Source organism: Megalobrama amblycephala, linkage group LG11 (assembly GCF_018812025.1).
Source record: "Megalobrama amblycephala isolate DHTTF-2021 linkage group LG11, ASM1881202v1, whole genome shotgun sequence".
Classification (NCBI taxonomy): domain Eukaryota; kingdom Metazoa; phylum Chordata; class Actinopteri; order Cypriniformes; family Xenocyprididae; genus Megalobrama; species Megalobrama amblycephala.
Window position 1 is genome coordinate 35,081,860 of NC_063054.1, and position 71,479 is coordinate 35,153,338.

At 38.0% G+C, this 71,479-nt stretch overlaps 9 protein-coding genes and 2 pseudogenes across 16 annotated transcripts in view; 9 read left to right on the top strand and 2 right to left on the bottom strand.

Moving 5' to 3' along the window:
* Positions 1–2,470: 2,470 nt before the first annotated feature.
* LOC125278785 (trace amine-associated receptor 13c-like) lies at positions 2,471–3,857 on the top strand. The gene has a single exon (XM_048208120.1). It carries the CDS (start codon positions 2,578–2,580, stop codon positions 3,556–3,558), a length of 981 nt encoding a protein of 326 aa, XP_048064077.1. The 5' UTR covers positions 2,471–2,577; the 3' UTR covers positions 3,559–3,857.
* A 3,258-nt stretch (positions 3,858–7,115) lies between these two features.
* On the top strand, positions 7,116–9,157 carry LOC125278786 (trace amine-associated receptor 13c-like). The gene has a single exon (XM_048208121.1). The coding sequence runs from the start codon at positions 7,321–7,323 to the stop codon at positions 8,299–8,301; it is 981 nt and encodes a 326-aa protein (XP_048064078.1). The 5' UTR covers positions 7,116–7,320; the 3' UTR covers positions 8,302–9,157.
* A 2,164-nt stretch (positions 9,158–11,321) lies between these two features.
* On the top strand, positions 11,322–12,720 carry LOC125278787 (annotated as a pseudogene).
* A 3,201-nt stretch (positions 12,721–15,921) lies between these two features.
* On the bottom strand, positions 15,922–19,570 carry LOC125278807 (annotated as a pseudogene).
* A 142-nt stretch (positions 19,571–19,712) lies between these two features.
* On the top strand, positions 19,713–21,560 carry LOC125278788 (trace amine-associated receptor 13c-like). The gene has a single exon (XM_048208123.1). The coding sequence runs from the start codon at positions 20,253–20,255 to the stop codon at positions 21,231–21,233; it is 981 nt and encodes a 326-aa protein (XP_048064080.1). The 5' UTR covers positions 19,713–20,252; the 3' UTR covers positions 21,234–21,560.
* A 3,614-nt stretch (positions 21,561–25,174) lies between these two features.
* Positions 25,175–27,830, top strand: LOC125278789 (trace amine-associated receptor 13c-like). Its single transcript, XM_048208124.1, has one exon. It carries the CDS (start codon positions 25,891–25,893, stop codon positions 26,869–26,871), a length of 981 nt encoding a protein of 326 aa, XP_048064081.1. The 5' UTR covers positions 25,175–25,890; the 3' UTR covers positions 26,872–27,830.
* A 3,010-nt stretch (positions 27,831–30,840) lies between these two features.
* Positions 30,841–32,197, top strand: LOC125278790 (trace amine-associated receptor 13c-like). Its single transcript, XM_048208125.1, has one exon. The coding sequence runs from the start codon at positions 31,217–31,219 to the stop codon at positions 32,195–32,197; it is 981 nt and encodes a 326-aa protein (XP_048064082.1). The 5' UTR covers positions 30,841–31,216.
* Positions 32,198–37,242: 5,045 nt separating this feature from the next.
* LOC125278791 (trace amine-associated receptor 13c-like) lies at positions 37,243–39,613 on the top strand. Its single transcript, XM_048208126.1, has one exon. The coding sequence runs from the start codon at positions 37,996–37,998 to the stop codon at positions 38,974–38,976; it is 981 nt and encodes a 326-aa protein (XP_048064083.1). The 5' UTR covers positions 37,243–37,995; the 3' UTR covers positions 38,977–39,613.
* A 3,725-nt stretch (positions 39,614–43,338) lies between these two features.
* On the top strand, positions 43,339–58,620 carry flvcr2b (FLVCR heme transporter 2b). 5 transcript variants are annotated; one of them, XM_048207686.1, is made up of 11 exons: positions 43,339–44,247; positions 46,275–46,416; positions 48,768–48,908; positions 49,665–49,732; positions 49,873–49,976; positions 51,090–51,200; positions 51,339–51,444; positions 52,330–52,441; positions 53,410–53,465; positions 57,560–57,670; positions 58,003–58,144. In XM_048207686.1, exons 1-10 carry the CDS (start codon positions 43,696–43,698, stop codon positions 57,626–57,628), a joined length of 1,461 nt encoding a protein of 486 aa, XP_048063643.1. In that variant the 5' UTR covers positions 43,339–43,695; the 3' UTR covers positions 57,629–57,670; positions 58,003–58,144. The 5 variants fall into 5 exon arrangements, with proteins under 5 accessions (XP_048063643.1, XP_048063642.1, XP_048063644.1 ...); XM_048207685.1 differs by having other exon boundaries at positions 57,560–58,620; XM_048207687.1 differs by lacking the exon at positions 57,560–57,670 and having other exon boundaries at positions 58,003–58,620.
* A 7,175-nt stretch (positions 58,621–65,795) lies between these two features.
* adgrg11 (adhesion G protein-coupled receptor G11) overlaps positions 65,796–71,479 on the top strand; it is a 36,471-nt gene continuing 30,787 nt past the window's right edge. For all 4 annotated transcript variants that reach the window (XM_048207689.1, XM_048207691.1, XM_048207692.1 and 1 more), the window contains exon 1: positions 65,796–65,926. The gene's annotated coding sequence lies outside the window, so the exon portion shown is untranslated. The remainder of the gene's footprint in view (positions 65,927–71,479) is intronic.
* The window catches only part of bmf2 (BCL2 modifying factor 2), a 6,998-nt gene continuing 2,158 nt past the window's right edge, over positions 66,640–71,479 (bottom strand). The window contains exons 2-4 of the mRNA XM_048207696.1: positions 71,410–71,479; positions 70,233–70,435; positions 66,640–68,565 (exon numbers count right to left, since the gene is read on the bottom strand). The exon at positions 71,410–71,479 is cut by the window's right edge and continues 274 nt beyond it. Of these exons, the coding sequence (XP_048063653.1) occupies positions 68,464–68,565; positions 70,233–70,435; positions 71,410–71,479 (375 nt within the window). The 3' untranslated portion in view covers positions 66,640–68,463. The remainder of the gene's footprint in view (positions 68,566–70,232; positions 70,436–71,409) is intronic.

The following is a 71,479-nucleotide window of genomic DNA, read 5'->3' on the forward strand; positions in this document are numbered from 1 at the left end:
GCTTGCAGTATATCACCAGGACACGGCGCACTCCACTTATTCACTCTGCCCACTCTTCACTCGGCACTGGCCACCCGGGGGTCAGTGAAACCCTCTCGCTGCTGAAGGAGCGCTTCTGGTGGCCCAACATGGCAGCCGATGTCAGAAGGTATGTGCAGGGATGCAAGGAAAGTGCCATCTTGAAGAGCCCACGCCATCTACCATCCAGCAAGCTTCTTCCTCTGCCAGTTCCTAATCGACCCTGGTCACACCTAGGAGTTGATTTCGTCACTGACCTCCCAGCCTCCAATGGATGTACCTGCATACTAGTTGTGGTGGACAGGTACTCTAAATCATGTTGTCTCATCCCTCTGAATGGACTCCCCACTGCTATGGAAACTGCTGAAATCATGTTTAACCATGTGTTCCGATACTACGGTATCCCCGAAGGCATCGTGTCTGATAGAGGACCGCAGTTCATCTCCCGAGTGTGGAAGGCATTTCTCTCGCTCCTAGGTGTGACCGTCAGCCTCTCGTCAGGATACCATCCACAGTCAAATGGGCAGACGGAAAGGAAGATTCAAGAGATTGGTTGCTTCCTCTGTACCTTCTGTCATAGCCACCAGGACTCTTGAAACCAGTACCTGGGTTGGGCCGAGTACGCGCAGAACTCCCTTCGCCAGACTTACACCCTTCCAGTGCATACTCAATTACCAACCCCCACTGTTCCCCTGGACCAGGGAACCATCGGACATACCATCTGTGGATTACTGGTTCTGACAGAGAGGGTCTGGGACTTAGCCCATCACCAGCTGCAACATGCTCTTCCTAGGCGCAAGATGACAGCAGACCTTCGCCGCTCCGAAGCTCCTGCATACCAACCTGGACAGAAGGTCTGGCTGTCCACCAGGGACATCCGTCTGCGCCTACCATGCCATAAGCTGAGTCCCAGGTTCATTGGCCCATTTACCATCTCAGAGCAGGTCAAACCAGTCACCTACAAGCTCCAGTTACCACCTGAGTATCACATTCACCCCACATTCCATGTGTCACTTCTGAAACCTCACCACCCTTCAGTTCCTCTCTCCACAGAGCCTGGTGTGACCAAAGCCGAGCCCCCCCTTCCACTCATACTGGAGGACAGAGCTGCATATGAGGTGCGAGAGATCTTGGACTCCCGATGCCGTGGTGGTCAGCTCGAGTATCTCGTGGACTGGGAGGGTTACGGTTCTGAGGAACGTTCCTGGATTCCACGTAACGACATTCTCGATCCCAACCTGCTAGACACCTTCCACGCTGCTCATCCCAACAGACCTGCCCCTCGTGGAAGAGGAAGACCACCACGACGTTGGGGTCCTCGGCCCTCAGGAGCGGGCCGTGGAGGGGGAGGTACTGTCACAGACACGGCAGGCTCCAGCATCCACCAATCACCGCACACCTTCCCCTGAGTACTAATCACCGCCACCTGCATCTCATCAGCGCACTCATCACCAGCACTATTTAAGACACTCACACACACAGTCACATTGTCCGGTCTCGTTCGCATCAAGGAACTTACCTCTATGCTTACCTCCAGGACTCCCATTGCTACTTACCTGTCTCCTGTGTCTCTGTACTACCTCCTGTGCTCCAAGTCTGTGTGTGAGTGTCATCCGCCAGCATTGTCTCCAGTCTGCTACCACTGCCAACCTGCAAACCACAAAGGACAGTATTATCACCCATTCATTTATTCACTTCTACAACCATTATCTACTCACCTGTTGTCACTGTAACCTCTGCTTGTGTCCAATAAACTACCTTAACTGTTATCTTCTGTCTCCGAATTGGTACATATTGTAACAGCTACATTACTGCAGTAAATTATATTGTAAAGTGAGCAGGGCTGGACTGGCCATTGAACCATGAAGCAGATTCTATCTTGTTTAGCTTAGGCTAAAGAATAAATACATTTTCAGTGTGTGTACAGGTTCAATGTGTATAATTTGATTTCATAAAATGATTTTAAAAGTAAATATGAACATCTTAAAACTTAATATGTTCAATTGTAACTTAAAGACAGAGACACAGAGCCGGCCTATAGATGCTGTCCTGTGTTTTTCTTTTTTTGTCCACCTCCAGTTCAGCTCAAGGTGAAGGTTTGGTTGTTTAGTGTGGCTCAGTCAGCCCCTGCTGGTAGATGCTGTAATTTCAGCATTCTGGGGGTAAAGATCATCTTTCTCTAATGAAGGCCATTGAAAACTAGCTGTGTTCAGACAGAGATTTCTTTGCAAGCAAAATAAAAGAACACTTAATATGCTTTATATAAACACACGTTTATTTCTATATGACACTCTTCAGCTCTTTTCTTCTGGATGAACAGAATCAGTTGATCTCCCAGCTGTATATTCTCCTCCCTTGATGCTGCCAGTCTCGGAAAGAGTCAACATGCCAAGTGAATAAAAGGCAGTGTTAGTTGTAGCCCATCTTTATCTGGTATTGTGAAGCCCCCAGAAGTGACTTGAGTTTCATCTTCAGAGATCTTTATTATATTTATTTTTTATATGAAGGAAGTAACAGGGAACAACACTATGTTTGGGTGTTTTTTCCAAGTACTTCAGAATGAATCTCACAGCATTGAACCAAACTGATGGCTGTCAGGAATATTTCTGTCCAAAGAGATCTGTTTCTTTATCTGTCTATGTGATTCAGTATGTGGCCACAGCAGCTGTGGCTCTTCTGACTGTGTGTGGAAACCTGCTGGTCATCATCTCTGTTAGTCACTTCAAGCAGCTCCACACACCTGCTAACATCCTCATCCTCTCTTTGGCTGTGTCTGATCTGCTGGTCGGAGTTTTTGTGATGCCACTTCATTTGTCTTGGCTCATTGAGTCTTGTTGGATTTCTGGACCAGTGATGTGCTCAGTTTTCAATTTTGTGACTTTTCTTGCGACAAGCGTGTCTGTTCACACTGTGGCTCTAATCGCAGTTGATCGGTTTTTGGCATTACGCTCGCCTTTCGTTTACTCTGAGAAAATCTCACCCACTGTGATCTGCATTGCAACTTTATTTAACTGTCTGTTTTCACTCCTTTATAACATCACTCTTCTCTTCATTAATGGAAACTTCACTGATGTCACATGTCCAGGAAAATGTGTTTATATTATTAATAGGGTTTCATCCCTCATTGATCTCCTGGTTGTGTTTCTTGTGCCATGTACACTCATCATAATATTATACACTCATGTTTTTGTCATTGCTAAGAAACATGCGACTGCTATAAGAGCCCTTCAGGTTCACAACAGCACCTCTAAAAACAGAGTCAGTGACAAATCAGAGCGAAAAGCTGCGATTCTGCTGGGGATTCTGGTCTTTGTATTTCTTCTGTGTTTACTGCCATATTACATTTGTTCTTTAGTGATTCCATACAATAATGATGACTTGTTTCATGTCAGAGATGTTGCTGTAATATTATTTTTCCTGAACTCCACTATTAATCCCATCATTTATGCCTTATTCTATCCCTGGTTCCAGAAAAGCTTAAATTTAATTTTCACATTTAAAGTGTTTAAAAAAGACTCCTCCCTGATGAATGTGATGTAAGTCATTGAATGTAAGACAGAATGTTTCTTCTCTTTTTTTATCACATTTTTCATATATGCTTTGTCTATAGGTCAATGTATTTTTCTTCATTATTTTGTCATATTAAACATGGGTCTAGACTATAAAACATCTGTTGAATATTTCCTCAATTATTGCAGAGATAGAGTATATTTAACACACATTGACATTTTTGACAGACTTGTAAGGGTCGTTGTTTAACATGTTGTAATGTGAACACCAGATTATAGCTGCTTCATGTGTCACAAACATTACATTGGCCTTGCACATATAATAGGCCTACACTGTAAAAAAAAAAAATAAATAAATAAATAAAATAGTCAAATGACTGGCAGCTATGGCTATCAAACAAAAACCATAAAAAAATACACTGTAAAATGTTAACCAAAGCTAGCAATAGCAATATGCATGAGCTAATGTAACTGGTGCATTAGTGATTAAACAGTTACTGCTTTTGATATAAAGCAACATGCAGCATAACATCTTTTTTTTTTTTTTTTTTTTTTTTTTTTTGCCCATCCTGGACTGAAGCACAGGCTTTACTCTTCAGCACAATGGTGACCCTCAAAACTCTACATTACAGAAACAATACAGAAACCCTTTTAATCCCAACAGAACATTAAACATTATCAGATCTCTCGAGATCTCAGCATCTTCACTTTTTACAATCCAGTTTGACTATTTCTTTTTTTTTTTTTTTTTTTTTTTTTTTTATTATTATGCAAACAGATAATTACAATATTTACAGTTGAGACATTAAATGCAAAATACAAATACATGTACAACAAAACAATACATAACAGACAGATTTATGTGTGTGTGTGTGTGTGTGTGTATATAAGTAATTGTAGCTGGGTGAGGGAATGGAAATATATATATGAAAGAGCATGTGGGGAAGTACAACAGACATAACATTATAATGAGAAAAGAAAAAGAAAAAAAAAAAGAAAAAAAGGAAAATATCAGTGAAATACTACTACTACTACTACTACTAATAATAATAATAATAATAATAAATAATTATAATAATTTTAATGACAATAATGATGATAATAATAATATTACAAGAAAACTAGAGAATGGAAGATGAGGCGGGTGACAAAAACATTAGTATTAATAGCAATGATAATAAAAATAAATTCAATTTGTAATAGCAATAGCAGTAATGACAAACATATTAACCAATATACTAATTTCATCGGGAGTGAGGGGGAGGTTAAAGGATCAGGAAGAGGACCAAATAAAAATAATAGTAGTTGGAGTAGCAATGATAATAGTAATTCTAATAATAATAGTAATAATGATAATAATAATAACAACAACAATAATGATAATAATGGTAATATTGATACAGTCATTAGTAATAATGATAATAGTAGTGGTTATCATAGCAATGATAATAATAAATAATAATAATAATAAGAGAGCTATTAATGATAAAGTATTGTAAAGCTGCCTCCGAACCCCCTCATTTCTATGGCATAGGATAGACCCCTGCCAGCATGTTTCAATGGGGTATCAAGGTGAGGCGGTACGGAGGCCCGGGTCCCAGGGTCCCAATATACACCCCCTTCGCCGGCCGTCCCGCACATGCCACGTTTACCCTGTCTTTTTTTTTTATTTATTTTTTTATATATCAAATAAATATGGCTTTTTTTTTTTGCTATACTTGTGATAGGCATATATTCATGTCTACTAGTGTGTAATGCATTAAAAAAGCATGGCGTGCAGCATGGAACCAGCCCAGTGCAATGCCCATGCCGCCACGCACACGCCACACTTACCCTATGTGTGTTTTTTTTTTTTTTTTTTTTTTTTTGTGTAACATGTTTTAAGCTCCAAATGAATGTGTGTGTGCATTAAAATAGCGAGACATGTGCCAAACCAGCCAGAGACAATAAATCCCAGGTGAAGGTACAAGCCGGGGAGTGAAAGCCCAAGTTCCCCGGACCCACACCACACCCACCCACCCCTAACTAATCAGAACCTCACATGGCAGGGACTAGCACGCCATAGCTAGCCAGGGTCCAGAAGCAGAGAAAGGAAGGGAGAGAGAAAGAGAGATAGAGAGAAAGAAAGAGAGATTTAAATGTAATCTTAAAAGTATTTCATTTATATTTGATATTAGAAAGTGTTCATACCTCTTCCTGACCTCCCTCCCCCATGTGTGAATATTTATGGTATAACATTGAGGATGGCTTCAGACAAAGAAGGTCTGTGGATTCCTGACTGTATGAAGTTTAAGAGAGATGACCAAGAAGGATGTAATTCTGATGTATTATTTTGAGTGGAGGTAGACAAGTTTTCCATGGAGATGTATTCTATTAGTAAATTTTTCCAAGTTGTAATGTGTATGGAGTTCCTTGATTTCCAGTTCATGAGAATAGTTTTCTTGGCGATAGTTAGAGCCACTAGGAGTAATTGACTGTACCGTTTAAATTGATAATGGATATATCACCTAATATACAGAGGGAGGGAGACAGCGGGATGTGACATCTCATGAGTTTGGACAGTGAGTCAGTAACATTTTCCCAGAGTTTTTTAACCGGAGTGCAGTCCCAAATAGCATGTAAATAGGTATCTGGGGTGTACCTATTTGACTATTTCTTACAAAAGTTATTATTGAGAATTAACAGAGGTTAAGATGTTGATGTTTACTGAAGATAATAAAGGTTGAAGTCACCATTATGGAGATCAGTGTTTGCTTTATTCAGGCTCTTGATCCTTGACTTTTTCACATTAAGCCGGGTGCACACTGCGATTTACAATAGTCCTTTACTATTGTTGCTTGTCAGGCTGTACAAACATGACCCTCATGTCACACTGTGGGATCTCAGCTGTGTACAGATTTTAGCCTAGGATTATAGGAATCTGTTAGGATTCTCAAAATTTGTCTCAGACGACCAAATCGTGGCCAAAATCGCACAGTGTGCACCTGCCTTTAGTATTTCTCTGGCTGCTTTAACTGTGTGTTTCTAAAGCACATTTTTTACGGCAAAAATGCTAGAGAAAATGTAATCTGACGATTATGGTTACTAATTGGTGATGGTAGTCATCATGTAGTGGCCTGATTCACATACTACCCAGGATCAAAACTCTGGTTAAATTATTTAATATTATTATGCTCGTTATTAATTTCACATAGTTTGTCACTGAATGTTCTTCAAGTAATGCAAAAGTGCACCGTTCCCAAAACCAGTTTTTATGTTTCATGTAATCATATTTGGAACCTCTAATTTGTTGGCTGTGTATGCACCTGTACAGGCTGCGTTTTTGTCACGTCATTTTTATTGTTACTCAAAAACAAGGCCGTAGTCTTGAACATTAGGGGACCAATTTTTTATAAAGCGTATAGAAATAAAACAGTAAAGGAAATTCTGTACCTCTAATTCTAGTTGGGAATAATCAGTTTGAACTATTTGCTGATAATATTTGCATTTAATTTTTTTCACTGTTTTCATTTTATACATTTCATATAAGCCCACTTAGCCTATGTTTTGTATGAATTTTATGTGACACTAATCAGTCGATCTCCCAGCTGTATATTCTCTTCCCTTGATGCTGCTGGTCTTGGAAAGAGTCAAGATGTCAAGTGTATAAAAAGGCAGCATAGATTGTAGCACGTCTTTATTGTTGAGCCTCCAGGAGTGACTGTGTTTCAGTGAGGAGCAGTTCAGAGCTGTTGGAGAGCTTTATTTGAAGGGAACAACACTATGTTTGGGTGTTTTTTCCAAGTACTTCAGAATGAATTTCACAGCATTGAACCAAACTGATGGCTGTCAGGAATATTTCTGTCCAGAGAGATCTGTTTCTTTATCTGTCTATGTGATTCTGTATGTGGCAGCAGCAGCTGTGGCTCTTCTGACCGTGTGTGGAAACCTGCTGGTCATCATCTCTGTTAGTCACTTCAAGCAGCTCCACACACCTGCTAACATCCTCATCCTCTCTTTGGCTGTGTCTGATCTGCTGGTCGGAGTTTTTGTGATGCCACTTTATTTGTCTTGGCTCATCGAGTCTTGTTGGACTTCTGGAACAGTGATGTGTTCATTTTTAAAATTTGCAAATTTTCAAGCAACAAGCGTGTCTGTTCACACTGTGACTCTAATCGCAGTTGATCGGTTTTTGGCTTTAAGTTATCCTTTTTTTTATTCTGAGAAAATCTCACCCACTGTGATCTGCATTGCAACTTTATTTAACTGGCTGTTTTCTCTCCTTTATAACTTCACTCTTCTCTTCATTAATGGAAACTTCACTGATGTCACATGTCCAGGAGAATGTGTTTCTTTTGTAGATGAGGTTTCATCCTTCATTGATCTCCTGATTGTGTTTCTTGTGCCATGTACACTCATCATAATATTATACACTCATGTTTTTGTCATTGCTAAGAAACATGCGACTGCTATAAGAGCCCTTCAGGTTCACAACAGCACCTCTAAAAACAGAGTCAGTGACAAATCAGAGCGAAAAGCTGCGATTCTGCTGGGGATTCTGGTCTTTGTGTTTCTTCTGTGTTTACTGCCATATTATATTTGTTCTTTAGTGGTTTCATATAGTAATGCTGACATGTTTTTTGTCAGAGATGTTGCTGTAATATGTTTTTTCCTAAACTCCACTGTTAATCCCATCATTTATGCCTTATTCTATCCCTGGTTTCAGAAAAGCTTAAAATTAATTTTCACATTTAAAGTGTTTAATAAAGCCTCCTCTCTGATGAATGTGCTGTAAGAGATTGAATGTAAGACAGAATGTTTCTCCTCTTTTCTCCAGTTGTTTATTTTCATATATACTTTGTCTATAGGTTAATGTAGTTTATTTTGTCATATTAAACATGAGTCTTGACTACAAAACAGCTATTGAATTTCCTCAAATTATCGAAATACAGTTCAGTTATCACACATTGACTTTTTTTAACAACAGGCTCCAATTGTACAGTGCTAAAACATGGGTTAAGGAGACTGAGACATAGCACAAAATGGCAAAAGTGTATAGGCTATGTGAACTTTTTTTTTTTTTTGGATTATAAGTATCCCAAACCAGGCCTTACACAATAAAAATTTCAATAACTTGGTCACAAACTAAAAGCTCTGGTGGATTCAGAGCTTCTAATATTTCTTAGAATAACTTGTTCGAATCATTCAAACTGAAAACTTGTTTCATTAATAGAGTCAACTTGAGTCACAATTTGTGAATCAAATTAAGCCAAAGGGAATATGAGGGTAAAAAATAATGGGTCACATTCTGTAATACTTTCTCTGATTTGCGTATTTGTGTGCAGAAAAAGTTTCTGCCGGATTCACAACAGGCAAGTTGCCGCATAAATTTGTTCTTATATTGTTAATGTTGATGATTCAATAGGCCTATATATTCTAAATGAGGGAGCACTTGCCAAAGATTTGAATAAAACAGGTTCAAACCATGTCCATGATAGAAGGGCTTTAAAACCTAATAAACACATTTTATATAGACCCAGAATAGGATACATGTGATCGCATTTCAAACCTCTCATTTGCTGGCTGTGCATACGCCAATACAGACTGCATTTATTGTCATTTTTAAATTGTTACAAGGAAATAATAAATACTTCAATAAGGTTATTGTATTGTATTTTTATGTTTGTTGTGGAGTGTGGGATGCCTCAATCTAGTTTCTGTCTATCACAAGAATCAGGCATAATGCAAATCCTCACATCCTCACATTCAGGGACGGACTGGGACTAAAAAACGGCCCTGGACTTTGACTAGGCCCGGCCCAAAGCAATCGGCGTGCGGAAACTCGACGACAACAACAATTACGCCTGGCATGACTGTCACAAGACTTTAATTGTGGCTCATGATACTATACCATCCAAATTATAGCAATAGCACTGATGTTGACTAGATGTTGTGTTAAAAGCATATTAGATTAACTTGAATACTCATATAGCAGGGGTCTCAAACTCAAATTGTCGGGGGGCCGTTTCTGTGATTGACACCTCATAGGAGGGCCATGTTATTCTTCAAGCGCAAGAAAGCGCAACATTTCAGAAAATTTACTTTCCTTTGCATTATTTCTCATTTAGCGTACTTCAAATTTCATTAGGCCTACTAAAATATTTTTTATACCTATACTATAAATATCTTATTTACCATACTAAATGTAAACAGCAGTGTCTCTCTCATTGTTACAGAGTGTAATATAATTATATAATACTATTACTAATATAATACTATTAATTGAAATAGTCTGGTGCGACTTCTCACATCCAACAAGATATATGGAATAAAAATCAGTAATTTAGGAACAAAACCAGCAACACTTGTGGCGTGGAGGGGTCAGAAATAAACAAAAAAACTGGAGCTATATATCAACTTTATTTTGCCAAAAAAATAAAAATCTCTCATTGTTACATACATTATTAGTTTTTAACATCTAGTGGAAGTATTTTCCCTTGCTTTATGTTAGCTTAAATAACATTAAAATCTTGCACTGAACAACACTGTACTGAACAAATACAATCCCTGAATACATTTGTACACTTTGTTTCTTGACAGACACCTGCAGCGCTTGTGTTCACACAGCTGAGACACATTTGTCCAAGATGCCGTTTGAGCATCGGTAACATTTAATGGCTGCATCGGACGCGTTTCAGTGGTTTAAATCGGCGCTCATGACTTAAAGTCGAGTGCTTTTACTGTAATTTAGGCAAGCGCGCTCATAATAGAAGCGATTGAGAGCGCGGCTCATGGTTGCATAGCAACGACAGACGCCACTGGAGCGAAAGCACATTGGAAAGGAGAATGCGGCGCGGCCGCTTATGTGACGCGATATGTGAATGCCCCTTAGAACGGCGACTTTTTCTTTGCATATCAGACAGGTAGCAACTAGAGAATAATAATAATAATAATAATTTAGCGGACCGGATTATGTTTTATTTTTGAGATCAGTTGCGGGCCGGGTAGAGGTGGTGGGCGGGCCGGCAGTTTGAGACCACTGATCTAACGTCTTTGCTGCTTACTTGGCGGCCACGGCCAGTGCAGCTGGCATCCAACTTAAAGGTGCATTGCTGCCACCTACAGTACTGGAGTGTGAAACAGATTAGTGGGGGGGAAAAACAGATGATGACTGCGTGCGTGGCGGGTGGTGGGCCGGCCGCCGGCCGTCCTGGAGTACCGGCCGTTCTGTGATTCTCCAGATCACACAGATGGCCAGTCCGCCCCTGCTCACATTTTGCAGCAGCTTGCAGCAGGGCTGGACTGGCCATTGAACCATGAAGCAGGTTTTTTCTTGTTTAGCTTAGGCTAAAGAATAAATACATTTTCAGTGTGTATACAGGTTCAATGTGTATTTAAATATAATTTGATTTCATAAAATGATTTTAAAAGTAAATATGAACATCTTAAAACTTAATATGTTCAAATGTAACTTATAGACAGAGACACAGAGCCGGCCTATAGATGCTGTCCTGTGTTTTTCTTATTTTGTCCACCTCCAGTTCAGCTCAAGGTGAAGGTTTGGTTGTTTAGTGTGGCTCAGTCAGCCCCTGCTGGTAGATGCTGTAATTTCAGCATTCTGGGGGTAAAGATCATCTTTCTCTAATGAAGGCCATTGAAAACTAGCTGTGTTCAGACAGAGATTTCTTTGCAAGCAAAATAAAAGAACACTTAATATGCTTTATATAAGCACACGTTTATTTCTATATGACACTCTTCAGCTCTTTTCTTCTGGATGAACAGAATCAGTTGATCTCCCAGCTGTATATTCTCCTCCCTTGATGCTGCCGGTCTCGGAAAGAGTCAACATACCAAGTGAATAAAAGGCAGTGTTAGTTGTAGCCCATCTTTATCTGGTATTGTGAAGCCCCCAGAAGTGACTTGAGTTTCATCTTCAGAGATCTTTATTATATTTATTTTTATATGAAGGAAGTATAACAGGGATCAGTACTCTGTTTACACGTTTCTTCCAAGTACTTCAGAATGAATCTTACAGCAGTGAACCTATCTGATGGCTGTCAGGAATATTTCTGTCCAGAGAGATCTGTTTCTTTATCTGTCTTTGTGATTCAGTATGTGGCCGCAGCAGCTGTGGCTCTTCTGACCGTGTGTGGAAACCTGCTGGTCATCATCTCTGTTAGTCACTTCAAGCAGCTCCACACACCTGCTAACATCCTCATCCTCTCTTTGGCTGTGTCTGATCTGCTGGTCGGAGTTTTTGTGATGCCACTTCATTTGCCTTGGCTCATCGAGTCTTGTTGGATTTCTGGACCAGTGATGTGCTCAGTTTTAAAATTTGTGAATTTTCAAGCAACAAGCGTGTCTGTTCACACTGTGGCTCTAATAGCAGTTGATCGGTTTTTGGCTTTAAGTTATCCTTTTTTTTACTCAGAGTAAATCTCTGTCTTTGTGTTTCTTTTGTGTTTACTGCCATATTATATCTGTTCCTTAGTGATTCCATATGACCGTACTGACTTGTTGTATTTCAGAGATGTTCCTGTAATATCTTTCTTCCTGAACTCCACCATTAATCCCATCATTTATGCCTTATTCTATCCCTGGTTTCAAAAAAGCTTAAAATTAATTTTCACATTTAAAGTGTTTAATAAAGACTCCTCCATGATGAATGTGATGTAAGAGATTGAATGTAAGACAGAATGTTTCTTCTCTTTTTTATCATGTTTTTCATATATACTTATGATATATATATATTATAAGATATATATATATTATTTGTCATATTAAACATCAAACAAATGATATTAAACAAATGACTGGCTGCTATGGTTGCCAAACAAAAACCATAACAATTAATGTAAAATATCCTAATTTGAATAAAATGCACAAATGTTAACAGAAATTTTCATTATATGTTTTACAGAAAAACAATTTTTACAGATATTATTATGATTAAATATTGTCACTGTAAAATGTTAACCAAAGCTAGCAATAGCAATATGCATGAGCTAATATCATTAGTGCATTAGTGATTACACAGTTACTGCTTTTGATATAAAGCAACAAGCAGCATAACATTATTTATTTATTTATTTATTTAGGCTTTACTCTTCAGCACAATGGTGACCCACAAAACTCAGACAATACAGAAACCCTTTTAATCCCAACAGAACATTAACCCTTAGGGGTCTGAGGATTTTTGGGGCGCTGGAGAAGTTTTGACATGCCTTGACATTTGTGCTTTTTTCAGTTGTTCATAAACATATTAATGGAAAAAGTGTCATTACACTTTATTCAGCACAAACTAGGCTACAATAATATGTGAGGAACATGTATGTACATGTTTGTATTTTTGAAGGAATAACGTTTATGCGTGGTTATTGAAAAAACAAAAAACTTAAGTCACTGAAATAAAGCAAAAAACAGCCAAATATTAATTCTGTGTTCACAAGACTTCTGGGTATTGGAGGTGGTAGACTAGAGTTTTTGCTTCAAAATGAGGTAAAATTTATGCTGCCTACTTGTTCATATAAAACAATAGAGAGATTTAAATTTTCTAAAACATCTTTGGTCAAGAAACACAGTATGCGTGGAGGCGTGAATCATCATGAATAATGGGTGATTCTCACCTGAGAAGACAAAATAATCGCATAAAGAGCTCTAATGAGCTGCATAAATAATGAGCTCTTTCAGACAGGTAGACTGTGAAAAAACCCTCTGTTGATTATGTCTCAAAGCTCATCATGGTGTAAATCAAACATACAGAAAAAACAGCAATACTGTGAAATATTATTACAATTTAAAATAATGGTATTCTATTATATATTTTAAAATATAATGCATTTCTGTGAAGCAAAGTGTCTGAACAGTTATGTTACCTCTATGGCATTTCATATAGGCTTTTAGCTTAAAAGCATGCACATTTGGAGAAATATTGATGGATTCTCATATGTTTATGTCAATATTCTATACTGAGGAGTAATATTTATTCAATATTTATTGTCATTACTATGAGCACTGGATACTGTAATTTCAGTTCATACTTGCAGCCGAAGGGCGCTCTGTGCACCTTTAGTCCACAAATTCATCTAAAGAAGAACAGGAACCAGGAACTAACGGCATGTCTTCTAGAGGTCACTAACCATGGCTTTAGCATCCAGATAAACACTTTTCAAGACAATAAATACACAATTGAGACGATGAATGCATGCATTGCCTCAGTATTTGCCTCTGAATAGCGCTGGCTCCATGGGCGTGGCCGCATTAGCGGATAATGAGCTGAATCACGGACTTCTGACATGGCTCTCTTTTCATACAGATTACATAGAATTTTTGTTTTCGATTTGACTTACACAATTTAAAACCTGACATTTCAACATTTTTTAGATAGAAGTCTAATTTTTTTGTGATTAGTATTCACTAAGTTACAGTTCGTTTTCTGAGAACTATCAGATTGGACTTCGTTCAGAGGGAGACGAGAGATCACGCATCATGTTAGTTTTCATTATTTTGCAAAAAGCACAACATTTTGTTTTTACTCTGAGTGTACACAAATAAAAGAAGATATTCCACAGAGTAAAATGGTGCTCTTAATTGTATGTGCAACATTGATGGAGTATTTTGAGTCTCTTTCACACTGGTTAGAAAAAAAACCGTGGTGGTCTCGCCAGCGTCACCGCCGACCCGAGGGAGTTAAACACAATCAGATCTCTCGAGATCTCAGCATCTTCACTTTTTACAATCCAGTTTGACTATTTCTTACATACAAAAGTTATTATTGAGAATTATCAGAGGTTTAGATGGTGATGTTTTATTGAAAATAATAAAGGTTGAAGTCGCCATTATGGGGATTGGTGTTTGCTTTATTTGGGCTCTTGATCCTTGACTTTTTCACATTAACCCGGGAGCATACTGTGTGATTTATAGTCCTTTACGATTGTTGCTTGTCAGGCTGTATGAACATGATCCTCATGTCACACTGTGGGATCTCAGCTGTCATGTATGTCAGACTTAAAAATGGATGCATGCATGAAAACTTGTACATCATCAATCCATACACGTTCAGTGACTGTGAGCTGTGAGCTGGACGGAGACAGAGAAAACCTATGCATGGCTGGGAGGGCTCTTGCTGCATCCAACGGGAGATCAAGACTCACTGCATTGGACGGGTAAGCCTCGCCGGATGGAGAAAAGAGAAAACATGGAAGCTCTCCCGGGAGAGCTCTTGCAGTGTCCGCTGTGAGATAAATACTCGTTGGATGGAGAAAGAGAAAACCTATGCATGACTGGGTGGGCTCTTGCTGCATCCAACGGGAGATCAAGACTCACTGCATTTTTGTGAAATCGGCTGGTTCTGATGTAGCTTTGGAAAGCATCTGAGGACCATCTCCTGAGAGCCTGGATCTGCTGCTGGGAAAGGCCTTATGGGGCTGCCAAGGTTGCTGCCCCAAAGCGGAAAGAGTGACTGGAGTAATTTTTTGCTGGGATGCCTGACTGTTGAAGAATGGATTTGAGGTGCTTTTGAAACCAAAAGCATGTAACAGGTTTGTTGGAGTCATCTATGGAGAGGGTTCGTAAGGGGATTTAGCCTGAGAGTTTCTTAATTGGAGGTACACAAAAATGGACTGGTATGGTTGGATTGGTGAAGAAAGGTTAAAAATATATATAAATGAAGTGACCTTTATTTTAGCTTGGTCTGTCTTGCTTTGTTTAATTAAGTATGAGATATGTATCATTATCGATATGTATGCATCGTTATGGAGAACTGATCAGTCTGAAGGCAGGAACACACCAAGCCGACAGTCGGCCGTCGGGCAGTTTTTCTTCATCGGCCGACTAAGTTTTCTCAGTGTGTTCTGCATCGTCGGCTGAAGTTGGTCCTCGTCGGCTTTTTTTCAGCCGATTCGAAATGTTGAATCCGCGTCTGAGCTCGTCGGTCCGCCGGGCCATCTGATCATTCTGATTGGCTGTTCGGATTCGGAAAGGCATTTCATCTCATGCAGGCGCAGAACTGACGTGCTACTTGGTCGTCTGCTGTTTAGCGTTGTTTTGGGGTGTCAGGACAACTTTGGACACAAACGCTGCCGACGTGAGCCAACCCCACAGTCTGCTTTGGTCGCCACTAGTTTGTTGGTGTCGGCTTGGTGTGTTCTGGCCTTAAGATGGTGTGGTGGATTTTCGGATCGAATTGGGAAGTGATAGCGAGTTCCGAGCATCTAAGAAAATCAAAAAAGGCTAGAATAAACAGTGTCGAGCATGCAGGCAGTATTGAGAGGCCGGTAGCCTGAGCGGAGGGTATGAATGCATTTTGTGAGAATGTCTAGTGTTATAGGCTGGGATTGTTGAATCCCTTTGATTAGGAGGGGGGTTTGTGAATTATTTATTTCAGTGGAGGGAGTGCCGTATATCAATTTGTGAAAAAAATTGGATGCCGCTCAGGTAGCCTTTGATGGACCCAACTTGGAGGCCTTTGACACTGTTGAGATAGGAGATGAAAGAGGTGATTGAAAGGAGAGAGAAATCAGGGAACGGTGTGTTTTGTGAAAAGTGGAATGCTTTAAAACATTTCCATGCTGTCACATAAGATTGGAGTTTCCTGGGGGAAACTGCTTGGAAGACTGTGTTGAGCGACGCATCGAGGAGGGGTTTCAATGAGTGAGTTACAGGAATATAAGTTCTGAAAAGTGAGGTACTGGAGTTGGGAATTGGTCCACCTCTGGAGCCAGCACCCTGAATTTCTGGAACAGAAAGCAAGACAGAGAGTCAGCAATTTGGTTTTCTGACCCGGGGACATGTTTGGCAATTATGATAAATTGGTTGAATGCTGAGATCCAGATTAGACGTCTTAAAAATGGCATCAGAGCGAGTGAATTGGAACGGCCTTTATTAATGCACTGGACTGTTGCTTCGTTGTTGCAAAGCACTAAATACTGCTAGCAGTTCATTCTTCCCCCACAAGAAGGCTGCTACTACAAGAGGGTAGAACTCAAATAGCGCTGAGGACTGTGATATGTCCTGAATTTGCGGGGGCCATGGAGACGCAAAGCAGCATCCTTGGTAAAAACCCCCGAAGCCTACTGAGGGGGCTGCGTCTGTGAACAGATGGATATCCATGGGGGAAGAGATGAGATTATTATAGAAAAAAGATAGGCCGTTCCACTGTTTAAGGAATGTTATCCATAACCTAAGTTCATCGCGGCACACCTGAGTTATGGAAATTAAGTCCTCTAGCACGTGAACCAAAGAGGTGAGTGAGAGGAGAAGCGCGACGAAAGGGTGGCCTTGTGGAATGAAGTGCATGGCGAAGTTTAAGTGGCCGAGCAGGAACAGGAGTTTGCATTTTGAACAATTTGAACTGTCTAGGAGGGTAGAAGAGACAAGGATTATCCTATCATATTTTTCTTTGGGCAGGGAAGTCTGGTAGTTTACAGAATCCAAGTTAATTCCAAGGAATTCGCTGGATGTGGTGGGACCCATTGTTTTTTCCTGGGCAATGAGAATTCCAAGCTCGGAAAAAACTTTTTGAACTGTGAAGATATGAGCAGCTGGGATGGCATTGGGGGGCAAAAGATTAGAAAATTGTCTACCAGGTGAATGAGGTGAGGAATTGCTTAATTGTTTGACAAAATCCAACAGACGGCTTCTAATAACATGTCGAAAATTTTGGGGCTGCTTTTGCATCCGTACATTAAGCGAACGGTGAAATAGAATTTCTCGTGCCAGCGCACCCTGAATAAGTGCCATGAATCAGGATGAATGGGCATCACTTTGAAAGCAGACATGAAGTCGATTTTGGCAAGCCAAGCGGGGCGACCCACAACTTTTATCATTTTATATCAATTGCATGATCTGTCGTGGTATTTGAGAGAGAATTCATCGAGTGGAATCAAGCTATTTATGCTTGGGAATGGGAAATTATGCAGAGCTGACAGATTGATTATAAGGCGATATTTTTTTCTTGCCTGAAAATTTTCTCGTAGCCAATCCAATGGGGCTGATACAAAAAATGTTGAATGGTGGGTTGTCAAAAAGGCTGATCATGAAACCTGACTCAACTTCTTTTTTAATCAGGCTCTTTATGACATCGGGCTCAGTGAGAGCGGATTGGAGATTATTATAGATGATGTTTTGGGAGAGTGGGCATTCCACGGCGGGTTTAATACTATGTTTGAGACCAGACAGCAGATAATCAGTGAATTCATTGTCCAGGTGGTGAGCTATTTCAATAGAAAGATGAGAATTATTCACAGGAGTCGATAAGTAATTTTTTGTTTTTTTATTAGCAGCTTTAAACACAGGGCATACAGGACGGGCATGAGCACTGCCACAGAAGTTGCAGATGTGCAAATACCGACAACGTTGTCTGGTGCACATGGCGATATTTAAGTTATTGCAGGGTTTTCTGTTATCTGCAGAGGAAGATGCTCTGCGTCTGAAGTCAGAGTCGTATGGATTGGTAGTTGCTGGTCTTGGAACGTAGCTGGTGGATTTAACAAAGGCTGTGTCCGGGCAGTGGAGAATGGAGGGTTGATTTGTGAGCATGCGACAGTAGAATGTGCTACTGACCTGCAAACATTGCATGAATATTCCTGCTGCCTAGGAATACTCTGCTGTGCAAGTCAGGGTCAAGTGCACCCCAGTAAGGGCACTGGTTCCACTGGGCAACCCTGACAGCGCACTTAGCAGAGAAAAGCTTGTGGTAAGTGTAGAAATGCCCTCCCCCAAAGGACAACACGAGCTCAGCCATGAGAGTTAGGCAATCGTTCAGTTTGCGCCGCCTATGGGGGAAGGCTGAACAAATTACTTCTGTGAAATGGCTGAACACAATGGTGAATTCAGAAAAAGAAAGTACTGTAAACGTGATGGATGTATGTTTTGATTTTTTAACATGACAGAAAAATCCCCGGAGTCTATCTGGTGGTTAGAGTCCCCTACTGGAAGCTGTGAGAGAAGGTTTGCAAGATCTACATCCGCACCTGTCAGGATCTGTGCTCGGATGTTGTGAGCCACTGGAAGTGGTTCCGAGGTGACTGCTTTTGATGGGACGGGCATTGGAGTTGCTGTGAACAGAGAATACTGAGGTTTTGACTGTAGGAGAGGATTGTAAGGAAGAGAAGCCGGGGCCGCGAGTGTTGGCGGAGGCAGCCTCACGATTGAGTCAGCCTGTGGGGCTTGTGGAGGAAAATTGAGAGAAGTGAAAGAGGGAAATCGAGGAAAGGACTGAGATGTGTAGGCCTGCGTTGCATGCAGAGGCAGCCTCATGCTTGCTTGTGTTGCTGGAGCTGCAGGCCACTGGAAAGGGGAAGGGGTTTGCGGCAGACGGAGAAAGATGATGGAATGCTTGAGCCAGCCTCATGCTAGCATCTGCTATGGGAGCTGAAGGCCACTGCAAAGGAAAGGGGTTAGAAACAGCAGGAGGAAAAAACTGAGAGGCTGAGGGAGTGCCGGTGGGACCAGTTGCATATAGTGCTGCGGCAGGAAGAGCCGTGGTGAAAGGCTGAGCCGAAGCAGGAGGTGCATGATGCCTCGCGGCAGAATCTGTGGCGCGGCCCAGTCTTGCCGAAGGCCCAGCGCTGCGGCCCGAAGCATGCAGAGTGCCGGATCTTGTGTGGGAGGAAGGTGGTGGTGTTGGGAGAGGAGATTTTGAGGCTTCGCGGGATTTGGTTTGCCTGTTGGATGCCTTGGAGGCTGGGGTGAACTTAGGTGAAAGGTTGGCTGATTGCAAAGTAATGTATAGTTTGTATAAATCCGCTTTGTTCATCCTGCGCGAAGGCTGAACGTCAGAATTAATCAGTGCTTGCCTCAAACTCAAAACTGTCCACTTCCCAATAGGCGGAATCGTTGGCACGGCCGAAGAATAAGAGGACGCCGGAGAGGGAGCTGGAATTCTCGCCATGGTGGCGAGGGTAGGCCTCAGCGTCTTGGTGAGCATGAGGTTGATCGGGCAGGCCAGTGGCCACGAAAAGAAGCCTGGGGCTCGGGTGCGGTGTTGGGCCGGCAGTTTGCGGCACAGGATCCAGAGAAAAGTCAGGCTCGTCGACGGATGGGAAAAGCTGAAGCTGAGACATAGTAGCAAAACGGGCAAACCAAAATGCTGATGAACTGTCAGTCGAACAGAGGTAAGTCTGCTGTATTTATGCCTCTTGTCATTGGTTTGCATTGATTAACTGAATGCTCTCCACCTGAGCTGATTTGGTTAATTATCTGCACCTGTTCCTCCCAAACATTGTTAATAAAACATCATATTTGGAACCTCTAATTTGTTGGCTGTGTATGCACCTGTACAGGCTGTGTTTTTGTCATGTCATTTTTATTGTTACTCAAAAGCAAGGCCATAGTCTTGAACATTGGGAGGACTAATAAAACGGTAAAGGAAATTCTATGTGTCTAATTTTAGTTGGGAAATAATCAGTCTGAACTATTTGCTTACAATATTTGGATTTTTTTTTTTTTTTTTTTAGCCTATGTTTTGTATGAATTTTATGTGACACTACTCAGTCGATCTCCCAGCTGTATGTTCTTCTCCCTTGATGCTGCCGGTCTTGGAAAGAGTCAACATGTCAAGTGTATAAAAAGGCAGCATAGATTGTAGCACATCTTTATTGTTGAGCCTCCAGGAGTGACTGTGTTTCAGTGAGGAGCAGTTCAGAGCTGTTGGGGTGACAAATAGCATCTTCAGAGATCTGTGGTTATGTATACATTGAACTTTATTTGACACTATGTTTGGATGTTTTTTCCAAGTACTTCATTATGAATCTCACAGCAGTGAACCAAACTGATGGCTGTCAGGAATATTTCTGTCCAGAGAGATCTGTTTCTTTATCTGTCTATGTGATTCAGTATGTGGCCGCAGCAGCTGTGGCTCTTCTGACCGTGTGTGGAAACCTGCTGGTCATCATCTCTGTTAGTCACTTCAAGCAGCTCCACACACCTGCTAACATCCTCATCCTCTCTTTGGCTGTGTCTGATCTGCTGGTCGGAGTTTTTGTGATGCCACTTCATTTGCCTTGGCTCATCGAGTCTTGTTGGATTTTTGGACCAGTGATGTGCTCATTTTTAAAATTTGTGAATTTTCAAGCAACAAGCGTGTCTGTTCACACTGTGACTCTAATCGCAGTTGATCGGTTTTTGGCTTTAAGTTATCCTTTTTTTTACTCTGAGAAAATCTCACCCTCTGTGATCTGCATTGCAACTTTATTTAACTGGCTGTTTTCACTCCTTTATAACATCACTCTTCTTTTCATTAATGGAAACTTCACTGATGTCACATGTCCAGGAGAATGTGTTTATAATATAGATGAGGTTTCATCCTTCATTGATCTCCTGGTTGTGTTTCTTGTGCCATGTACACTCATCATAATATTATACACTCATGTTTTTGTCATTGCTAAGAAACATGCGACTGCTATAAGAGCCCTTCAGGTTCACAACAGCACCTCTAAAAACAGAGTCAGTGACAAATCAGAGCGAAAAGCTGCGATTCTGCTGGGGATTCTGGTCTTTGTGTTTCTTCTGTGTTTACTGCCATATTACATTTGTTCTTTAGTGGTTTCATATAGTAATGCTGATGTGTTTTATTTCAGAGATCTTACTGTAATATCTTTCTTCCTGAACTCCACCATTAATCCCATCATTTATGCCTTATTCTATCCCTGGTTTCAGAAAAGCTTAAAATTAATTTTCACATTTAAAGTGTTTAATAAAGACTCCTCTCTGATGAATGTGCAATAAATCATTGAATGTAGGACAAAAAATGTCCTCTTTTTTTCTACGTTATTTCAGGTGTACTTTAATGCCTTTTCTTCATTTTTTTGTTTGTTTTTAAACCTGACTGTGAAGACATGGATGTTGCTTTCAGTCATACCAGTATTGTATAACAATATGAGTGGGTGAATTTTTTTTCTTTTACGTCAACTCACTTATTTCTATGTAATAAAAGGAAATGTTGAATATAATGGTATATACTGTATATATAGTGTGTATACTGTATATACTGTGCATGTACTTATGTAAGTGTTAGTGGCAGTAAGAGCACAATTACCTATAAATATTTTTGTACATAATTACTTAAAGCGAGTGACACCGGAAGCCTTGAACATTCAAGTTGCAAATGCTGCATTAACTCTTGTGTTAAAAAGTGTCACTTTTTACAAACTGTACTGATTCAGTGACAGTGTGCAAGCAATTATGTTTAACACATTTCTGTATTTACAGCAAAGCAAAATTATTAGTATTTCTATGCTGGTGTAACCACTGCCTTGAGCATGAGGGACCAAGATCACAATTTAAGTTATTTTTAGCTGTACAAAAACAGCTCATTATGCTGCTTGATATTGCAAACTGGTATTTCTTATCATATTATTTTAATGTAATAAAAAACATTAATGTATAAACATTTTAAATTATTTCATGTTTTTACAATTTGTTTATTGTTGTAATATTGTTTTTGTATTTTGTTACAATATGTAATACTATTATAAGTGATTGCATTCACTCGAAATATTAGTGCATTTCCAGTAAATAAAATGTAATGGTGAAATCAGGTATTATGACTAATATACAGTATATACAGTATATAGTAGTTTAAAGTAAAAAAACCTCTATTCTTTAATTTGTCCCCTTTAAATAACATTAAAAAAAATAATGTCAGAAAGATATCAATACCAGTAGTGATGTTGCTGGACACCGTGTCATCAGTGCCCCCACATATAGTATGCCAGAGTGTTTACCTGCTCCCAAATTCACGTATATGATAAATTGATTTCAATCAAAGGAACTGATTGAAACACACTCTAGCTAAATGTTTTGGCCAATCCTCAGCCTGATCACAGGCTCTACTCTTCATCACAATGGTAACCCCTGAAAATAATCAAAACCCCCGACATAACCAAAACCCTTAAATTGTGTCATTAATTACTCACCCTCATGTCGTTCCACACCCGTAAACCTTTGTTCTTCTTTGGAACACAAATTAAGATGTTTTTGATCAAATCTGATGGCTCAGTGAGGCCTCTATTGCCAGCTCATTAGCAACATTAGCAACAGCTTATTGCAAGATCATTAACACTTTCAGATAAACCAGAAAGCTACTGAAGACATGAGGGTGAGTAATTAATGACAGAATTTTCATTTTTTGGTGAACTAATCCTTTAACCTTGAACAAAAAAAAAAAACACAAAATAATTTTAACATTTACTTTCCTTTAACGGTCCGAAGCAAAGCATACTGGGAACTAGAAATCCACTGTAACTCGTTCAGTTTGATTTCTGCTTAAAATAATCAGTTCATGTGTTCAAATAACTTTTTTCTCTTAAAGTGCCACTATTGTGGCATTTTAAAGGTTCTACAATAGGTTTACATGCATCCAAGATTGAAAACATTTAACATTTTTCTTCTCATAATATATATTGCAGCATCACCTGAAGTGTCAGAAACAGATTGATCGAGGATTCAGTCTTTCTAAACTCCGCCTTTACACTGCTTACTCTGCTCTGATTAGTCTACATGTCGGAAACAAAACGTCTAATACCACATCTGAATTTCAGCTCCGGAGACTTTCTCTGCACTTGATACCCAGTGATATGAACAGTAACAATGACATTGGTTTTACTGTATCATTTTGAGCGCAAGTCCTCATCCTTTGGAAGTGCATGGAAAGTGGATTTGTTTTTGCAGCGCAGAAAACAGCATCTTCTCAACATGTCGTCAAAGTAGATGTCATTCGTTGGTAGCCAATGTAGGCCATAGTCTGGCAATAAGCAAATTTGTTACAATTTGTTAATTTCATTTAGTACATTTGACTGTTAGGTTTTACATCGCAGTGCTTGTCCATGTCAAAATGTTTAAGATAGCCAATCAAGTCAAAGGAGGTGGGATTTACTGTTCACAGAAACTGAGCTTGAAGAATGCTTCATATCGTGACCGCATTACCGTCAGGTGTGCATTATTTTTCTAATAATTCAACGGCCAGTTGTCAGTTATTACTCACATATATGATGTGCCTTTGAGCATAACATAGTTGAGATGAGAAATGAAATGCCAGTGGACAACATGTAAAAGACAGTCATGCTGGTCTATGCCTGGAAAGCTCTGGGCCAGATGTGTATGGGACGCTTGAGGAAACCAGCAGCAAAAACCAGTAGCGATCAACCTGAAGCTTTCACCCGCACACCCACTAAAGCTAAGCAGGGTTGAGTCTGGGCAGTACTTGGATGGGAAACTGCCTGGGAAGACTAGGTTGCTACTGGAAGAGGTGTTAGTGAGGCCAGCAGGGGGTGTTGTTCATCCATCCATCCATCCATCTATCCATCTATCTATCTATATATCTGTCTGTCTGTGTCTATCTATCTATTTAACTATAACTAACTTAGAGGCACACAGCTTTAGATGAAATCAATCAATACTTTATTTCTTTCATAGATCTTATTGAGAATTAACAGAGGTTTAGATGTTGATATTTTATTGAAACAGATTTTGTGGCCCAGATAGGGTACACTGTAAACCCTAATAAGTCAACAGAACTCAGAAATTTGAGGAAACCAGTTGTCTCATTTTTAAGTTAACAAACTCCAAGATTAAGTAAACAGAACTTAACATTTTGATTCTGCGCTACATAAACACTAAATGATAAACTATCTAATATATTGACTGGTCTAAATTATATATTTAAAGGTGCTAAAGAGGATGTTTTGTTTTATACATTTTAGCAATATTACTTGAAACTGTCTTTACTAACTGATAAAAGACTATTTATTAGGTGCACTGGAATTAATAATATTAATATACATCATCTGTGCACGAGGTAGGGCCTTAAAAACATCAGCCAATCGTTTACGCAATCATCGTATAAACGATTGGCCCTCTGGCTTGTCAATCACTGCCATGACGTTCCTTGTGAGAGACGAGCGCAGCTGCGCGCTCCAGTAACTTTCCACACTCCACAGGCGCCGCATGAAATGTTTTTGTCAGGAGACAGGAGTAACAACTGCAGATTATGAGTTACCTGCGGTGAGTCTGACATAATGAATCCACTAACACGACACAGCGAATGCCAGTGGTAAACACTCATGTTCCAATACTCGTGCACGAGTTTTGGGAGGCGTTCCTTTGAAATGAGCTGTGAAGGAGGGGGGTTGTTCTTACGCATGCGCTCATTTCAAAAACTCACTAACAGTCTTTGGTTTCTCAGTCGACGAAAATATCCTCTTTAGCACCTTTAAATTGCATAAACATTATGTTAAATCTTTGACACCTAGTTTCTAGTCAGCATTAGCACACTTGCATGTGCTAACATGATGAGCAAGGAGACCATCACTACACAATTATCAGTTTATAAGTTTCACAGACAAGCCTTAAGCTAGTCCCATACTAAAATGCATTTTTCAGCTGTTCTAACTGAAGGCAACTTGTACTGACATCTTAAAATATGTCACCACCATTGTTTTGTCTCAAGATGCACACCAGTAATGTTTTTTTTTTTCTAGTGTATGTTTATAAAAAGCTACTTAAATATCCTAATTGAACTAAGGCCTAAACCTGTCTTAGTCTTAGCCATGTCTGTGAAACCAGAGCCTACATGTACCCAACTGAGTCATCCTCGACTTAATCACAGGCTCTACTGTTCACGACAATGGTAACCTGCAAAACTGCAACTTAATTAAACCCCTATAAATCCCAATATAACAGAAGATTAAACACTAACACATATCTCCTTATATTGTTATACAGTGCAAAAACACACAAAATAACACTTATTTTTAACATTTATACTCCTTGTTCAGTTTGACACAAAGCATGATGGGAACTAAAACTCTGCTGCCCTCATTCTGTTTGAGTTCAGCTTAAAGAGAAAGTTCACCCAAAAATTAAAAATCTGTCATGATTTACTCACCCTCATGTTGTTCCAAATCTGTAAGACTTTTGTTCATTTTTCTGAAATCTCCAAGCCAGTCACGTGATCAGCTGCTAGCAATCTGATTGGAGGATCTCAAAAAATGCCCACGACCGATCTAAAGTATCCAGAAAAAGTTGCCCCCTGTATCATCAACTTTAGTTTTGATTTTATACATTTCATATATATTTTTGTATGAATTCTATGTGGCTCAAAATCAGTTGGTCTCCCAGCTGTATGTTCTTCTCCCTTGATGCTGCCGGTCTTGGAAAGAGTCAACATGTCAAGTGTATAAAAAGGCAGCATAGACTGTAGCACATCTTTATTGTTGAGCCTCCAGGAGTGACTGTGTTTCAGTGAGGAGCAGTTCAGAGCTGTTGGAGAGACACATAGCATCTTCAGAGATCTTTATCTGTGGTTATGTATACATTGAACTTTATATAAAGGAAGTAACAGGAAATAATACTCTGTTTTGATATTTCTTCCAAGTACTTCATTATGAATCTCACAGCAGTGAACCAAACTGATAGCTGTCAGGAACATTTCTGTCCAGAGAGATCTGTTTCTTTATCTGTCTATGTGATTCTGTATGTGGCCGCAGCAGCTGTGGCTCTTCTGACCGTGTGTGGAAACCTGCTGGTCATCATCTCTGTTAGTCACTTCAAGCAGCTCCACACACCTGCTAACATCCTCATCCTCTCTTTGGCTGTGTCTGATCTGCTGGTCGGAGTTTTTGTGATGCCACTTCATTTGTCTTGGCTCATCGAGTCTTGTTGGACTTCTGGACCAGTGATGTGCTCAGTTTTTAAAATTGTGAATTTTCAAGCAACAAGCGTGTCTGTTCACACTGTGGCTCTAATCGCAGTTGATCGGTTTTTGGCTTTAAGTTATCCTTTTTTTTACTCTGAGAAAATCTCACCCTCTGTGATCTGCATTGCAACTTTATTTAACTGGCTATTTTCACTCCTTTATAACTTCACTCTTCTCTTCATTAATGGAAACTTCACTGATGTCACATGTCCAGGAGAATGTGTTTCTATTGTAGATGAGGTTTCATCCCTCATTGATCTCCTGGTTGTGTTTCTTATGCCATGTACACTCATCATAATATTATACACTCATATTTTTGTCATTGCTAAGAAACATGCGACTGCTATAAGAGCCCTTCAGGTTCACAAAAGCACCTCTAAAAACAGAGTCAGTGACAAATCAGAGCGAAAAGCTGCGATACTGCTGGGGATTCTGGTCTTTGTGTTTCTCCTGTGTTTACTGCCATATTATATTTGTTCTTTAGTGATTCCATATGGCAGTGCTGACTTGTTTTATTTCAGAGATGTTCCTGTAATATCTTTCTTCCTGAACTCCACCATTAATCCCATCATTTATGCCTTATTCTATCCCTGGTTTCAGAAAAGCTTAAAATTAATTTTCACATTTAAAATGTTTAATAAAGACTCCTCTCTGATGAATGTGCAATAAATCATTGAATGTAGGACAAAAAATTTCCTCTTTTTTTCTACGTTATTTCAGGTGTACTTTAATGCCTTTTCTTCATTTTTTTTTGTTTGTTTTTAAACCTGACTGTGAAGACATGGATGTTGTTTTCAATCATACCAGTATTGTATAACAATATGAGTGGGTGAATTTTTATTTTTTACGTCAACTCACTTATTTCTATGTAATAAAAGGAAATGTTGAATATAATGGTATATACTGTATATATAGTGTGTATAGTGTGTATACTGTATATACTGTGCATATATATATACTGTGCATGTACTTATGTAAGTGTTAGTGGCAGTAAGAGCACAATTACCTATAAATATTTTTGTACATAATTACTTAAATTGTGATCTTGGTCCCTCATGCTCAAGGCAGTGGTTACACCAGAATAGAAATACTCATAATTTTGCTTTGCTGAAAATACAGAAATGTGTTAAACATAATTGCTTGCACACTGTCACTGAATCAGTACAGTTTGTAAAAAGTGACACTTTTTAACACAAGAGTTAATGCAGCATTTATAACTTGAATGTTCAAGGCTTCCGGTGTCACTCGCTTCAAGTTAGTTTTAGCTGTACAAAAACAGCTCATTATGCTGCTTGCTATTGCAAACTGGTATTTCTTATCATATTATTTTAATGTAATAAAAACATTAATGTATAAACATTTTAAATGATTTAATGTTTTTACAATTTGTTTATTTTGTTACAATATGTAATACTATTATAAGTGATTGCATTCACTCGAAATATTAGTGCATTTCCAGTAAATAAAATGTAATGGTGAAATCCGGTATTATGACTATAATAGTAGTGTTGTATAGTAGTTTAAAGTAAATAAACCTCTATTCTTTAATTTGTCCCCTTTAAATAACATAAACAAAAAATAATGTCAGAAAGATATTAATACCAGTAGTGATGTTGCTGGACACCGTGTCATCAGTGCCCCCACATATAGTATGCCAGAGTGTTTACCTGCTCCCAAATTCACGTATATGATAAATTGATTTCAATCAAAGGAACTGATTGAAACACACTCTAGCTAAATGTTTTGGCCAATCCTCAGCCTGATCACAGGCTCTACTCTTCATCACAATGGTAACCCCTGAAAATAATCAAAACCCCCGACATAACCAAAACCCTTAAATTGTGTCATTAATTACTCACCCTCATGTCATTCCATACCCGTAAGACCTTTGTTCTTCTTTGGAACACAAATTAAGATGTTTTTGATCAAATCTGATGGCTCAATGAGGCCTCTATTGCCTGCAAGATAATTAACACTTTCAGATAAACCAGAAAGCTACTGAAGACATGAGGGTGAGTAATTAATGACAGAATTTTCATTTTTTGGTGAACTAATCCTTTAACCTTGAAAAAAAAAAAAAAAAAAAAAACACAAAATAACACTTAATTTTAACATTTACTTTAACATTTACTGTAAACTGCATAAACATTATGTTAAATCTTTGACACATAGTTTCTAGTCAGCATTAGCACACTTGCATGTGCTAACATGCTGAGCAAGGAGACCATCACTACACAATTATCAGTTTATAAGTTTCACAGACAAGGCTTAAGCTAGTCCCATACTAAAATGCATTTTTCAGCTGTTTTAACTGAAGGCAACTTGTACTGACATCTTAAAATATGTCACTGCCATTATTTTGTCTCAAGATGCACACCAGTAATGTTTTTTTTTTCTAGTGTATGTTTATAAAAGCTACTTAAATATCCTAATTGAGCTAAGGCTATTTCATGCATTCTGACTTATTTACACTGTTAAAGGGATAGTTCACCCAAAAATGAAAATCTGATGTTTATCTGCTTACCCCAGCGCATCCAAGATGTAGGTGACTTTGTTTCTTCAGTAGAACACAAATGATGATTTTTAACTCCAATCGTTGCAGCATGTCAGTCGTGTAATGCATGTCAGTGGGAACTTCGTCTATAAGAGTAAAAAAAAAAAAACATGCACAGACAAATCCAAATTAAACCCTGCGGCTCGTGATGACACATTGATGTCCTAAGGCACGAAACGATTTGTGTGAGAAACCGAACAGTATTTATATGATTTTTTACCTCTAAAACACCACTATGTCCAACTGCCCTGCGCATCCGATTAGTGAGGTCTGAACACGCTCTGGCAACGGAAGTGATTTCACGCACTCATTAAAGCAAAGTGCGAGACATCACTTCCATCATCAGAATGCATTTTCTGACCTCACTAAACAGTAAGTAATTCTAACTAAGCGAATATTTAATTACTACAATAGTAATTTCTCACTAGAAATGACATCAAAAGTGGAAAATGTTTGTCAAAAACTTACTTTTAAACACAAACTGACCAGATTCCCTGTTTTGGGTTGACACATGACAACTTACCAGTGTAAAAAGATATAAGTTCACGCTCCTTTTCTTCGATCCACTGAGCGGCCGCCATCTTGTTTGAATTTTTTCTGAAATCTCCAAGTCGGTCATGTGATCGGCTGCTAGTAATCTGATTGGAGGATCTAAAAAAAATGCCCACGACTGATCCAGGGGCGCCCCCAAGGGGTGGCCACCCCTGCATAAACTCTGGCCACCCCTGTGGCCACCCCAGTATAATTTTGCATTGGGTACTATTAATTTAAATGCATAATGTAAATTCACAAGTTCATGAAGTGAAAGAAAATAAAATGCCACCAAAAAAGATAGATTGACTGACGCCACCAGAGTAGCTGTTTTACTGCCACCAAGAATCTAAATAGTAATGTCTACAGACCTGAATTTCAAATGTTATTTATACTGTGAAGAGGGTAGGGTAGGGGTGTGCGATATATTTAGTCTACGATAATTGTTGTTTTAACGATGCACAATCGATCTGACATCCCTGTATGTGTTTCTGCACAATTTCGCCAACGAATATAGTTCAGATCAAATCCAGAGCATTGTATTGCGTCCCTGAGCAACAAATGGCACTGTTTACTGAATGAATCAGCTTTTTGAACGAATAAGTTGAATCAATGAAAATTGGAAAAGATGGGTTACAAGTGACGACGAGGGAGCTTCAGTTGAACAACAGTGAACTGCGGTCAGATGAGATGTTGTCAGACTATGTCAGTAAAATTCAGAAAAATGAACAGGTCCAATCAGCCGTTATTCTGTGCTCGCGGCGCGCACTCAAGTATTGCACGCGCAAATGTGCCGGCGCGCGCTGCATAATGACTTTATTATAGCTTAAATAAAGTGCAAAAGAATACGAGCAATGGCCGTCATTGCTCTGTTGTAAGTTAAGTCATGAAATTACCACACATGCGATTAAAGCTGCCTCAAAACTGTGAATGCATGTATTTGTTGACATGGTTTTAAAACTATTGTTATCCAATTTTTTGGCCTTAAAACGTCTTAAAAATGCACATATGTACACCAGATAAATCTAAATTTTCTCGGGGGAGCATGCCCCCCAACCCCCCTAGCAAACTATTTTTTATGACCTCGGTAATTATGAAACCAGAATGCAATCTGAGGTAAATGTGTATTTCTACAAATGTGCACACTTTTGGACTAAAACGGTGTAGGTATGTGTATGCAAATAAATGGGACCGAACGCGACTGAATGTAAAGGTTTGTATCCTCATTATTCTATTAATAACTACCAAATGATTTAGCATGTATGTGTATGTATATGTATACACACACACACACACACACACACATATACACACACACTGCTATATATATATATATATATATATATATATATATATATATATATATATATATATATATATATATATTTTATTTTTTTTTTTTTTTTTTTTTTTTTATTTAGCCAGCCAGCCAGCCCAAGAATTAATGTGGCCTTGTCTGGCCACCCCTATTAAAATTTTCTGGGGGCGCCACTGGACTGATCTAAAGTATCCAGAAATTTGCTCATTCTCAATGGGAAAGTGCCCAAGCAACATTGCCAATGCGAAAGTTGCCCCATGTATCATCACCTTTAGTTTTGATTTTATACACTTCATATATATTTTTGTATGAATTCTATGTGGCTCTAAATCAGTTGTTCTCCCAGCTGTATGTTCTTCTCCCTTGATGCTGCCGGTCTTGGAAAGAGTCAACATGTCAAGTGTATAAAAAGGCAGCATAGACTGTAACACATCTTTATTGTGGAGCCTCCAGGAGTGACTGTGTTTCAGTGAGGAGCAGTTCAGAGCTGTTGGAGAGACACATAGCATCTTCAGAGATCTTTATCTGTGGTTATGTATACATTGAACTTTATATGAAGGAAGTAACAGGGATCAATACTCTGTTTTGATATTTCTTCCAAGTACTTCATTATGAATCTCACAGCAATTAACCAAACTGATGGCTGTCAGGAATATTTCTGTCCAGAGAGATCTGTTTCTTTATCTGTCTATGTGATTCTGTATGTGGCTGTAGCAGCTGTGGCTCTTCTGACCGTGTGTGGAAACCTGCTGGTCATCATCTCTGTTAGTCACTTCAAGCAGCTCCACACACCTGCTAACATCCTCATCCTCTCTTTGGCTGTGTCTGATCTGCTGGTTGGAGTTTTTGTGATGCCACTTTATTTGTCTTGGCTCATTGAGTCTTGTTGGACGTCTGGACCAGTGATGTGCTCATTTTTTAAATTTGTGAATTTTCAAGCAACAAGCGTGTCTGTTCACACTGTGGCTCTAATTGCAGTTGATCGGTTTTTAGCTTTAAGTTATCCTTTTTTTTATTCAGAGAAAATCTCACCCACTGTGATCTGCATTGCAACTTTATTTAACTGGCTATTTTCACTCCTTTATAACATCACTCTTCTGTTCATTAATGGAAACTTCACTGATCTCACATGTCCAGGAGAATGTGTTTCTATTGTAGATGAGGTTTCATCCCTCATTGATCTCCTGGTTGTGTTTCTTATGCCATGTACGCTCATCATAATATTATACACTCATGTTTTTGTCATTGCTAAAAAACATGCGACTGCTATAAGAGCCCTTCAGGTTCACAAAAGCACCTCTAAAAACAGAGTCAGTGACAAATCAGAGCGAAAAGCTGCGATACTGCTGGGGATTCTGGTCTTTGTGTTTCTTCTGTGTTTACTGCCATATTATATTTGTTCTTTAGTGATTCCATATGACAGTGCTGACTTGTTTTATTTCAGAGATGTTACTGTAATATCTTTCTTCCTGAACTCCACCATTAATCCCATCATTTATGCCTTATTCTATCCCTGGTTTCAGAAAAGCTTGAAATTAATTTTCACATTTAAAATGTTTAATAAAGACTCCTCTCTGATGAATGTGCAATAAGTCATTGAATGTAAGACAAAATATTTCCTCTTTTTTCCATGTTATTTCAGGTGCACTTTAATGCCTTTTCTTCATTTTTTGTTTGTTTTTAAACCTGACTGTGAAGACATGGATGTTGCTTTCAATCATGCCAGTATTGTATAAGAATATGAGTGGGTGAATTTTTTTTCTTTTACGTCAACTCACTTCTTTCTATGTAATATAAGGAATTGTTGAATATAATGGTGTATATATATGGTGTGTGTATATATATATATATATATATATATATATATATATATATATATATATATATATATATATATATATATATTTTATGTAAGTGTTAGTGGCAGTAAGAGCACAATTACCTAAATATTTTTGTACATAATTACTTAAATTGTGATCCTGGTCCCTCATGCTCAAGGCAGTGGTTACACCAGCATAGAAATACTCATAATTTTGCTTTGCTGAAAATACTGAATTGTGTTAGACATAATAGCTTGCACACTGTCACTGAATCAGTACAGTTTGTAATAAGTGACACTTGTCCACCTCATTTTTTAACACAAGAGTTAATGCAGCATTTATAACTTGAATGTTGAAGGCTTCCGGTGTCACTCGCTTCAAGTTATTATTAGCTGTACAAAAACAGCTCATTATGCTGCTTGATATTGCAAACTGGTATTTCTTATCATATTATTTTAATGTACAAAACATTAATGTACAGTGGGTACGGAAAGTATTCAGACCCCCTTAAATTTTTCACTCTTTGTTATATTGCAGCTAGGGCTGGACGATACATCGCATGCGATTGTCACGCGCATTTTGTCAGTAAAGCCGGTTCCCTGATTACTGCTAAATCGCCATCACCTGCTTTCAAATGGAGCGGCATTTAATAAACAGAGCCGTAGTTCACTGACAAGCTAAGCAATATCGCGTTCATTATCGAAGGCGATTCATCTGCGATAATGAACGCGATATTGCGTAGCTTATCAGTGAACTACGGCTCTGTCTATTAAATGGCGCTCCATTTGAAAACAGGTGATGGTGATTTAGCGGTAATCAGGGAACCGGCTTTACTGACGAAACGCGCGTGACAATTGCATGCGATATATCGCCCAGCCCTAATTGCAGCCATTTGCTAAAATCATTTAAGTTCATTTTTTTTCCTCATTAATGTACACACATCACCCCATACTGACAGAAAAACACAGAATTGTTGACATTTTTGCAGCTTTATTAAAAAAGAAAAACTGAAATATCACATGGTCCTAAGTATTCAGACCCTTTGCTGTGACACTCATATATTTAACTCAGGTGCTGTCCATTTCTTCTGATCATCCTTGAGATGGTTCTACACCTTCATTTGAGTCCAGCTGTGTTTGATTATACTGATTGGACTTGATTAGGAAAGCCACACACCTGTCTATATAAGACCTTACAGCTCACAGTGCATGTCAGAGCAAATGAGAATCATGAGGTCAAAGGAACTGCCTGAAGAGCTCAGAGACAGAATTGTGGCAAGGCACAGATCTGGCCAAGGTTACAAAAAAATTTCTGCTGCACTTAAGGTTTCTAAGAGCACAGTGGCCTCCATAATCCTTAAATGGAAGACGTTTGGGATGACCAGAACCCTTCCTAGAGCTGGCCGTCCGGCCAAACTGAGCTATCGGGGGAGAAGAGCCTTGGTGAGAGAGGTAAAGAAGAACCCAAAGATCACTGTGGCTGAGCTCCAGAGATGCAGTCAGAAGATGGGAGAAAGTTGTAGAAAGTCAACCATCACTGCAGCCCTCTCCTCAGTGCAAGACACATGAAAGCCCGCATGTAGTTTGCCAAGATGGTGAGAAATATGATTCTCTGGTCTGATGAGACCAAGATAGAACTTTTTGGCCTTAATTCTAAGCGGTATGTGTGGAGAAAACCAGGCACTGCTCATCACCTGTCCAATACAGTCCCAACAGTGAAGCATGGTGGTGGCAGCATCATGCTGTGGGAGTGTTTTTCAGCTGCAGGGACAGGACGACTGGTTGCAATCGAGGGAAAGATGAATGTGGCCAAGTACAGGGATATCCTGGACAAAAACCTTCTCCAGAGTGCTCAGGACCTCAGACTGGGCTGAAGGTTTACCTTCCAACAAGACAATGACCCTAAGCACACAGCTAAAATAACGAAGGAGTGGCTTCACAACAACTCCGTGACTGTTCTTGAATGGCCCAGCCAGAGCCCTGACTTAAACCCAATTGAGCATCTCTGGAGAGACCTAAAAATGGCTGTCCACCAACGTTTACCATCCAACCTGACAGAACTGGAGAGGATCTGCAAGGAGGAATGGGCAGAGGATCCCCAAATCCAGGTGTGAAAAACTTGTTGCATCTTTCCCAAAAAAGACTCATGGCTGTATTAGATCAAATTGGGTGCTTCTACTAAATACTGAGCAAAGGGTCTGAATACTTAGGACCATGTGATATTTCAGTTTTTCTTTTTTAATAAATCTGCAAAAATGTCAACAATTCTGTGTTCTTCTGTCAATATGGGGTGCTGTGTGTACATTAATGAGGAAAAAAAAGAACTTAAATGATTTTAGCAAATGGCTGCAATATAACAAAGAGTGAAAAATTTAAGGGGGCCTGAATACTTTCCGTACCCACTGTATAAGCATTTTAAATAATTAAATGACAGAATTTTGTTGAAATGACATTTAAGTAATTAATGACAGAATTTTCATTTTTGATTGAACTAACCCTTTAATCTTGAACAAAAACCAAGCGGCAACCTCCCCTTGTTTCTCTTGAAGCCAATATGGAAGTGACTTAAACTGCAAATTTACAGCAGAAAAAAACATGTTTACATCCTGGTACACATTGTGGTTTTGGTCTATATAGCTAATTTTGCTCTTCATGACAAATGTGTGAGGGGGTGATTTTTTTCTTATAACTCATCCATTTAAATTATTTTAAGCCTTAAAGTTCTGTATAACTAAGGGCGCGGTCACTTGAGTGACAGGTGGATTGCCGCTGCTGTCACCACTAGCCATTTGTCTGCTGCTGTCACATCACCTCAGCTCCACCCACGTCCCGCCTCTTTGCCCATTTTCTGTTATCCGGGAGTGAAGCACTGGCAAGCTGGCAACGGCCAGCTTTAGGTTTCAAAAATGCTCTTCAGAAACCTTCGGGTGATGTCACGGACACTATGTCCATATTTTTTTTACAGTCTATGACAAATATACATAAAATAACACTTAATTTTAACATTTACTCTCCTTTAACAGTCAGAAGCAAAGCATGCTGGGAACTAGAAATCTGCTGTAACTCATTCAGTTTGATTTTTGCTCAAAATAATCAGTTCACGAGCTCACATAACTTTTTTTTGCCCCTATTATGGCATTTTAAAGGCTCCTAATTATGTCTTGGAGGGTTTCTACAATAGCTTTACATGCATCCAAGGTCAAAAAAAAATCAAAATTGCTTACTCTGCTCTGATTGGCCAATTGTTTACAGCACATTGTTTCTGCGCTACATAAATACACTAATGATAAACTAATTGATATATAGACTAGTCTAAATTATATATTTTAATTGCATAAACATTGTTAAATCTTTGACACCTAGTTTCTAGCCAGCATTACATAACAGAAGATTAAACACTAACACATATCTTCCTATATTAATATTTTGCAAAAACACAAAAAAACACTTATTTTCAGCATTTATACTCCTTATTCAGTTTGACGCAAAGCATGATGGAAACTAAAACTCTGCTGCCCTCATTCTGTTTGAGTTCAGCTTAAAGAGATAGTTCACCCAAAAAATGAAAAATCCGGCCCTCAAGGCATGGCGGAGCGGCCCTGGGTGATTCTTCGGTATCAATGCTTCCTGTTCATAACATTATGACTTTTTTAGTGCCCAAGACGGTGCACTCTCTCCGGCCATCGAGGCACGGCGGAGCGGCCCTGGGTGATTCTTCAATGCTTCCTGTTCATAACATTATGACTTTTTGAGTGCCCAAGACGGTGCACTCTCTCTGGCCCTCGAGGCATGGCGGAGTGGCCCCGGGTGATTCTTCGGTATCGATCCTTCCGGTTCATAACATTATGAGTTTTTTAGTGCCCAAGACGGTGCAGTCTCTCCGGCCCTCGAGGCACGGCGGAGCGGCCCCGGGTGATTCTTCGGTATCGATCCTTCCGGTTCATAACATTATTACTTTTTGAGTGCCCAAGATGGCTCACTCTCTCTGGCCCTCATGGCATGGTGGAGCAGCCCCGGGTGATTCTTCGGTATCGATCCTTCCGGTTCATAACATTATGACTTTTTTAGTGCCCAAGACAGTCCGGCCCTCAAGGCATGGCGGAGCGCCCCTGGGTGATTCTTCGGTATCGATCCTTCTGGTTCATAACATTATGACTTTTTTAGTGCCCAAGATGGCTCACTCTCTCTGGCCCTCAAGGCATGGCGGAGCAGCCCGGGTGATTCTTCGGTATCGATCCTTCCGGTTCATAACATTATGACTTTTTTAGTGCCCAAGACGGCACACTCTCTCCGGCCCTCGAGGCACGCTGGAGTGGCCCCGGGTGATTCTTCGGTATCGATCCAGTTCATAACATTATGAATTTTTGAGTACCCAAGACAGCGCACTCTCTCCGGCCCTCGAGGCATGCCAGACCGGCCCCGGGTGATTTCTTCAGGCGATACCACATGGCGCAACAAAATCCAAACAGATTGTCCACCAGCCTACCATGGGACAGAGGACTCAGACCCCGGACACCACAACACCCATACGTTGTTGTGTGGGTCCCACAGGGGCTCCTTCAGCACCTCCCTGGAGGGTGCCGCAACTCCCTGGTTTGATTACTTCGGCCGACAGTTGTGACAGTCGACACCCACACAGTCTTAACCATAAGCCCAAGGACTCACCCCCCCCCCCAAGATGCCGTGCAACTCCCTGCAGACTTTGTCCTTGGGTCGTCGGTTGGGACAGTGGGCGCCCAGAATCATCTTAACAACCGGCCGAGGGACTTAGACCACAAGGAGAATATGTTTGCAAGCAATATTGTGTCAGGGGGGGCGTGGTTCAGCGAAATCTGCAGCGGGAGAGAGAGGCAGAAGACGATCGGTGATTGAGTGGGTTAAATGCAAATGACGAACACCTGTTTCTTGTTTCAGTAATTGGCGTGGAGAGAGTATATAACGCCAGGAGAAACAGGAGTGAGGGAGAGAGAGAAGGACTGCTGACCGGTGGACTCTGCTATTCACAGCCATGGAGTGAAAGTTTTGTTACGCTTTGATTTGAGTTATTGTGCTGATGCACCTGCTTTTGTGTTTGTATTGGAGAATCCTAATAAATACCACCGTCAGCAGTCAGCCGACCCTTGTCTTCTTCCTTCCTTTATACGAACTTTATCACAAATATATTCTTTACATTGCAAATATTTAATTAGATACTTTTTTTTTTTTAAATGATATATGCTTCATATAAGCACACTTATGTTTTTGAATGAGTTCTATATGACACTCTTCAGCTCTTTTCTTCTGGATGAACAAAATCAGTTGTTCTCCCAGCTGTATGTTCTTCTCCCTTGATGCTGCCAGTCTTGGAAAGAGTCAACATGTCAAGTGAATAAAAAGGCAGCATAGACTGTAGCACATCTTTATTGTTGAGCCTCCAAGAGACTGTTTCAGTGAGGAGCAGTTCAGAGCTGTCAGACAGACAAATAGCATCTTCAGAGATCTTTATCTGTGGTTATGTATACATTGAACTTTATATGAAGGAAGTAACAGGGAACAATATTCTGTTTTGATGTTTCTTCCAAGTACTTCAGAATGAATCTCACAGCAGTGAACCAAACTGATGGCTGTCAGGAATATTTCTGTCCAGAGAGATCTGTTTCTTTATCTGTCTATGTGATTCAGTATGTGGCCACAGCAGCTGTGGCTCTTCTGACCGTGTGTGGAAACCTGCTGGTCATCATCTCTGTTAGTCACTTCAAGCAGCTCCACACACCTGCTAACATCCTCATCCTCTCTTTGGCTGTGTCTGATCTGCTGGTCGGAGTTTTTGTGATGCCACTTCATTTGTCTTGGGTCATTGAGTCTTGTTGGATTTTTGGACCAGTGATGTGCTCTGCTTTAAAAATTGTGAATTTTCAAGCAACAAGCGTGTCTGTTCACACTGTGGCTCTAATAGCAGTTGATCGTTTTTTGGCTTTAAGTTATCCTTTTTTTTACTCAGAGAAAATCTCACCCACTGTGATCTGCTTTGCAACTTTATTTAACTGGCTATTTTCACTCCTTTATAACATTTCTCTTCTCTTCATTAATGGAAACTTCACTGATGTCACATGTCCAGGAGAATGTGTTGCTATTATAGATGGGGTTTCATCCCTCATTGATCTCCTGGTTGTGTTTCTTGTGCCATGTACACTCATCATAATATTATACACTCATGTTTTTGTCATTGCTAAGAAACATGCGACTGCTATAAGAGCCCTTCAGGTTCACAACAGCACCTCTAAAAACAGAGTCAGTGACAAATCAGAGCGAAAAGCTGCGATTCTGCTGGGGATTCTGGTCTTTGTGTTTCTTCTGTGTTTACTGCCATATTATATTTGTTCCTTAGTGGTTCCATACAGTAATGATGACTTGTTTCATGTAAGAGATGTTACTGTAATTGTTTTTTTCCTGAACTCTACCATTAATCCCATCATTTATGCCTTATTCTATCCCTGGTTTCAGAAAAGCTTGAAATTAATTTTCACATTTAAAGTGTTTAATAAAGACTCCTCTCTGATGAATGTGATGTAGGTTGCTGAATGTTAGACAGATTTTCATTATTGCATTATTTTATTTAGTCATATATTGAACATGACTGTGAAGACACGAATAATGTTTTCAATAATTCCAGTGTATTGTATAACAATGAGTGTGTGTGTAACTAATTTTACTTTTTGTTTGTAATAAACAGAAATGTTGAAGTGCAAAACAATTTATGAAACAAAAGTGTACAAAAGTATCAGAAAAAAACATTTGACCAAGAAATTTCTCAAATGATCAATTGTTTTAATTTATTATATAAAGCAAATAGACACACCCAGCGTCAACAAAGCCAAAATGTAACTTCTAACTCCCTCCTTTTTTTCTCATACAACTTTTTATTTTACTTGGAAAATATCACATCCATGTGAAGAAATGAGCTAAAGCTATAAGCCAAAATGTCAACATTTTATAAAAGAAGTTAAACAATATATCACTGCTTTAGATAATATTAAAAACAAAAAAGACGTATAAAACGTTTTGTCCCTTTAACTTGTAATATTTTACCTCTGGGATAAATTGTTTTCCCTTATAAACTCCTCAAATATGTATATTTGTGTTCATATTTGTTGTGAGTTGTATATCCTCCTGGGACCCAGAAATTATTATTATTATTTTTTTTATTTAGTTTTTTCCCCCCACATCATTACATTGTATAGAGAGCATAAGGAAAAAAATTAAAAATAACATTTTTGAAAAATTTATGCTATGTCCTCTGTAGTGGACACCATGCAGACTAAGTTGTTTAAAAAATAAAATTACATTAAATTACATGTATAGGCAAAAACAATGGATTTTTTTTTCTTTTTTATTCACCAATCAATTTTTAGGTTTCAGGATTTTTTTTAACAAAATTTTGTTTAAAGATGATTCTCAACTATGTTATGAAAGATATAATGGAATGAATCGATATACCATTTTACTTTATGCAATATGTGGGTAAAATGGCCATACATTGGTTTTCCCATTCAATACAATGCATTTACTGTATCTAATTTGCATATTAATGTGCAACTTGTAATGAAAAAAGAAGTGTAATAATGGGAGTAAAAATTGGAAACATTTTAATAATAATAATATCTAATAATTAATAGGAATATTGATATATAATTTATTTCGCTATTCACTTGTTATGTCTCCCAAAATGCCTGATAATCATGATTTAAGTCCTGGTGTCCTCTACAGAGGTCATGTATGAAATCAATGTCCTGTGTTCTGTTTTGTAACAGAAAGTCACATTTTGATTTGAAACCCCGTAACATTTTCCTGAGATGTTGATTTATAACAAACAATTTGAAATTAATTTATTTAAATAATAATTACAAAATATTACATATTTATAGTTATTATTAAATTTACCTATCTATAGTTTTATTAAATTTAATTTAAATGTCAGTCATATTTAAAGACCAAGGAGAAGTTGTTGTCATGGTGAAACTTCCAAACATTTGGTAGCCTATCTCTGCAAAGCCCTGAATGTGCTCTTTACAGGACATCCAGACTTAAAACTGTGACATATATGATGTCAGAGAAATTCACTAAAATATAATGTCCACTACAGAGGACAAAATTCTATTCCTGGGTCACAGGAGGATATGTTTGTACAAATTTTGTACATTTTCTGTAATGTAAAAAAAAAAAAAAAAAAAAAAAAAAGAAAACTCCAGCCTAGCAGAGGGCGCCGTCTCCCCTTTATCCGCCACAAACCCTAAAGGGAGGCATTAGAGGAACTACAGCTTCACCAATGAACTGAAGCGATTGAAATGTTTCTATGTGATTAATGTATTTCTCCTCCAGGGGGCGCTCGGCGGATCATAAAGTCGAATCCTCCTCATTCAAAGGACAGGATTACTTCGGAAAAATTGTAATGATAATCGTAAATATATTAATTTAAATGATTGGGATCGGTAACAAAAAGTGAAATACACTCCAGACATTTCTGTAAAATAATTAAATAAATCGCTGTGCCCTTACAAACGACGACTTATTCCACCCTGACAGCGCTGAGAAAAGTAACAGATACCACGTGACGTTCTACGGCCGCGCTAGTTCTACCAAAGAACAACAAGAAGCACTAACAAGAAGCGACACTCAATTGAACGTGCCATTGCAACACCGGCGCCCACCAGCAGTCCTGCGTTTCCGCCATTTTGGGGTGAAAGCGAGTCGGCAGTCCACTAGTTTCTATGGCAATATCAGCTGCTTTGTTAAAAAAAAAAACATACATTAAAGCTGAAATCCAACCTGAATGATGACAACACAGAATAAAATACTATCACTAGTGATCATCAAATCCTTTTTACAGTTTATTTTACACACTTTGTGTTTAAGTCTTCCACTTTTTTCACAAAACCTTTGCTCTCTAGAAACCCAGTTAGTTTGGGTTAAAAATCTTTAAAAGGCTTAGAAACACTGAATTATTACCAACATATGAAATTAAATTAAGGACATGCATCAGAAAAATTGGGAATGTTGGACAATAAATATATGAATATAACAGCTTGATTTTGCAGTGTTGTCTAATGTCCGTTAAAGCAAAAGTGTACAAAAGTGTGAATTATGCGATAACGGACACAGCAATGCATTATGTATTATAAGATCGTTATGTCTGAAGCTTGATCCATTAAAATGTACAATATAGAATATTTCAATTCAGACCTAAATATTATTACTATTACTCCACTAGGTCTGAAATATATTGTTCGCTGCAAACATGATGATCTTAAATTTATTAATTATTAATTTACTATTATTAAATGTGTAAAGTTGCATAAAATGGAAATACTCAATAAAGTAGGCTACATTACCTCAGATGGATGAACGGTTGGATTCCACAATAAAACATATATAAGACAATGCAACATTTACTGTAGGAGCCATACAATTTACTGGTGACAATTTAAAAAAAACTGTTCTATTGCGCTTCTGATTTGGCAGTCAAATTCGCCGATTTTGGGTGCGTAAGATGTGAAGGATTCTATGGTCCAGTTGGTATTTTCACCCCATAATGGCGGCCGCGCTACCGGAGCGCCATCTAGTGGCTGTTATTGCTGCACCAACAAGTACTTTTTATACCAAGTACAGTGTGATGTGCGCTTAGATTTGGCATCGTCTGTGTAGCCTATGCCTATTCGTGATTAATAAAAATTGCTTAATAATTATTTATGTCCATCTCTCTGAAAGTAACGAGTTCCTTACGTTACAAAGTACACTCACAACGCCAGTATAGAGGGTATGCATCGACGTCACTTTCCCGCCGGAACGCGCTCCCTCAGCTGGACTGAGTAGCAAAAGAACCTGCTGCATGACTGGATTTAATAGGGGAAACTGCGAAAACGCGAGTAAAACAAGCGAATTACACTAAAGGTTGGACTCGAAAGTGTTTCTTACAACTTGTCAAATAAACCTAATCCATGGATATTGACATGCAGCCTGGAGTCGTGTTTCCTGACATTTAAATGTGCCTGATTTGACGCTGGGGAAAAACATAAAGCAAATCTGCCTGTGAATATTTTATATAACTACAATATAGGTAGGTTTAAATCCGAGTAATCACTTATATCAATGTTATATATCGTCATATCGTCCAGCCCTAAAATATATAGTTTTATAGTATAGTATAGTTTTTGTCAGTGTAAAACACACAATTGTGCATAATATAAGATGGAAAATATTTGATATAAATTGATGATTTGTCAACATAATATATAACAATACAATATATACGGTATGATTTTACCTCAAAATCCAACAATTTGACAAAATGATAACTGCAAATCCATGTTTCTCTGCTGGAGTCGAGTTGTTTCTGTGAATTGCAGCGATACATTTGCTTCTTTTTTCGGCAGTCTTTAAATATATACCTCAGGTTTTGTGTCAAAGCTATTTGTACAGTCAATCACAAAGCTCTTTTCCGTTTTGGATGTGTTTTGTGTGTTTTTCGCGGCATTCACGCTGAAAACCAATGCTGCCACTAAGTCTTTTGCCACTTATTAGCGGGCGTGACCGCTTTTACTGTCTATGGACCGCAGTCGTAACGGTCGACGGTGACGTCACGATCGTTCCAAGATGACTTGAACCAGAGCCGTTGAAAAATTATCAATTAATTAAATAATCATATTTAACGGCTCTGACTTGAACAAACCGCTGTTTTTATAGCTATTAATTTCTCTAATTGTTTTTTTTTTTTTTTTTTTTTTTTATGTTTTTTATATTATGTCTTACATTCACAATTCGAAAGAAAGAAAAAGAAAGAAAAAATATTTTGTTCTACTTGCTCAGGAATGTCACATGACCGACACAACCGCTTTACAGTTAAGCTCCGCCCCTTTCTGGTCTTCAGTCGTTTGTAATTTCTCGTCTAGTCAGTTAGTCTTCTACGCCAGAAGCTTCAGTACTCTGGCGAAACTTTCAACGACTGTTGGAAGAGTTTTCTGTGCGGGAGCTGGAGATTTATTATATCCGAGCAGCGGATGAACATCTAAGTATTATGAGAAGTTTATCTACTAGTATTTATACTCAGGTGATAAATCATTAGTATGATATGTAAAGTAAATATTAAATTAGAACAGAGTTTGACATGATTTTTAGTACCGCATCGAGTTCCAGTAGGTTGACCGGCGTCTCCTCAACATGACATTTGTGATTCAACTTGAATGAATGAATATTTACGATTCGAAAAATATCTGAACGCGGTTGAATCGAGTGAAAATGGGTGATGAATCAAAGTCAATGGACGGAGAGGTGAATGATAATAACTATTTCTCAAAAACAGCCGTAACTGATGCTGAGGTGAGTTTTGAACATAACAGACCACAGCCGGAAACACGTTTATATAAAAAGAGATGGATTATAGTGTGTTTATTCAGCTCATATTCGCTGTGTAACTCATATCAGTGGATTCAATACGGAATCATCAACAATATCTTCATGCGCTTCTACAGTGTGGACACTTTCACCATTGACTGGATGTCTATGATATACATGTTGACGTACATTCCTCTCATTTTTCCCGTCTCGTGGCTCTTGGATAAAAAAGGTCTGAGGGTCATCGCGCTCGTGGCCGCAGCTTTGAACTGCGCGGGCACGTGGATCAAGGTGGCCAGCGCGAGACCGGACCTTTTTCCGGTGACATTTTTGGGTCAGTTCACGTGCTCCGTGGCTCAGGTGTTTATTCTCGGGATGCCCTCGCGCATCGCATCGGTGTGGTTCGGGTCGGATGAGGTGTCCACTGCGTGCTCCATCGGGGTCTTCGGAAATCAGGTGGGTTTCAAAAGAATAATAATAATATTGCGCATTTAACTGTAACGGAAGTGTGTAATTGCTGCGCCACTAGCGGCATTAAGCGTAATTACAAAAATAATGACTGTTTCCACACAGGTATCCTGAACACTCCCCTATTGCTATTGGTCAGAAAACAGATAGTCCCGCCCCCACTCCCTCGTCATTGGTTGAGCCATTGTTGTGCTAAGTTGAGATTTCTCAATTGAGTCTAAATAAAGTCTTTAGGTGCGTCCCAATTCGCGTACTTGTGCACTATTCTATGACGTTTTTAAGTACAAATAGTGAAGTAGTGCGTTCACACTGAAAATTCCAAAAAGAAAAAGTGCACTTTAAATACCCGGATGGTGCACTAAATTAACGGAAAAAACGAAGTGTGGAATGTTGGACACTTCGTGCACTCAACTGTCGCAGCTTTAATTACGTAACGGAGGGGAAGGGAGGATCGGACTCCGTTGTTAAATGACAAAATAACCTCATACAATTCACGCACTACATGGATGAGTGCATAGTGCACAAGTACATAGTGTATAGTGCGTCATTTGGGACGCAACTTTTAGTTTTCATCGGCTAGGGGTTTTCAAACGTTTTAATGCCACGGACCTTCAGATGATCCTCTTGCGAGAGACCCCATTCCTAAAATATAAAAGGCAACTATAAATATTATTTTCATATATAAAGAATCAACGTATACAGTAAAAATACTATGAATATGTGTAAAATATTATCTGGAAAATATATAAATATTTAAATTTCCTCACAACCTTTCCTTTACAGCCTTTCATCACTTTTAGCAAACATATAATGCTCTCTAAAGACTCGCTCTTGTTATACAGAGAAACCTTGAAGCTTGAGCTATAATGCAGCTTATATTACTTATTCGCTCTATATGATGAAATATATTTAAGATTCAATACCTATGAATAAAATTTAATCTTAACACTATTATAAGGCCACTTAGAGTATGTGATTTTTGCTTATCTATGGTTTCAGTTGTTGGTTTCTACAAGTTTTGTAAATTTAGAATGAATTTTAGTATGAAAGTTAATGATGAATTGGTTCATATGTAGATTTCACGGACAAATTTGTGCATATGCACATTTAATGAATGAGACCAATCCCAGCAAACATTTGGACGTTTAATGACCATTGAAAAGAAGTCCTTTGTCCGTCTTTGACGTCCGTCTTTGACGTTTTGTTATTACATAATATAATTAATGAAGTATTATATATTGAACTACACGTAACTAAAGGTCAAAGTAACAATTACACATGCGACCCCAGAGAATTGTAGAAATGTATAATGTACAAACGTATCTGAATGCATTTTTAGGAAATTTTCTGTTACATATTTTTACCGATTTAATGCCGTCCAACCGCGACTATTTTTGGCCAGGGACACGACATTGCCGTCGGACCAATACTTGCTGGGATTGTCTAATTAAGAACATTTGAACTTATTTCACTTTCAAAATACATATTTTATTTATATATATATATATATATATATATATATATATATATATATATATATATATATATATATATATATATATTTTTTTGTTTGTTTTTTCATTGATTATGCTATTTTTCTCAAAACTTTTCTATGGGTCCCTGAAACTCAGTTTGAAAACCTCTGTTTTAAGCCAAGAAAAATGGAGAACGAGCACAGGATGAAACAATAATGTTGAATCAATGCCAGTGATGTTTAATGAGCAACCACATAATTGCATGACAAAGTCTTCAGTGTCCCAGACAGCAACATAGTGTGGCCCAGATCCGGCCCACATCCGGTACATGTGGATTACAGGTGGACCAGATGTGTGCCGGATCTGGGCCACACTATTGTTGCTGTTAGGGAAGGCCATTGCTAGCGAGTGCAATTTTAAAAGCACAACTATTTTTGCAATCAATTAAAGCTGGAAGTGCTGCATTTGTGTAGTTGTGTTCAGTATGTAGGCCATGCACTGCTTTGTTTTGAACCTCACAGATGTCCGTGTTCCTTTCAGTTGGGGATTGCCATTGGCTTCCTCGTTCCACCAATACTGGTTCCAAATGTGGACGATCTGGACGAGTTAGCGTCTCACATCAGAGTCATGTTCTACATCACGGCGGGTGTGGCCACATTCTTGTTTGTGTTGGTTGTCATCGGTAAGTGCAAATGTTAGTTATACTAATATCACAATATTGTTCTGTTCCAAAACACAGTGAGCTGCTTACTTAGGGAGTATTTTAAAACATGTTCCTGACATGAAGGTTACCAAAAGATACACAAATTAAAGATACCAAAAGATATACAAATTAAAGGGATAGCTCACCTAAAAATTATGTCTTCAGTTACTCACTCTCATGTCGTTCCAAACCCATAAGACTTTCATTCATCTTCTAAACACGTGAATATTTTTTAATGAAATCTGAGAAATTTCTGTCTGACAGTTCAAATTAAATGCCTAAATTAAGTCTCTTCATCATTATGTCTCTTCAGAAGACAATCACTCAGATTTCATTAAAAATATCCTTGTGTTCTATGGACGAACAAGTTTTATGGGTTTTGGATGATATGAGAATGAGTAAATGATGACAGAATTTAAATTTTTGGGTGAACTATCCCTTTAATTCTGATGCATTATATCTTCTTTTAGCCAAAACAATGTATGTGTCCTTAACAGAAAAGACAATCCCAGAATGTATTGTGAAGTATTCAGAGAAACATAAATCCCAGATAGCAAATAATGCAAGAGAAATTAAAATAGATTATTGCTTAAGTATTGTGCAACTATCTTAAAAAACTGATTAATATCAATACAGTGATTCTGTCTTAAAAGAGTGTTTCTTAGAAATTTATATACATAGTAATAAATAAATTATCAATGTGACTGTAATTTTGGTAGTCTGCTTGTACGAGTATAAACGGAGTACGTTAGTGCTTGTTGATGATAATCTGACCTTTAGCACAAATGACAAGAGGAAGGGGAAATGAGATAATTTTTTTCTTTCACTTTAAACGTATTTTGTTCACTCTTAATATGCTCTTTGTTTCAGCCTTTTGTAAATGCTGAGCTTCCCATTTTTATCTTGACATGACCATAAAACCTACTGTCACATTTTGAGGAACACTCACATGCATTCAGTTCTGCTCTCACAAGCAAAAATGTTTGTCTAGACAATAAAAAGAAGAAAATCGCAAGATATTAGCATGGCTTAAGGTCGCCCAAAAACATACTCGGCCTCATGTCATTCCAAACATGTATGACTTATTTTTCCATGGAACACAAAAGGAAGTCTTTAAGTCTGTCTGTTAAGTCATCATATGGTGCTTTTTGTCATTTTTGGAGCTCCCTTCCTTATTTTAATCGTATATCAATGAACACCTGCTAACATTTCCTTTGTGGTCCATGAAAGAAAATAAACTCATGCAACCTGCAACAACATGATGGTGAGTTATGATCACATACATTTTATTTTTAGGTGAACTGTTCTCTTAATTTCCCTTAAAATAAACAGTTTAGCTGGTCTGTTATTTAATTCTTTATTAAAGAACAAGCCCAGCAGGTTCTAGTGTTTCTGTCTTATAGTTCTACAGCTCACATCCTGCTGCAGAGGTTCTAATATCTAGTGCTTGTTTGATAAAGCAAATATGACAGAGTTCAGTCACCTGCAGCTTTGGGGACAGCAGGCTAAATTTTTACTCAAACACAAATATTCCCAGATGTCATAACATGGTGAATTCCTTCAGCCATATTTCCACTCAAATGCACAACTGGCCTTTATTTCATTCTTTAGAATTTAAGCATTTTTTTTCTTTAACTTATTTAAGACTTCTTTTCTTTTTAAATGATTTAAATGATCAAACATATTTGCTTTGTGCCAAAACCTCACCATCTTGGATGAATGTTTTCCAATGCATTCTGGGATTGCCTGAAAATACAGTGATTCTGTCTTAAAAGAGTGTATCTTAGAAAGCTTTGCCAAAAAGAGTGTATCTTAGAAGGCTTTATTTTACTGCCTATATTTTGTTACAGCCTTCTTGTCCTTTTTATTTATATTTTTATATTAATTTATATTATGATGTTGTCTAGGTTGCAGTGTCATTTTAGTATTATTTATTTACTATTATAGAATTTATTCATATTTTGAATTAGTTTTAATTTAAAAAAATTTTAGTTTAAAATTATTTAGTAAATTTGTTATTTGATCCTTTTACGCTATTTTGTTAGGCATCGTTTTTATTTGTTTTTTATATTTCTATTTATATATGTCTATATTTTATTTATATTTCTAGTTTAGTAATTTTAGTACTTCAACTTAAACTTATTTGTCGCAGTTAGTTTTTCACTGAATATTTAATTTTTATTTCAATTACAGAAAACAATTTATAGTTTAGTTTTCATTAACAATAAGCTTGAGAGCTGTAGTGTCCAGTTACACAATGGAACTGAACTCAGATCAGTGCTGAAAAGTTTTGGTGACTGGACAAGTTTGTGTTTTTATGTTCTTGTCAGTGTTTCAGGAGCGTCCGGAGATCCCTCCCACCCATGCTCAGGCCGCGGCTCGGCAGATCTCTCCGGAGAGCTACTCGTATACAGCCTCCATCTTCAGACTGCTCCGCAACAAAGCCTTCATCCTCCTCGTCATCACTTATGGTAAATGTCACTCTATGCACAACGGAGCCATTCAGAGCCTCAAACTGGGGTTCATTATGCTTGCTGCCAGTTAAACACAGTCATAGTGTGTTACTGAAAACATTAAAATGAATAGTTCCATAGTGCAGTGTGCTAATGTAAGCATCTCTATTGCTGTTGCTCATACTTGGGCTTTGTGATTTGAACATGCTCCTAACACTAACTAATAAATTTCAGCACATAATTTGTCCTGCTACAGACATAAATGATTCCTCAGATCATGCATGTGCAGTTATTTACAGTCATAGTCACATGGTGCACTATAAAATGCAAAAACAATTCTGTAGTCTTACACTGAAGGGACTTCCTTAAGTGCTAGCTAACCCCAAAATGAAAATTCTGTCAATAATTACTCACCCTCATGTCATTCCACACCCGTAAAACTTTCGTTCTTCTTTGGAAGACAAATATAATAATTTGTTAATATACTAAATTAACACTGCACAATGAGTTCATGATCCATCTGCACAGTGCACAAATATACACACACACAACCCTGTGTAACACTGGCGCTGGAAACATTTAACCTGGCTGAACATTGACAGAAATAATCCTGCAGGAATGCAAAGCTCTTTATGTCTTTACAACTGCTTCAGAAATGTGAAGACATTTACTGCTTACTAGATACACATCAAATCAATAGTCTGAAACAAGACTTTTTCGGCAGGCTTTTTTTAATGCTTTTTTATGTTTTTAACTTCATCTGTCTTTCCTCAGGGCTGAATGTTGGCTGTTTCTATGCTGTCAGTACGCTTCTCAACCGAATGATCATTGAGCACTATCCTGTAAGTCCCTCCGGCTATCCAACCAATCATGAAAACCCATGACCTACACTCAATACACATAACTCAAGTGATTCCAGTGATGTTTAACTTCATGTGGTAAAACAGAGAATGCATGTAAAAGTTTGCTCTGGTTTTAACAGGGAGAGGAGGTGAACGCCGGCAGGATCGGCCTCACCATTGTGATCGCTGGAATGGTGGGTTCCCTCATTTGTGGAATCTGGTTAGACCGATCTAAAACATACAAGTAAGAGGCTCCTAACAGAGAAATGTCCTTCAGGCAGTGACAGTGCTTGATAAACATTTGTCTTCATTCCTCTTTAAAGAGAAGTGTGTTATTAAGTCCTTCCCTCCTGTGAGTCTGTTCATATGCTTTGTTTTAGTGTGTTTTTCCAGGTGTTTGCCTCTTTGACTTAGACCTCAGTGACCCCGTGACCTTTTTGACCCCCTCGCAGCACGTCTTCCCCTCCTGGGCATTGTGATGTTTCTTTTGTTCAGCTTTGTTTACACTTATTACCATGTACCACTCTCACATTACTGAACTGAAATATCAGATTAATAATACAATTAATGGGCGTATCTTCAACTTCAGGCCTTTTGTGTTACTGGAGTGAATTTTTATTAAAAATGTTTTTTGCTTTTTTTTAAATGCCTTTGATGTATACACTACCATTCAAAATTTGTGGTCAGTAAGCTTTTTTAATGTTTTTGAAAGAAGTCTCTTCTGCTCACCAAGGCTTCATTTATTCAATCAAAAATACAGTAAAAACAGTAATATTGTGAAATATTTTTACAATTTCAAATAACCAGTTTCTATTTGAATAGATTTTAAAATGTAATTTATTCCTGTGATCAAAGCTGAATTTTCTGCATCATTACTCCAGTCTTCAGTGTCACATGATCCTTCAGAAATCATTCTAATATACTGATTTGATGCTCAGGAAACATTTTACTATTATTATTATTATTGTTGAAAACAGTTGTGCTGCTTCATATTTTTGTGAAAACCATGATACATTTTTTTGTAGGATTCTTTCAATTCAATTTATGGATCCTTGATGAATAAAAGTATTTTTTTCTTAAAAAAAAAAAAAAATCCAGAACGATCCAAAAAGATCCAAACAGTCGATCTTAAAAATATGAAAACAACTAATTTCCAGATTTATAATCCAGAACTAATCCAGATATTTATCAGATGCTGTTTTACTAAAGCAACTGAAATGGTATTTCTGGATCTACATGTATTTGCAGCTACTTTGAATGATATGATCAGACTCTCTTGTTCAATACTAGGACATGTTGGATCCTAATGGAGGATTTGACCTGTGTCCCATGTCTCTGTTTTGTGATGTCTCCACAGACAAACCACTCTAGCTGTGTATCTTATGTCCCTTGTGGGTATGGTGATTTATGCTTTTACCTTGGATTTGGGTCACCTGTGGGTGGTCTTTATCACAGCGGGAGCCCTCGGGTATGAGAAGATTTTATTGTTGTTCACGCTATGCATGGCCAGATAAAATTTGCAAATAAAAATATCTTTTTGTCATTTTTTTAAAAAATGTGAAAAACCAAAAGTTTTGCCCAAAACCTTTTTGTTTGTGTGTTACAGGTTCTTCATGACGGGTTATCTTCCTCTCGGTTTTGAGTTTGCCGTCGAGTTGACTTACCCAGAGTCTGAGGGGACGTCTTCAGGGCTTCTAAACTGCTCTGCACAGGTCTGTGGGTGATATTTATAAAATAAATTAACAAATTAATTACAAAAATAAATAAATAAAATACTAGTAGTGAAATAAACATCCATATGGATTACATGAGCAATAAGGTACAAAAATTAAAGGTGAATGATGGAGGCATAATGCCAGCAGGGGTCACTCATACTTTATATCAAAAATAAATGGTTAGTTTTGCTGAGATACATAAAAAATATACTGTCAAAACTGTACTAAGTATTATATTGCTAAAGCTGGGCTCAGACCGATTATGAAATCTGGTTGCATCACACCCATAAGAAGAATCTTTACAGATTGTCTTCTCTCAAATCTCAAACATGCGCACACTACAAGACAAATCATGGCCCATCACACACTACAAGATATTATTACGATTATCATGCCAAAGGGAGCACCTCACGTGATCCCACAAAGAAGTGAATGAAAACAAAATGAATATTATCTGTTCTTCAGCAAGAACTGGAAGTGAGATTTTAACTTCCCATTTTAATATCTTTTAACAGTAGTATAGGCTAGCTAACGTTAGACTCAAGGTATAAAATGTTTACTATGACATCTCAGCATGTTTGCGTTAGCTTATAGCACTAGCAGATTTCTACACTGACACAGTAAGTTCAAAACTGAGGCGATTTCTCCTCAGCTCTTCTCTTTGTCTGTACGTGTTTCATTAGATTTTAAAGTAGTTGTACAATGATGCATAGATCTTTTCAGTGAAGCGGTCATAGTCATGCTTAAATTAAATTAAAACACGGTTATTGACCAGCAGCAAGGAGCAGAACTATCCGTTTTATAATCAGAGTTTTATGTTATTTTATAGAGTTTATATGCAGTTACCAACAATCCTAATAAACGTTGTGTTTCTTACTGCAGGTATTTGGGATCATATTTACGATCTGTCAGGGGAAAATCATGGATTCGTTCAATACGCTGGCTGGAAATCTCTTCCTGTGTGCGTTCCTGCTGATAGGAACCTTCATTACAGGTGCAGATCGCTCAATGCTCATCTACCTGACTAGTTGTTCCTCTTTAATTCAGTGTTGAGTTTATACTTGAGGGATTGTGAAACTACTTTGTTTTTTTTACTCTGGATCTATGAACTGTAGTTGTTTTAAAATGTTTTGATTCCTGGTGCTTCTTGGAAAGCATTCTATTAAAATTCATGCTGCATGAGTGACATTATGAAAGCTACGGTGTCCTCTAAAGTTTCAGTTAATGTATGAGCTATTAAACACACAGAAAAAAAAACACTGGACTGAGTAAATATAGAATAAGCTACAAAATCCTTCAGGGTACAAACACAGAACCAAATCTCTGTAGGTAGATTTTAATCAAATGATTGAACTGTGTTCTCAGGACAAGGGTGGCAAATTGTCACATTTTAAATGTTATAAAATTATACATGTGAATTACAATAGTGTACAATAATGTTCACTGCGGTTATATAGATTGTTCTTATGGACAATTGAAATACTTCCTAGTTAATATTCAACAAACTGTCCAGGCAATAAGAGTTCATGTGGAGAAATTATACAGTCCTTCATATAACATTGATGCGTAGAGGTACAAAGTTTTTACTTTCTCTGTTAACAATGAATGAGATCTCAAAAGTCCAACCAGAATTATCTTCCACGTAAACTTAGCCAAACCCACTGATGGGTCATCATGGATGTGTCACCCATGGGAATTAAACCTAATAATTATAATTATTATTATTTTGCAATGCATAAAAATATACTTGTATAAAAAAATTAAAAATATTATTTCTTTCTTTTGATTTTTGGAACTAAATATGATCTGGACAGGTTCTTTGAGGGATTCATCCATTTATATTCACAATTCAATTGCTGATTGGATAGACTAGAGCTCACAGGATGCATTAGTCATCTTAGCAGATGTGTGAATGTTAAAGCTGTCGTAATGCTTGTCTCATGTTTCTGTTCTTTATCTCAGCCTGTATTAAGTCAGATCTGCGCAGACAGTTGGCAAACCAGCAAGCACTGGCAGCTGTAAGTATCAAACCAAACCTGCAAAACAGTAACCCATTTACACCTGCCCTCCATCTCTCCTCTATAACACAAGCAGATTAACACTATATGAGATATATTTGTGATAGAAAGCAGATTAAAGGGTTAGTTCATCCAAAAATGAAATTTCTATCATTAATTACTCACCCTCATGTTGTTTGAAACCCGTAAGACCTTCGTTCATCTTTGGAATACAAATTAATACATTTTTGATGAAATTCGAGGGTTTCTGAACCACACATAGGCTGCAACGTCATTACACGTTTTGAGGTCCAGAAAGGTATTAAAGTCATCGTTAAAATAGTCCATGTGACTGCAGTGGTTCAACCTTTATGTTATGAAGCGACAAGAATACTTTTTGTGCCCAAAAATAAAACAAAAATAATGACTTTATTCAACAATTTTATCTCTTCCCTGTCATTCTCCTACGCTTTTGACATAGTAAACGCAGTTCAGATCTTCAAGGTTCTGCGTCAGAACGCCAGCTCATTATTGGCCTGCGTCAGCATCACATGCATGCATAGTGCTACTCACATGTACAGCGTCGACCAATACTGAGCCCGCGTTCAGACATAAACACAGAAGCGCTGCACTGCGTTCCCTACGTCAAAAGCGTATTATATTAGTATATTAAAAGTATTCTCGTCACTTTATAAGATTAAGGTTGAACCACTATTTTAACAATGTCTTTATTACCTTTCTGGACCTCAAAAGGTGCAATAACGTCGCTGCCTATGTGTGGTTCAGAAACCCTCAGATTTCATCAAAAATATCTTAATTTGTGTTCTGAAGATGAACGAAGGTCTTACAGGTGTGGAACGACATGAGGGTGAGTACTTAAAGACAAAAATTCATTTTTTGGGGGGTGAACTAATCCATTAAAGGGGACCTATTATGCCCCATTTTACAAGATGTAAAATAAGTATGTGAAGTTTTAGATCTAAATACCTCACAGATAATTTTTTATAGCATGTTAAAATTGCCGCTTTTAGTGGTTAAGCAAAAACGAGCCGTTTCAGTGTGGTCCCTTTAAATGCAAATGAGCTGCTGCGATCGGCCTAAGAGGGCGGAGCTTCAAGAGCTGATTCTCTGGTGACAGGATTCAGTCAGAACGCACAATAATGTCAGAAACTGTGAATATATGCTGCATGGAGATAGAACAGGTATAGTTTAGTTCAATTACGGTTATAACTTATATTGTCTTCTTTTTTTTAATCCACTATATTAATGTCTGAATGATGGCCAAAACTATACAGATGAGTTTTATGACGTTTATTGTACTTCACACAAAATATGAAGCATCCATTTTCACTCTAGAAAATCACTGTAAGAGCTTAATAAAACACAGTGCAAGTGTGCATTAAAATATTATCCATAAGCTCTCTCTTTTCCCTTGTATTATCATCACCAACATACACAGCGAAGAACACAGAAACACTTGTTACAACTAACAGTAAACAAATATATAAAGACCTTATGCCTTTCGGGTGGTGCTTAATAAACTTTATACCCGTAAATAAACTCAGATGAACTGTAATAAAGTGCTCTCACCTTCATTACTGCCGTATCCAGTATCACTCTGGAGACTGTAAGCTGGATCACGAACAGTTTTTACTTGTATATCCTTGAGTAGCATATTTTTAGGACAGTTTCTGTTTTGTATTGTCCCTTTGTATTGATATATTTGTTCACTAAGCAGTCCAGTGTGAAATGATTTGGGCAGACATACACGAATTTCGGCAGAACTGTGGGAGCATTTTCCTGGAAAACCAAGTGAATCCACCTCGTTTTCAGCAGCTCAGATTTCGGGAGTAAATGAAGAGAGCTTTGTAGATTAATCCATCCAGCTACAGAACACCTAAAACGCTTGGGAGACATTCTCGTCAGCAAAGACTATAGAATAACACAAGATGTGTCACTCGTATTATTTTGAATGGGAGAAAGTGTAACGCGCAATATGGCGGAATAAGTCCCGCCTTCTAAATAAGAGCCAATCGCTGACTGGTAAAGTCTTCGCGTCACTTCAGCGGCCGTTAGAATCACCGGTTTCTATAGAAACAGTCAGACATGCGCCTCCGAAGAGACGCGCATTTAGGTCTGCGCATGCGCATTAGCTTGATCCAGCCTGAATTCGAATGATCCAATGATCCAGTCATGATTCGAGCGTTTAGAAACTACATTTATGAGCCGGTTGTTGTTAGATTTCATTGTTGATTTCAAATATGAAATTTAATCGTAAGGTTGGCGAACAGTTTTGGAGAATTTGATGTTTCTCCATTCAAAGAGATTGCATGATGCCCAGGATGCCCGAGAGGCGTTTCAAAGATGGCCGCCGAGTGACTTGTCTTAAAGGGACTTTGTCGTCAGTGCAGCAATGGCGGACTCGCTGTGAACGAGCTCAGGGCGGGTCTATGTTCAAACGTCAGTGTCTGTCAACATTCGTGGGTGGGGCCTGTGGCTTTTGTGAACTCACACTGCCAGGGATCTGGAAACGGCTTGTTCTGAGACACTGCTTGTGATTTATGCTGATTAAAAAAAAAAAGGAGTGGGTGGATTTTTATCACTATAGGGCGGTTGTGTACACACACTGCCAACACACATTTATATCCAAACAAAAGTGAATTTTGCATAATAGGTTCCCTTTAAGGTTTACATGACCAAGTTCATGTTTTGTGTTTTCTGCAAATGTATGTCTCTTGTTTGGCTAAATTATGAACTTTTTACAGCCACTAACATGTACTGATACTAGAGAAAATGACTCTCCTGTTTTTTCTGTATTTTTGTGTTTTATCCTGATCTCCAGTGATTTCACTCAGTCGACTGTTGAATGTGTTCATTAGGTGGTCGTTGTAGTTTATTAGCTTTTGTTTCAAAGGTTTACAGCAGGAATGTGACCGCGTTCCTGCAGTATTTTCGAGGGTCTTCAGCCCAGCAGCTTCTGTGGCGCTTTGAACTTTTTGTGTTGACATTCCAGCCCTGTGAATGGATGATACGCAGGAAATACCGGCCCTATTAACACATTTCATCCTGTTCTTCACTATCACTCCTCTTCATCTTTACATGCTGTATCACATTCCCTTGTTCCACACGTCCCATTCACGTTCCAATTTCCCATCATCTAGTTCTGTTTTTCCACTCATCTCATTGCCTCTTTCCTCTTATAAATGCTACTGTTCAAAAGATTGGGGTCTTTAAGATATATATATATATATATATATATATATATATATATATATATATATATATATATATATATATATATATATATATATATATGTGTGTGTGTGTGTGTGTATATATAATATATTTCAAAGTTTAAAGTTTTTCAAAGTTTTCATATATATATATAGTTTTCAAAAGAAATCTCTTCTCACAAAGGCTGTATTTAATTGATCAAAAATAGAATATTATGAAAAAATATTACAATTTAAAATAACTGTTATTTATTTGAACATATTTTATTAAAATGTAATGTATTCCTAAATTTTCAGCATCGTTACTCCAGTCTTCAGTGTCAAATGATCCTTCAGAAATCATTCTAATATTCTGATTTGCTGTTCAATAAGTATTTATATAAATTATAAATATTTTAATAAATTATTATCAATGTTGAAAACAGTGCTGCTTAATATTTTGTGGAAACCATGATACATTTATTTTCAGGATTTTTTGATGAATACAAAGTTCAAAAGAGCAGCATTTATTTGAAATAGAAATCTTCTGAAACATTATAAATCTCTTTACTGTCACTTTTGATCAATTTAATGCATCCTTGCCGAATAAAAGTATTCATTTACTTTGAAAAACCCGTTGAGTGGTAGTAAAATTGCCCTTCTTTCCACTCATCCCATCTTTTTTCTGCTTATGTTCACAACCTCCACTCATCTCATCCCTCTTTTTCTACTCAACCTTTCCAACTCTCTTCTTATCCCATTGTTTTCCATTCATCCTGAACGTTTCTCCTCTGCTCGTTTTGTTCCCCAATTTCTGCTCATCTTGTTCTCTGTTGTAGTTTCATATCTGTTCAACTCTACTCGTGTTCACAGATCAGTGTGTTTGCGTGTGTGTGTCTACAGGCAGCGTTGGGCAGGACAGACGTTCAGGATCACAGTGGGACGTCTCTCCTCCCCTCCTCACACATGTGATCAATCAATCACTGCCTGATTTTATTGCTCACTGTGGTTCAGGTATGGGCGGCACATGTGATCAGCCGCTCGATGATCACACACTCGATGAGCTTTGTTTTAATTATCGCTTATAAAGTGATTCAGATTTGCTTTTGATTCTCAGTGTGTCCAGTCAATTTTAGTCCAATTTTAATTATTTTTGTCTGCGCTATCTGAACGCTTCGCCCTTGAGCTGTGTGTGTGTTAACTATAGCATGGTCTGCACTAACATTTAACCTTCATTTAATCCACTAACACACTAACTGTCCTCCAGTGGATGTGTGCATGAATGCCATCAGGGGGCGCCGTTTCACTGTGATATTTATTACTAATGATGTGTTTTGTGTTTGTAGGGCCATTTGGAAACATCACCAGCACAAGCTTTTGAAGCCAAACTCTAATGTGATCATGGAACGGATTGTGTAGCATTTGTCATTTTTGTTTGACACTGTTTATCTTTTATAGTTTGTAACCAGCCTTGAATTTCGCCTGAGTTCTTCTGTGACATTTGAATCAGGATGTATTATGTGTGTTTGTGTGTTTACTTGTATTGTGTCTAGCCTTTATAACAGCCAGGGATTGACTGAGAAGTCTTTGTTTGTTTGTTTCATATGGTGTGATCATTTGTGTTTAATTGATCACTAATCATCTCATTAGGACATATTCTAATTTTAAACTAGTTTATCAATTTCTGATTTAAATTATTAATGTTAACATTTTTCTTGAAACAATTTTTTATGGAAACTTATATAAAAAAAAAAAATCTGCAATGAAACCCATTGGAACGTGAAATGTTTCAGTATTATTTTAACTTGATATAAACCAAATCTGTTTCCAAATCTATGCAGTAATATGTAATGAATAACTGTTTCAGTATTTTTTATACAGTTGTTTTGTATTTTGACCCTACTTAAAGTACTATAAGTCCATCTAAACAAATTGTAATGAATAAAATGACTCTAACATCTAAAGCCCTTTTCTGTTATATTATTATTATTATTATTTTTAAGTGTTAAAAAGTAAAACATTTGTAGCAGAATTTTTGTATTCATAACTATACAAAATTTTATATAATATATATATATATATGCATATGTAAGCAATAAGGTACTGGAGGCTGTGCTGTAACATGAGTAAGTCACGGCTGAAGGGCGTTGTTAGGCACGACGTTGTCGTGGAAATTCTCAATACATATCTGACTTCACCACTGACAATTTAAACAACTCCTAGTTGTTAATACTACAGTATCTCGAGGTAATTCCCTGAATTCCTGAATACTTACAATAAAATCCAATACTTCCCTAAAGTATGGTGACGGCGTCCCGTCAAGAAGCTACTATCACTACCTCAATCGCACTTGGCTGTTACTTTTGTTGTCTTTTGAGTGTAGAATCTTTAGTACTTCTATTCCTCACTACCTCAATCACACTTTAGCTGTTACTTTTGTTGTCTTTTGAACGTAGGATCTTCTATTTCTCAGCTGCGCAGCATATACCTGACGCGACTTCCAAGTTGCTCTTTGTAGAAATGAAGTTTTATTTATGGCCAGGAGATCACTGGTCACAACAACCAAGTGAGTCTCAATGAATAGAAAGATACATGCACATTTAAGTCTTACAGTTGAGTAAAAATCAATGTCTTCATCACTGTGATTTGTTCTGGTGATTGGTTTGTAATGACCTAAGCTAATCATGTGACTGGTCTTTGACCTGAGCATCCTTAGTCTGCATTTTCTGTACATTTCATGTTGACATCAAATATTTCCATCACATTCCCCCCCTGATCGTTTTTATACGATCACATTCTCAAATCCGGTTGCATTATCTCAAATGACCTGCTTTTGACCTTCATCTTCCCATATAGTTTCTTTCTAGAATCCTCTGATCTTCAGCTCTCTCTGTTCTCCAAGTATCAAAAGCATTTTCCTCCAACTTAATAATTTGTACATACAGTCCTTCCCGCTCTCCTAATACTTCTTGAATTAACTTTTTCATTAATGCATGAATGCATTTAGCAGTACATAAAATTGCAAGTGCTATGATAAGCAGAATAAGTAATAAAAGCATAAAACAAACTTTGTAATTGATCCTAAAAATTGAGATAACATTATTACTGGAATTGTTATTGCACAAAATCAGAATCATTTGCTGGCCCAAAGTTGATCCCAGACTCCATGCTTGTCTGGTTGGCCCCACAGATGTCTCAACATTTTCATTTCAGAGATGTTGCGAGATCTTTTCAGCAGGTGTAGTTCCTCAGCTCTGTTTACATGTTGTCAGGTTAGTGAGGTTTGCAGTCCGACACGTGAATCCAGGTATCATCCTCGGCAACCTTGATGGCAGTGTTGATTGTCAGGATTATTTCATATGGCCCCAACCACTCTGACAGTGCCATGCCTTCCTCCGGAAGTCTCTAAACCAGATCCACTGTCCTGGACTCCTGGCACGTAGGAATTTTGCGGTTCGTCACCTGAAACTGGCAAAGCAGCTTTCACCTGCAAGTAGATAGATTTGATAGCTTTAGTTAAAGACATCATACTTTCTCAATTGTTCATCAGTCGCCACAAGTCCCTCCTGGGAGAAGGCTCGATTTCCACTCGCATAGGCCAACCTGTAAGAATTTCATGTGGGCTGAGGGCTGTCCTGGTCCCTTTTCAGGCTCTCATGGCCATCAAGACTTTTGGAAAGGCTTGAGCCCATGTCATACATGTTTTTGCCATAATTTTACACAATTTAGGTTTTTACAGTCTGATTTGTCCTTTCCAGTGTGCCACCATTTTGGAGTTTGTCAAATTTATTCTCAGTTTGTTTGCCAATTCTGTGATCTCAATATCACTGATCAATCTTTCTGGTACTCCCCACCTTGGGATAACTTCTCTTATTTAGAGCTTTTGCTACAGTCGTAGCATCAGCTTTTCTACTTGGAAAACACTAAACCCACTTTGAAAACATATCAACAATGTCAGCTCAAAGAAATCCATTGTGATGTGCTGAAAAGGAAGTTCTGGTGTGGGGTGAGCGGAGTAAGTTTGTGGCTTACTTCGTCTTCCCACGTTATTCGCTGCGAGTGGTCTGTCCCGTTAGACCACTTTGCAAAATTTAGATACAATTGTTTTGGTAGGAAAGGTTTTTTTGGGGGTTTTTTTGCATCTTTCCCCATCTTTGCATTTTGCACCCCCCTCCGACCAACGTTTTCTCTCCTTGTTGCCACATTTTGAATTTCGATCAATGTTATTTGGAACTGAATATTTTTTAAACTGAGTCATTTGTGACTGCATCAGCAGAGTGTGCATTGCATGTGAAATAAACACAGTTAAAGGGTGGAATGCCACCATATCCAAGCACGCTAAAACAACTTCAGTAGCGGCGGATACCAAACGAAGACACTGTGGTATTCTACGTACGACAGTGTCTAATCGTTTGAGGTAATATGTAATCGGTCGACGGTGATCACGGTGGGGTTGTGTTAAAACGATGGACATGAACCCCATTGTTTTTGGAAACAAAGAGCTCTGTTTTTTTTTTTTTTTTTTTTTTTTTTGAGTAGTCAGACATGGTGCATTTGAGAGAGCCAATTTCAATTTTTCAAATGCAACCTGTCATTCCTCTGTCCATACCAATTTATCAGTTAGAACTTTCTGCTCATGAGCTGCTGTTAGTAAAGGATTTGAAATTTCTGCTTTATCTTGGATCCATGGCCTACAATATCCCATAACTCCCAGAAATTTTAAAAATTTGTTATTTTGTGACGGGTTCCGGAATTTTCTGAACTGTCTCAATTCGTTCAAATCCTAGCACGCAACCTTTTGCTAAAATGAGGTGAACAAGGTACCTAACTTCCTGCTGTAATAACTGTATTTTTGATTTTGACACTTTGTGTCCATTCTCTGCTAAAACTCCAGTAATGCGCGCATATCGATCTCACAGGTGTTTCTGTTGGGAGAACACAGCATCAAATCATCTATATTCTGAATTAGGGTACTTCCCCTCAGGAGAAAGAATCTTTCCAGATGTCTAGAAAGTTCCCCAGAAAACACACTTGGTGATTTTTTTTTTTTTTTTTTTTTTTTTTTTGGATCAAATTTGGGTTTGTTCTCCTTGCTACAGAGCCTGTGAACCTCAATTGCCTGCATTATGGGATATGCTTTTACCCCTTTTTGGTTGATGTAGTGTTTCTTACTACTATCCCAAGTCCAGTTACCAGTTTTTAACTGGGTAGTGAGCCAAACTATGTGGGGCTGGACTAGTGTCTGATAGAAAAAGAGCAGATTGAGCAAGTGTTAGTATAACAGAGAATGCAGATTATTGCTGGGATACCAATAAAAAGCAAGATTTTTTTTTTTTCCTTGGTGGTACATTAAAGCATTCCTCCTCATATACATTGTTCCTATCTTGGCCTATAATGTAGATGAGGTGGTTTTTGCTAAATCTGGCAACATTTGTTGATAAGCAGAGTATGGATTAAAGTAAGGCGTTAAAGCCCAATTATAATACCAGTTTGGTGTAATTTGCATAAAAGCACCCCTGGAATTGAGCACTTCCATTACATCGTTCGAAATGAAAATGATCAATTCCAATTTGGACAATAAATCTCTAGCCAATTAATTTACATGGCATGTAACAGAAACCAGGAAAGAATGGGTCACCTGTTTCAGCTTGTTTGTTACCCTCAAAGTCAACTTATCAACCAGTGATTTGCCAGATAATATATCCCCATTTGAGTTTTGCCAGAATAAGCTAAATTTGGACGTTTTAGAGCGGTCTCTGCAGTGATCATAGAAAATGTGGCACCTATGTCCACCAAAAAAGGTAATGAATGTCCTTCAACTTGAATTGTCATTATTGGATTTGGTCTTGGATTGTCAGTTATTTGCAGTAGTTGTTTTAGTTGAGTGTCTCCCACCTTATCCTCTTCATGGTCTCTCACATTTAATAAAAGAAACCAAGGGGAGGGAGGAGATGGTTCATGTTTGAGATGTTGTTTCCTCTCTCTTTGGCAATCCTTGGCCCAAAGTCCTCTTTCATCACAGACACAGCAGCAGCAGTTTTCCACTGATATGATGGACCTTGGCGGTTTCTTGGAGATGGCATATTCTGGTGGTCTTCTTGACTCCCTTCAGCTTCTTTGTGATTGCACCCCAATCAAGACGTGTGGGGTATGCCAACCTCATTTTGGCAGTCATCCTGTTCCAAGCAGTCTGCTACCTCTGCACCTGCACCAGCATTCATTCTTACAGTGCTTGGGGTAAAAGCATCTTCACCAGTTCCACATACCTCAGTCCATTTCAAAGCCAGCTTGTTATTGAAGATATCTGCCCAGTCTCGGCCTGTGGGTCTGTATGTGGCATTGATGTTCTCCTCTGCTCTAATAAAATCCACCACTCACTTTACCCCACTTTTCTAGGTCCAAAAGTACAGCAATTGAGAGTTCCTCTAAGTTCCAAAAGTTATAAGTTCCTTCTCCAGGAAAACTGAAGCACCAGCAGGTTGAGGGCTTCTCGACTCCCCAGTCTGGCCTTGGATCTTGTTATGTTTCTCAACATTTCTGACTTTTTTTTTTTTTTTTTTTTTTGGAAGTGATGAAGCAAAAGTTTCTTTGAATATTCTCTTGCAATTTTTTTTTATTTTTTTTTATTGTTTTTTTTACCTCCTCCTGTAGCAATGCCAGTGGCTCATCAGTCTCTGTGTCACTGTCATCAGGTTTAATCTTTTCCTTATCATTGATTAGGGCAGAAGGGACCTTTGCTTCCTCAGTTGCAGCTGCCTGGACACTTTGATCAGTCAAGAGTCTGTTGGGAGGGGGACAATGGCTTACGCATGCCATATCCATATCTTCCTCTTCCGGATTCTGCTTTGTGGTTTGCACTGCGTTAAGGGCTGCAGGTTCTCAGATTTTCTTTGCTGTTTCTGTTTCTCTCCCACTTGTTGAACAGCATCCAGTCTTCCCACTTCTGCTTCTTCTAGAATTGAAACACTCAGAGTACCGCATGAGTCAAAATACCCTTTTGTCAGTTTTGGCCACCATTGTATCTGTTAAATTTTTTCCATTACTCAAATTTCATTTTTTTTTTTTAAGGGTCCCTTCAATTCAGGGACCACGTTTACCACAGCATTCCCCATTCTATTTAAGCAATTCTTCTTTTCAGAAAGAAAAAATAGAGAAATATCACTTTTTTTTCAAGTGTGAAGACAAGTAAATTCTGTTCTTGCAAAATCTATAAAAACAGTAGCAATAGTGATATTACTACTTTTTTTAGATCACGAAAACAAGCAAGTTATGCTTTGCAAGATGCAGAAAAACAGTGATAGTGATATTATTATTTTTTTTAGTGCCTCAATGTACTTCTACAATTCTCCTGATTCCTGTTTGAGTAAGAATATAGTTTCTATACAAAAGTGTCATATTACAAAAACATTTTTTCAAAATGTCTTTTCTTTTCTTTTCTTTTCTTTTCTTTTCTCTTTTCTTTATCTTGGTCACCCAACTTCAGACATTCAATGCAGTATCATACTCGGTGATGCATCAATATCAAACTATAATTTTTATAATATTTTCTTAGGATATGGGATATTTCTCAATCTATTTCATTCATATAATTCTATACCTGAGATCTCAGTTCTGATATTTCAGAATTGTTGTTAGTGTTATTATTATTATTATTATTATTTTTATTATAATTATTATTTCATTCAAACAAAGATTAAGTTGTAGTCTGTCTTACCTTACAAGTTCTTCGAGGCCGTGAAAGGATTTGTCCCCCTCCTCCGACGGGTTTTGGTCCGTTTGAAATCTGAGGAAAATGTCTCCTCTTGTGATTTAAATCAGTGATAAAAGAGGAAGAAAAAAAAGCTTCCCTTTCCCGTCGGTGAAGGGAGAAGATCCTTAGGCCTCCTGGCTAGGCAACGTGAAGTGCCTGCAACCCCTTCAGCCGTGACTTATTCATGATACAGCACTAGCCTCGAGTGCCTTATTGCTTTTATAAAACGGTTACCACACAATACAAATATTAAAGCCAAAAATGTGTATCAGTGCAACTTTCACTAAAAGCCTTCCTTCCGCCGGAAAAAAATAGTCCCTGACCGTGAACAGCAACAGAAGTGACATAATTACGCCATTAGATGGCGGCAAATGTCTTTATGAGTGTGTCAGTCAGTAGCGAAGACTTTTATATTGACAAGACTGAATTGTTGTGAACACGGAACAAGACGAAACTGACAAATGCTTTGACTAGCGCTGTCAGTAATGGGAAAACCCCTTTAACTGTTAAAAGGACAAGATAATACATCGGACATTTAAACAGATTTTTTATTACGGACATAGGACTGACCTGAAGGAAAATGCTAAATCTGAATGCAGGTAATAAACTTGCTCACTCAATCTCTTTCTCACAACACTCTTCTACATAATACAGTAAGCTTCAATGAACAATATCAACTGAGAACAAACAGTTTACTTTGCTAAAAGTGGTTGCTAAGGGTGTTGTGTAGTGATACACGGTGAAGCGGTCATAGCCTTGTTTTATTGTGAATAAAACACAGCTATCAATCAGAATCAAGGACAGGAAGTAACCATTATATATATATATATATATATATATATATATATATATATATATATATATATATTATATATTACAGTGTGTGTGTATATATATATATAATTTGTATACATAAATATAATGACAAAGCTCTCTCAAATGAGTATCCATAAATATTTTAATGCAGTGAACATTGCAGAAAAAGTGTCAGCATTTATATGACAGCATTTATGATATATGTAAAAAAGACATCTTATTTCACAATTTTATAACAGCATTTAATATATTTATCAAACTGTATAATTATTTTAAGTAGCAAAATTAAAAAAGAACCAGCAGTAATGTCGTACACATTCCAAACAAAGTAAAAAAAGCATAACATTTTTACTCATTTAACGACTTTTCTGAGACAAGTGCATTTGAAAGGGCATTTCAGATAAATGAGGCAGCAGTAGCAGCCTGTTCTCTTTGATAGTCTGTCTGAGCTCCCTGTGGTTTGTGCGGAGGTATTTATTCATCCAAACTGCAATGCGTGTTCACGTGTTTGTTTGGGTGCTCGTGACTGAAGCCCAGTGTGATCAAGTCCTCATCGTTGGCCTGCTGTTCTAAGGCACCTTCAGCTGTTTGATTGTCTGCAAGTGTCATCGTTACCAATACACAAGCATTTGAGGCACACCTGTCAGAAGAACAACAGGACAAGAATACAGCACAGCACTGGAACATCACCTCCGTGGAATGTGGTGAGGAAATAAAATGGAATAATTGCAGAGGAATCATGTGGATTTGTGGACTCTGACAGTCTGTGTTATATTCACACCGTCTTCATGGTCTCTAACACTGTACCGACGACATTACGTTATAAAAATCTATCGATAATGCACAAGCAAACCATGTAAAATTGTAAACCGCAAAGTACAGGCACCTCAGTAGATTGTACCACAAAAGAAAGCATTTAAAGGGTTAGTTCACCCAAAAATGAAAACAATGTCATTAATTACTCACCCTTATGCCGTTCCACACCCGTAAGACCTTCATTAATCTTCAGAACACAAATTAAGATATATTTGTTGAAATCCGATGGCTCAGTGAGGCCTACATAGCCAGCAATGACATTTCCTCTCTCAAGATCCATTAATGTAATAAAAACATATTTAAATCAGTTCATGTGAGTACAGTGGTTCAATGTTAATATTATAAAGCGACGAGAATATTTTTGGTGCGCCAAAAAAAAACAAAATAACGATGGCCGATTTCAAAACACTGCTTCAGGAAGCTTCGGAGCACCAAAGTCACATGATTTCAGCCGTTGGCAGTTTGACACGCCGTCCGAATCATGATTCGATACGCTGATTCATAGCGTTTTTAGTACCTTTATGGATCTTGAGAGAGGAAGTGTCCATTGCTCCCTATGCAGTCCTCACTGAGCCATCGGATTTCAGCTAAAATATCTTCATTTGTGTTCCAACGATTAACGAAGGTCTTACATGTGTGGAACGGCATGAGGGTGAGTAATTAATGACATCATTTTCATTTTTGGGTGAACTAACCCTTTAAGAAACCAGCAATGGAACGATATCTATTTTTATAACTTAAATTATTAATCTCATATTTATATTAATTTCACTTTACAATATGGTCTTACAAATATATATATGGAAAATAAATTCCCCCGTTTTATCGCACATCATATACAAACTCTTAAATATTCATATCAGCGCCAGATCATAAGCCAGTCACATGATGCCATCTGGCCTTCTCGTTGGACGCTTCAGTAAATCTACAGGTTTGTTCGACTTGAAGCGGCGCTGCGTAACATCGCTTCAAATTGAACACGCTCACATCTGAGTTCATTATTGTCCTCGTCCTTAAAGGGACAGTTCACAAAAAAATGCAAAATCTGTCATCATATACAAACCCATAGAATTTTACGAGGAAGAAACGAGGCTGGACAGTCTTGGTATGTACTGTAATTTTATGGAATTTTTATCTATTGAAATTTTTGTGGAAAGATTTTTCGTCATTACTTAAATCCCTCGCAGCCTTGTTCGCGCCAAAATTAAAATGGCGCTGCTCTGGCGAAAATCTGTAACATTTCAGCAATTAAGAAAGGAGATTACACAGGAATGTTCGGAATGACATGAGGGTGAGTAAGTGATGACATAATTTTACTTTTAGGGCGAACTATCCCTCTAATTAAAGCATATTTTTGCTATCCATAGGACACTTTCCCTCTTAAGACATTTACAGTAATAATCCTCTTTATAATAACTATTGATTGACATATACATATCAACACAGCTCTTCCTAGAACTTGGATAAGTTCTCATTAGGTAACTTGTAGCTATATTTGTTAAATATTAATGATTGCATTTATCGCTTGAGTTGAACTGTAACAGATGATTTGGTGTATTGCTCTTTGAGCACATTTTGATAATCACCAATTACTAAAGAGATACTTTAAACACTGATATCTAAAGTAATACTTCAGTGCCTGAGAGATATCATGTCATTATGTGATGTCTGTGATACATGACAGCAGAATTAATTCATTAAGGCAAACTAATATTTCATAATTTTTGTGGTACATTCTCTCTTAATGAGAAAACATGATCCTCTTCAGCATTTTAAAATCACAAAATTCATATCTGTCTCTTTTGTTTTTCTCAAAAATGGCTCATTATTGATATACAGGTAGTAAAACCTGATGTTCAAGTTGTTTTTCTGCATTTAAACAAAACTTTTTCAGTTCTTTCTGAAGTATGTTACTGGCCTCTGGAATTATGTATCATCACATCTGTTCTGTCCCAATAACACTGATAACAGCAGTGAATCAAGCACAATCCGTGATACACCAGCAGGGAAAGATCAAGATTCTGTTCTGGATGCGTCACAGTTCAGAAGATGTAATAATAAAGTCAGGACAAATACTCAAACGCCCACATAAGTGTTGACCTTGAGTGTTCTCACAGCTCTTCAGTTCTTCCTTCTTCTGAGGGTTTTATTAAGGCATCCACTGCACCGAGATCCGCTCATGTGTGAACGTATGTTGGGAAAACATAAGGCAGAATATTAATATCTTTATATTGATATGCAACCTGCAGAAAATTTACTCCAATGCTCCATTTTGAGAATGGCTTCTTCGGAAAAAGGAGGGAAGTCTGACCAGCGGCAACCTTCTTTCCACAACAGTTTTTGAGCCACATAAATCCAGATCTGTGCACATCTTACAGTGCTGTGTAAAACTTATTTGGGTCCTGAAAAGGTGAGCTGTGGCCTCTCATCTCTGTGCTCTTGCATTTTGGGGTCCTTCTTGAGGAAAAAGGAAGTTGTAGATTGACGTCACTAACTGGAACAAACCCAACCGGCCCCTGTGAATGAACTGCACAAAAATAAACCAAAAATAATTATTCATCAGGTGAAATTTCTGCCATAGGTGGAAAATTATATTGCATTTAATAATCCAAGCGAGGCGTCATTATTAAACTATCCATTTTATAATTGAAGTCCACATGAGTTGACATTTACAACCCATTTTACTTAAATAATGTGACATATTTCCGTCAGTATGTCAAACTTAATTTTCTCTATCTGCCAAAAAGCAAAGTTGTCTTTAATAAAGCATGCACAATAAGACAAGGAGCGTCTATTATGAAAGTAAATAGGATCAACGTTGATCTCATGTTTGTTTTTAAGTGGCAGGTATCTGCCATAAGATGGCGCTGTGGCCTCAAGCTTCACTTCAAACTCCTCCCCTTCCCTCTAAATCCCCCTGATGGACAGTTAAAGCGGCCAATCAGCAGTCAGGCCAGCTGTGTTGTAGTTCAGCCTTGACTATTGCAGTATGTTGCATAAGCAACCGCTCACACTGAAGGCATGCTAGATTTAAAGTTAGATGAACTTATTTAAATTATTCTGACCCATTTATTCTTATTTTGATTGTCATCTTTCAAGGTTTTAAATTATTCAAAGGACCCTTAGGCCATCTGTGAGAACATGAAGTTTCAGTTTTTGATTTTTTCAGTATTTTCCACAGTTTATAAATCATACAGTCTGCACGTTCATTAAAACATCTCAGTTGTAGCGGCTCAGCATATAACACAGAGTGTTACTAAAGGTGATACATTTGAGATTGTGGTCACATGTCTGCTGACGTGGCGTTTTAGTCTGTCTAAAATTAGCTCGCAGTATAAACACACTTCACATCCTCTTTCTGAGCTCATACACAAACTACTGCCGGCCTGGGTAAATGCTGAACACAAATTGCAAACTTTTAAACCCTTGATAAATCTAAATGTATCCCTGTTAACAATAATGTAGAGGATGAGAGTTAATATGCCTCTCTAATAAATGTAAAAATCACTTTGGATAAATGATAACATAAATAAGTCTCATACATGGAAAATGTTTCCTCTAGCAAAAACCATGTTATTGAACAAGAATACACTGTCTTCATCTGCTGTTTGTAATTTAAAAACTTCTTTAAAATACATCTACAACACAAACATCTTCCGATGGCCATATTTACATGATAAGATGTGGCACTTCTCAAAATTATAAAAATAAAAAGTTAAATTATAAAACTTTTTTCCATGCATCTCTCATATTATTCTTGTTTACCTAAAATAAACACTTTTAACTAATCCGATTTTACCACAAACCAAATAACAATGTTTTCAATAGTCACGCAGCCTTTATAAATAAGTTTGATATATAAACATCATCTAGGGGTTAAACTCCTCCATTATTTACTGAAAGGTTATTGTTGGACTGTATACAGTATACGTATGTATTCATTATATTAAGTAAATTAGACATATGATACAATCTAAGAGAACTTGAGTAAACAGGATGAGCAAACCAATAATGATGTCATCCTTCCCGCTGAGCATTTGCATATACAGCACTGTAACAAGACAATGCTGTCATTGCACATTGTGACCGAAACCACTGCAATGAAACCACCGACTCTGTCCACACACCTGTGAAAATCTTTTACCCATTTGATTCACATGGGCCTCTACTAGTCTGATCTGAAATCACTCTTACCAGCTGAAGATGTTCCTGCTGAAACTGATCCCCCATTTCACGCAATTTACGTCCAATCTGAATCTCCACGCTAATTCTCATGTCACGTTCGTCGTCTTTTTCTTCTGCTCTCCCTTCGTTGGCCTCTCTTTCTTCGACGTTTTGTACGCCATCCGGGACAGGTTCGAACAACGCGGGGAAGTGTGCACGAAATCCAGCATTTCCTACAAGATAAAAACAAAATATATATAGTTTTATATTGTATACTATTAAAATAATTATTACTATCGATATATTATAATATTCTATAAAATATTTAAAGGTTCAGTGTGTAAATTTTAGCATCTAGCGAATTGCAACCAATGGCTCAGCCCACTTTCGAAGCACATAGAGAAGCTACGGTGGCCTACACAGGACAAAGATATCATCATCTGAGACAGCAGAGAGTAGCCAGTCAAGCAACGAGGTTTATTTAGATAAATTAAGAAATTATATTTACTTAATTATTCAGTAAACGATATGTTATTGCGAATATTATTAAGCTGCCTCTAAAAACGCCATGAAGAAGAAGAAGAACAGTTTAGAGCAGTTTGTCCGTTTAGGGCTACTGTAGAAACATGGCGGCGCAAAATGGCGACTTCCATGTAAGTGGACCCGCGGTGTGTGTAGATAGAAATGGCTTATTCTAAGGTAATAAAAACATAATGGTTCATTATGTAAGGTCTTTATGCACCACTGAAAACATAGTTATGTATATTATATTGCATTTCTGTCAATAGATCCTCCTAAATAATACACACTGGACCTTTAAGAATGAAAATCAGTAAGTTTAATACAGTTTAGTAGTTTGGTTTAATTTTTAACTTCAGGTTTAACAAAATTTAACATGATCCAAGGCCATTAAATAAAAATGCTCAGGGCAAAACTGTCACAGAAAATGCTATTAGATATAGATTTTTTATTTATTATTTTACTTTTTAACTATTATCTAATTATATATATATATATATATATATATATATATATATATATATATATATATATATATTCAGAAATCGAAAAAAATAGTTAGTTAGTAATTAATTAGTTCCAAGGCCTTTAATAAAATCTCTGGCACTAATGTGGACAAAGTTAAATTTGTGTTTGGCCATAATACAATCTCATAATCATGGATATGATGCATATTGTGTATCCCTACCATAAAAAAGTGCTCTTGGCCCTGGAGCCCCAGAGGCCATAGTAAGTGAAGCAAGGCCCCTGGGTCCACA

Coding starts and splice junctions, on each gene's coding strand:
- LOC125278785 (XM_048208120.1), top strand. CDS start 2,578: ATGAATCTCACAGCATTGAACCAAACTGATGGCTGTCAGGAATATTTC.
- LOC125278786 (XM_048208121.1), top strand. CDS start 7,321: ATGAATTTCACAGCATTGAACCAAACTGATGGCTGTCAGGAATATTTC.
- LOC125278788 (XM_048208123.1), top strand. CDS start 20,253: ATGAATCTCACAGCAGTGAACCAAACTGATGGCTGTCAGGAATATTTC.
- LOC125278789 (XM_048208124.1), top strand. CDS start 25,891: ATGAATCTCACAGCAGTGAACCAAACTGATAGCTGTCAGGAACATTTC.
- LOC125278790 (XM_048208125.1), top strand. CDS start 31,217: ATGAATCTCACAGCAATTAACCAAACTGATGGCTGTCAGGAATATTTC.
- LOC125278791 (XM_048208126.1), top strand. CDS start 37,996: ATGAATCTCACAGCAGTGAACCAAACTGATGGCTGTCAGGAATATTTC.
- flvcr2b (XM_048207684.1), top strand. CDS start 43,696: ATGGGTGATGAATCAAAGTCAATGGACGGAGAGGTGAATGATAATAAC. Junction 46,417..48,767: donor GTTTGTGTTGGTTGTCATCG/GTAAGTGCAAAT, acceptor TGTTCTTGTCAG/TGTTTCAGGAGCGTCCGGAG. Junction 52,442..53,409: donor GATAGGAACCTTCATTACAG/GTGCAGATCGCT, acceptor TCTTTATCTCAG/CCTGTATTAAGTCAGATCTG.